The sequence below is a fragment of the Xyrauchen texanus genome, chromosome 16 (assembly GCF_025860055.1).
Source record: "Xyrauchen texanus isolate HMW12.3.18 chromosome 16, RBS_HiC_50CHRs, whole genome shotgun sequence".
In the NCBI taxonomy this organism is placed as follows: Eukaryota; Metazoa; Chordata; class Actinopteri; order Cypriniformes; family Catostomidae; genus Xyrauchen; species Xyrauchen texanus.
In genome coordinates, this window is record NC_068291.1 from 29,731,886 (window position 1) to 29,792,833 (window position 60,948).

The 60,948-nt window shown below is 38.9% G+C and overlaps 2 protein-coding genes across 2 annotated transcripts; both read right to left on the bottom strand.

The window, feature by feature from the left end:
- Positions 1-22,552: 22,552 nt before the first annotated feature.
- On the bottom strand, positions 22,553-26,476 carry LOC127657169 (protein phosphatase 1 regulatory subunit 3C-B-like). The gene is made up of 2 exons (XM_052145843.1): positions 26,297-26,476; positions 22,553-25,441 (listed from the first exon to the last, which is right to left on the bottom strand). Exons 1-2 carry the CDS (start codon positions 26,308-26,310, stop codon positions 24,490-24,492), a joined length of 966 nt encoding a protein of 321 aa, XP_052001803.1. The 5' UTR covers positions 26,311-26,476; the 3' UTR covers positions 22,553-24,489.
- Positions 26,477-42,483: 16,007 nt separating this feature from the next.
- Positions 42,484-44,106, bottom strand: LOC127657312 (fibroblast growth factor-binding protein 1-like). The gene is made up of 2 exons (XM_052146044.1): positions 44,057-44,106; positions 42,484-43,658 (listed from the first exon to the last, which is right to left on the bottom strand). The coding sequence occupies exon 2, from the start codon at positions 43,605-43,607 to the stop codon at positions 42,924-42,926; it is 684 nt and encodes a 227-aa protein (XP_052002004.1). The 5' UTR covers positions 43,608-43,658; positions 44,057-44,106; the 3' UTR covers positions 42,484-42,923.
- Positions 44,107-60,948: the final 16,842 nt, after the last annotated feature.

Sequence of the window (60,948 nt, forward strand, 5' to 3'; positions counted from 1 at the left end):
ATATTGAATGTGCTCTCTTGTTTTTCTGGAACAATTGGCCCTACACATATTTTTTCCAAAGTGTTGGCAACAGTGTTATGTGTAATCCAATTACAATGTAATTAGTTACTGTTATTGTATTACTTTTTTTTTAAAGTAGTGTAGTTCATTACTTTTTAAATTCTTGTAATCAGATTCAGTCAATCAATTGAACTACTTTTAAGTACATTATGGTATTTTGCTTATTTTTAATATATTATTTATGTAGAATACATTGTGAAGGAGAAATGTGAGGGACTGAGTGTATGACTTTTGTTTAACAATAAACAAGGAATATAGAAATGATTTATAATTTGTTGAGAATAAAGTGTTTTAGAAAGTAACTTAAAAGTAAGTAATTAATAATGTGATTACTTTTTCAATGAAGTAATAAGTAATCTGATTACAATATTAAATTTTTTTAAATAATTAGTCATTTTTAGTAGATTATTATTTTTAAGTAACTTACAAAACACTGGTTGGCACTTTGTAAAATAAGATATAAATTGCCTGTGACCAAAATATTAGTTTTCAGGCCATTTATGCTGCTGAATGACTTCAGATCAGACTCACACAATGGCTCATTGACCATGAGCTGGCAAAAACAAACTGTAAACAGAGAGGTGTTCAGTGCTGGACAAGAATTAATGAAAGCTTTATTGTACTCTTTGTACATATCTAGAGTCAGTTTTTGAGGCCTTTTATATCCCAAATCTGCTGTGTCAGCAGTGGATGAGACTCATCCAAGACCAGTCTCTTTGGTTCCTTGTTACCATGGCTTCTGAAATAGTCTCCAGAGGTGTTTGTGGTCTGTTTCTACAGCTGAAATATACGCTACTTTAAAAATAGTGTATTCTTGCCAAGCAATGATACTCTACCAAAGTGACAGATCAAATTTCATGTTATGTAAACTGCTCTATTAGAATGACAGGACAAAATGAACATGTAGTTGCATAAAACAACTGACAAGGGATCATGTTTGCACTGTAGAAATGCATTCCCAAACAAATTTGCCATTCGCACACATGACAACATTTGCCAAATCTCTGCTTTTGTAAAGGAGGCACCCGCGGACTGGAAAAACATATTCTCTGTGACCTTTATAGTTGCTTTACAGAGCAGGAAATCACAGCTGTATGGACAAATCTACTCCCTACTCCGCTCCAATTCCCTCCTCACTCAGTAAGAGGGCCCTTGTTCTAGACTGATTGTGAATGCTTCACTGTTCTGCTGCCATCTCTGAGGCCTGTTTATGGCTCTCACCCCAGACCAACTCTATCTTTCGCACCAGTCATCTAATGTTTGCCTAACCTTAATTTAGAATATAAAAAAACGGACTCTAAGATGAAAAACCTGCACTGGCTGTGTGTCTGGAGACTAAAAATGTATTGCTGAGACAGGCTGAGGTAAATTGAAGTCATCAGAAAAAAATGTGGATGATGCTTATATAGCTAACCCTTAGGTTTAAAGGAATAGTTCACCACCAAATTATAATTCTCTCATTACTAACTCCATATCAAACTTGAATGACTTTCTTTCTTCTGTTGAACACAAACTAAGGTATGTGAATGGAGATATGATGTGAATATGTCCGTACAATTCAAGTCAATAAAGCTCCAACACTTTCAAGCTCCACAAAGAACATGAAGGCAGCATAAAGAATCCATACAACTCATGTGGTTTAATACATGTCTTCAGAACAATATGGTCTGTTTTGGGTGAGAACAGACCAAAATGTAACTCCTTTTTAAATATAAATCTTGCCATCTGCGGTCTCCTAGATGCATTCATGAAACTCTATTACACTTCCTTGCATTTGACACATGCGCAGAGTGCTAGGAAGTGTAACAGAGCTTTACAGGAAAGGTATGGAAAATGGTCAGTGCATGGAAAATTATTTGCATTATGACCCTGTAGCCTCAAAAATATATGTGAGAGTGGTGGAGCTGGGAAACATAAACAAACAAGCCTGTGTTGTTGCCACCCCTCGGATAAATGGATGTGAGGTAATATAGTATATATAAGGTGAAGTCATTAAAGGAAAAAGGTGTGGGAAGTAAGAAGGTGATCGAGAGCAAAGCGAGTATCTGAGTAGAGAAAGACGCAGTCTCATCAGCTGGGCGCACGCTGTGTTTATGTAGCGGACGGGACCTACGTCCGCTTAGTAGGGGTAAATCACTCTTCCCTGAATGGCTGGAAATCAGAGGATCTAAGTCCCTAACCCCCAGGCCTATTAATCTCGTGGCTACTCTGCCCGCTCAGTAAAGCACAATAACTTAGGCTTTAGGATTTGGACATGTCACGGTGGAGACCTAAAGTGCAGAATATCAGTAGCCTAACTGTCAGTGTGTGTGACGTAACTGGTATTCCCCCTACCTACTATACTTTACAGACAGAGGATGAGACACCCCTACTTCAGGGAAGATGGAAAAACTTTGCAGTAAAAGCAATAGTATAAAAGTTGAGAAATGAGTGTTTTTTTTATTATACTAAGTAACAGTATTCTAATACTGAGTAAAATAGTTGCAAAGAAAAAAAGAAAAAAAAATACAAATAAAATATATTTTTACAAATCAAATGTAAAACGTATAGGAATGGCTTCCCTATCAACCTGTAACCATCATAAAATGTCTAAACCCTTGTATTAACCCCCACTTCACCAGAGTGGCTCAACAACACTTTGAAAGTTTTACTTAACAAACATCAGCATGTAGGCTATCTAAATACACTGCAGATAAACCTCATATGCAAATAACAGCAGTATATACTTGTGAATGTAATTCACACAACAGTAATTTTCAGGACAATGGTAAACTCAGAAACAGTTTCGTACCATACACTTAACAACACTCTATGACCAACCTCAGTTCAATGTTCCTTTTGGTTCAGATTGTCCACGTTACGTATGTGCGACCGTACACCAATTAATAGAACATGTCCATCACGAGGGCGTTGCTATCGCGTGACAATGATGGAGTCATGTGTGGCAGGGTAGCCAATACTCATCAACCGCACCGTGTAACAATGGCGTGAGCGATGGAGGGAGAGGGAGAGAGCAAGAGAGTTAAGTCACATACACGTCCCGGGTTGTAGCAGTGAACTGGCTGGTTGTCTTCCTTGCGAGACCAGCTTCCAACGTTGGCGGCGAGCTAGAATATCTAAATAATAAACACTTTGCACTACCTAGCGAGAACGTTTGCCTCGCACTATGCGAACTATACTTGTTGATGAGATGACGACGGATGAATCTTCAGTACAGATGGCGTGGAGTCTTCCGCTCTTACAAACGCCACTCACCCCGTAACTGTTCCGTAGCTCAGATCAAAACATGTAGCACACGCAATAACTAAGAGCTAAACTGTTATTTACTGAATTATCATACCGAAATCTCCGTCAGAATCGGACCTCTTCGGACGCCGCCATTCTCTCTGTTTACCCGTGCACCCGCCTCCAAGTCATTGATTGGCCGAGTCTATATCCAAGTTCCTGTGTGCGATTGGTTGAGAATATTCTGGGGAATTTCTTCATGTTATCGTAGGGGCTACATGTCAAGAAATATGTGCACACTCTGTGTGTACACCTACATTTAGTACTGGAGTGATTTTGGGAGTGCTCCGAGGAATTATGCTAAAGAGATTTGAATTCCAGCACAACTGGAAACTGTGGACTCAAGAGCTGAAGTTTCAGTCTGGGTATCTTAATTTCCCCTGGGAATCTTTGCATACGTTTTCACTTGCAAAGTTGTTTCCCCAAACTGCCAAGAGTAGCGGTTCGTCTGTACGGCTTGCTTCACATACACACATACCCAAACACCGACGCCACTTTCGCCCATGCCCAGAGTGAACAATTTTTGACTTTAATATTGTTGTATTTTCCCTTTTATTGTTTTTTTAAAATGGTTATTTGATGAGAACTGGACTCTTGAATCTGCCGATTTAAATGTGGGATTAGAGCGGATCCTCGACCATATCACAATATTTATTTAATGGTTCTTTGTTATTTTTCCCCCCTCCCTCAATTTGACTTTCAGTTTGAGTCAATGTATAAAAAGGTACATATATGTTATTTTGGAATTTTTTTTGTTGTGAAAATATAACTGGAAACTGAACTAGAAACCTATTTTTCTCATGCCTTTTTATTTCATTTTTGTGTAGAGAACTAAAAAAAAAAGGGAAAAAGAAAAGTTATTATTTTGTATGTATGTAACTGGTGGCTTTTAGAACTTATCTGTGGTATCTTTTTGTAATTTTGACAGGCTTTCTCCTCTCTGGCACCCGAACAATATAATTTAGATCAATTTATTTAATTATTTATTTAAATTGTTTTTCCTGGGAGCTGCCACCGTTACAGAAGTGGCACCCGAACAGGGACCTGAACCCTGGACCCTCAGATGGACCTTCAGACCTCCTGAAGATGGTGGTGAAACTTTGGAGGAAGTACACAGTTGCATGTGATCGAGTTGGAAAGGAGATCTTACATCTGGTGGTGGAGATGCAAACCCCACCAGGACCCTTGAAGGGGTGCTGCTTAATGGAGTGGGTGTGGAGTGAATGGTAGGAACATAAGGTGGAGGAAGTAGTCTTGGTTGCTGCTGGGGTGCTTGCACAGGTGGCCAGGCTGGGATTGATATGTCTGGGGGATCAATTTCCACAAAAGTTGTTTGAGGGGAGTGGAAGTGGCCATGTTTGTAGTGTGTGTAAAAGAAAAATGGGGAATATTAATTTGTGGCAGGGCGGAGGACGGGGCCGGGTCGTGATCCTACACACCCGGTCCCGTATTAGGCTAATTGTGCCTCCGTGAGGTTTAAAGCAGGAGTCGCCTACCGGCCGCTGAAACACGGCGGGGTTTAAGACCGCCGACCGCGAGCGGGGAGGGGCTCACTGGCGACCACCTGGAGCGAGAGGACCGCTGCCAGGGGCGGGGGAGACCCCTTCTGTTCCCCGAGAACGCGGCGGGGTGTTCCGTCCGCCAGGGGCTGGAGGACTGCCTCAGATCCGCCTGGAGAGGCGCGGCTGTCGTCCGATAAAGGGTGGAGGAGTGGCCGAGGAACAAGCTGCGGCGTATCGGAGAACTGGCGAGTAAGAGTTTTTTTTTTTTCATCTCTCTCTCCTCTCTCTCTCACTGTCGCTCTGCGTTGGCCTTTATCCTCTTTTAAATGTTACAGTTTTTTGGGGGGTACTACACTGTTACAGGAAGTACCCCCCATTTAAATTATTTCTGTTTCCCTCCCCTTGTCCCCTCCCTCGTCCAGGTAGATGGGGATGACCTGCCGGCAGACAGCGTGGAAGGCGCGCCCTCCCCCAGGGAAAGAGGGGGGTGTACGTCAGGCTGGGGGCTCCCCAGCCTGAGAGAATGAGGGAGGAATGTGGCAGGGCAGAGGGCGGGGCCGGGTCATGATCCTACACACCCGGTCCCGTATTAGACTAATTATGCCTCCGTGAGATTTAAAGGCTGACTGCAGAGGGCCGTGTGGGAGAGAGAGATCGTTAGCGGACATGTCCGTCATGTGTGTTTTCGTTGTCTGTTAAGTTTCTCATTAAAATATGATTTATATCGTCAATCCGGTTCTCGCCTCCTCCTTTCCATTGATCCCTTTACAAAATTGTTGTACAAATAAAATCAGTAAATGAAGTTCAATATGTATGTGTAAAGTTTTTGGGCAATAAAGGGAATGATGAAGAATGGTATAGTAGAACCATCTAACTCTTCTTGATCCTCAGCTGTTGTTCTGGTCCCGAAAAAGGACGGAAGCATAAGATTCAGCGTAGACTACCGTAAGGTTAATGCCATCACTGAGAGAGATGCATATCCTCTACCGACCATCACAAGAGATCCTGGAATCCCTCTCCAGAACAGTCATCTTTTCCACCATGGACCTGAGTGGTTACTGGCAGGTAACTATGGATCATAAGAGTAAGCCTAAGACCGCCTTCATCACTTCCTCAGGGCTGTACCAGTTTAATGTTATGCCTTTTGGTTTAAAAAATGCTCCCACAATGTGTCACTAATGGGAGAGCTACAGATTCTGGGTCATCCCAATCTACGTCTACCATTTGTGGTGTATACTGACACCAGCAACACCGGACTTGGTGCAGTCTTGACACAGCGGAGAGACCAAGGTTTTCGAAGAGGTTATCGCCTACGCCAGTAGAACACTAAATAAAGCAGAAATCTATTACTCAGTGACTGAAAAGTAATGTCTTGCTGTAGTTTGGGCACTGGAAAGGTGGCAGCATTACCTTGATCCTAAACTATTCACCATTGTTACCGACCATTCAGCTTTGCAGTGGGTAATGAGTTCCACAAAGACTACCAGTCATCTTATTCGATGGGCTCTCCGCCTGCAAAAATTGTACTTTGTGGTCGAGCACCACAAAGGAAAGCTCAATGTGGCACTGGATGCTCTTTCTTGGATGCACTCCAGACATGGATGTAACCTGTACTCCACCCAAAAGGAGGATGCAGAACTTCCGATTTTGGTTGCTGTCATCTGGGAGGAACAGCACAAAGATACAGAGATCACAAAAATATTTCAGACATTAGCAGCAGATAATTCATTGGAAGATCAATATGAGGAAATCGAGGATAAACTATATCACACAACACACCTGCCCAGTGGTCAAGTCCATTACAGAGTATACCTAGTAGCCTTTTCCTAAAGATCCTGCACAACTACCATCCACATACTTTAAGTGGTCATGTAGGAATTTACAAGATTTACAAGAGGTTGCACAATGTCACCTTCTGGCCTGGAATGTGGATGGATGTGAAACGGCATGTTAAGAGGTGCATGAAATGCCAGACACATAAATGTGAGAACCAAAGACCTGCTGGGAAAATCCAACAAGTCACCACCTCACATCCAAATGAAATGCTAGGAGTAGACATCATGGGTCCTCTGCCCTGTAGCACTCAATGAAATGAATATCTCCTAGTTTTCGTGGATTATTTCTCACAATGGGTTGAAATGTTCCCCATGCGGAAGGCCAACGGCCAGACAATTGCATCACTTCTCCAGAAAGAGATTCTTACCCGGTGGGGCGTTCCTGATTTCATCTTGTCAGATCGAGGTACTCAGTTCGTTTTGGCTGTGTTCCAAGAGAGTGTCACTCAGAAAATGACTACCGCATATCATCCACAAACTAACATGATGGAACAAGTAAACTACACCATAAAACAAATTCTTTCTGTATATGTAGATGACAAACACAAAAAGTGGGACCAATATCTCCCTGAACTGACGTTTGCGATCAATTCAGCAGTACAGGAGACCATCGGAATGTCCCCAGCCGAGCTCCACCTGAGAGCAGATGTGGACTCAAGAGCTGAAATGTGTTTCAGTCTGGGTATCTTCATTTCCCATGGAAATCTTTGCATACGGTTCCCCATTCAAAGCTGTTTCCCCAAACTGCCAAGAGTAACGGTTCGTCTGTACGGCTTGCTTCACATACACACATACCCAAACACCAACGCCACTTTCACCCACGCATTCATGCACCTCTTCCATTGATGTGTGAGTATATTAAATTTTCCTTTTTTTCATTTCTAGTAGAGTGAACAATTCTTGACTTTAATATTGTTGTATTTTCCCTTTTATTGTTTTTTAAAAATGGTTATTTGATGAGAACTGGACTCTTGAATCTGCAGATTTAAATGCGGTATTAGAGCGGATCCTCGAGCATATCACAATATTTATTTATTGATTCTTTGTTTCGTTTTCCCCTTCCAATTCAATTCAATTCAATTCAATTTTATTTGTATAGCGCCTTTCACAACACACATCGTTTCAAAGCAGCTTCACAGAACATCAGCATTAACAGACGACAAAAACTGCAACGTCCATAAAGTCGATTAATCATCATTGTGTAATTTAGACAAAATTTGATTTTAATGGTTTAAAAATAATTAAATGATAATTATATTAACTCTTTCCCTTCCAAACACGGAATTTTCCGGGTTTTATGAAAAAAGCTTCCGCCAAACACGGAATTTTCCTGGTATCCGTGTTTTAGGTGGAATACTGATAAGAAAGACCATGACGCATGTTTTGAAAGAGTACGCAACTCTTTGATCAAAGAAACAGACTGCGATCGTCTTAAACGTAAGTGGAGTTTTGAGAATGTAGCTCAAAATGTAGATAGAAATGCCTTTTTCTCAGCTTTTTGTCCGAAATGTTGTTTTTGACAAAGCCTACCTTTAATGCCTTAATGGCATTAAAAATAACAAATGAAGATAAAATAAAATCGTTTTTTATTTGCCTAAAAGCAGAGGCTCAGATCTTTATTTTGATATATAGCATCTTCATATATTCATGGAATTAAATATTCTGCGGGCCATTAAAGTTTTGCGAAAATCGTCAAAAACCCTGGCGGTGGCTGGCAACTTTTTTTTTTTTTTTTATTAAACGCTGGCGGGAAAGAGTTAATAACCCCAGTGAGCAAGCCGTAGGCGACTGTGGCAAGGAACACAAAACTCCATAAGATGTAGATTAATGGAGAAAAATAACCTTGGGAGAAACCAGACTCACTGTGGGGGCCAGTTCCCTCTGGCTAACATTATGAATGTAATGTAAATATTAATTATGTATAGGTAAAATCATGTTTTAAAATTATTAAACTAAGTGTTAAGGTGTCAGTGAGTAAAAATCGATTGTGTTTGAACTGTAAGATTAATGACCAAAGTCTTTGAAGTCCATCTAGATTAATTGTAGAGGTTCACATAGATGCAAGTGTCCCTGTCAATTGGCCGACGAAGGCTTTTGTGGGCAATAGTTAGTCTATGCATTCCATTTCACGATCGTAGTCCATCAATCGACCACATTTAGTCATCATCATTCAGCGACATGTAGCAGTGGAGTCCAACATGAAGCAGGAATGGTGCTGGATCCAGCCGGTTCTGGTGACCTCAGGATAGGAGTCCCGAGGTTGAGACAGGGAAACAAATAAAAAGATGTAAGCGTAGATGCCATTCAATTTATTGCAGAGTTTGAGATCATGCTCAATGTTTCTAGTTCCGGCAGACTCAACTAAAGCAGCCTAAGTGTGGGATAAATTAGGTGTATGCCTGGCTAAATAGATGAGTCTTTAGTCTAGACTTAAACTGAGAGAGTGTGTCTGCATCTCGAACAGTGTTTGGGAGATTATTCCATAGTTTAGGAGCCAAATATGAAAAGGATCTTCCTCCTTTTGTGGATTTTGATATTCTAGGAACTATTAATAGGCCAGAATTTTGCGATCTTAATGAGCGTGTTGGAATATAGCGTGTTAGAAGATCACTTAAGTACTGCTGGAGCTAGACCATTCAAAGCTTTGTACGTAGATAACAGAATTTTAAAATCAATACTGAAATTTAACAGGTAGCCAATGTAGCGATAATAAAATGGGGCTAATATGATCATATTTCTTGGTTCTCGTCAGCACTCTGGCTGCTGCATTTTGAACCAATTGAAGTTTATTTATTGATCTTGCTGGACATCCTCCCAGTAATGCATTACAATAATCTAGTCTTGAGGTCATGAGCATGAATTAGTTTTTCGGCATCAGCAACCGAGAGCATGTGCCTTAATTTAGCAATATTTCTTAGGTGGAAGAATGCTGTTCTACAAACATTTGTAATTTGATTTTCAAAGGACAGATTTGTATCAAATATAACACCTAAGTTCTTTGCTGTTGAAGATGATGTAACGGTACATCCATCTAGAGTCAAATTATATTTTAGTGGCTTATTTTTAGAGCTTTTTGGTCCAATAATTAGAACCTCTGTTTTGTCAGAATTGAGTAGAAGGAAATTTCTGGCCATCCAATCTTTTATTTCATTGATACACTCTGTTAATTTTGATAATTGTGAAATCTCATCAGGTTTTGAAGAAATATAAAGTTGTGTATCGTCAGCATAGCAGTGGAAACTTATTCCACGATTCCTGATAATATCTCCCAGGGGAAGCATATACATGGAGAAAAGCAGAGGCCCTAAAACTGATCCCTGTGGCACTCCATATTTTACTTTTGTTTGGTTTGACAATTCCTCATTTACATAGACAAAGTGGTAGCGGTCTGCTAAATATGACCTAAACCATGCTAATGCCACTCCACAAATTCCAACATAATTCTCCAGCCTATTCAAGAGAATGTCGTGATCTATACGTGTCGAATGCAGCACTAAGATCTAAAAGCACTAGAAGAGAAATGCTGCGCGATCAGATGATAAGAGCAAGTCATTTGTAACTCTGATAAGTGCAGTCTCTGTACTGTGATGAGGCCTAAATCCAGATTGAAATTCTTCATATATACTATTTTTCTGTAGAAATGAACATATTTGGGAGGATACTACCCTTTCTAGTATTTTTGACATAAGCGGGAGATTTGAAATCGGTCTATAATTAGCAAGTTCTCCAGAATCAAGTTGTGGCTTCTTAATTAGCGGTTTGATAATTGCCATTTTAAAGTTTCTTGGGACATGTCCTAAGCATAGCGAGGAGTTAATGATATTAAGAAGAGGTTCTGATATTACAGGAGATACCTCTTTTAAGAGCTTAGTTGGTATTGGATCTAACAAACAAGTTGTGGCTTTTGATGTTTCGATAAGTTTTGTTAGCTCTTCATGACCTATGATAGCGAAGGATTGAAGATGCACATGAGGGAAATTAGTCGACTCTGATTTCTGAGGTGCTATGACAGATGATTGCATAATTCCAATTTTATTTCTGATTATTTCAATTTTATCTGTAAAGAAATTCATGAAGTCATTACTCTTGAGGTGTGACGTAATATCTGGTTCGGTTGAGGCTTTATTCCTAACCAATTTAGCCACAGTACTGAATAAACATCTAGGATTGTTGTGGTTATTTTCTATGAGTTTACTAAAATATGCTGACCTGGCAGCTTTTAGTGCGTGTTTGTAGCTACAGATACTATCCTTCCATGCACCCTGAAATACTTCTAATTTTGTATTTTTCCACATAAGCTCCATTTTCCGAGCTGCTCTCTTGAGAGCATGAGTGTGATCATTGTACCATGGTGCAGGGCTTATTTTTTTATTTTTTTTAATCGAAGTGGGGCGACAACATCAAGGGTGCTAGAGAAGACTGCATTTAAATTTTTTGTTATTTCATCAAGTTCTTCTGGGCTTTGCGGTTTATTGAGTATATGAGATAGATCTGGAAGAGTATTAGTGAAGCTATCTTTAGTGGTCGAAAGAATAGTTCTACCTAAGCGATAGCGTGGTGTAGATTGAGTAACAGTAGCTGATCGCAGCATACAAGAGGCGAGGCAATGATCCGAGATGTCATCAGCTCTGCTGCAGAATTTCTATATTATCAACATCAACTCCATATGAAAGAATTAAATCTAGCGTATGATTATGGCGATGAGTTGGTCCTGTTACATTTTGTCTGACTCCGAGAGAGTTGAGAATATCGATAAATGCTAATCCCAATGTATCATTTTCATTATCTATGTGAATGTTGAAGTCACCAACAATTAAGGCTCTATCTACAGTAACTACAAGATCTGATAGAAAATTTGAAAATTCACTAAGGAAATCTGAATAAGGCCGGGTGATCTATACACTGTAGCAAGGGTAAAGGACGACAGAGATTTTTTATTTATATTTGTATTTGGCGGTGTCACATTAAGCATTATTAGTTCAAAAGACTTACATTTATATCCTGTCCTCTGAGTAACACCAAAAACTTCACTGTAAATTGTAGCAACACCTCCTCCTCGGCCCTTCAGGCGAGGCTCATGTTTATAACAATAACCTGGGGAGTAGATTCATTTAAACTAATATATTCATCCGGTTTAAGCCAGGTTTCAGTCAAACAGAGCGCATCCAATCTATGCTCTGTAATCATTTCATTGACAATTAGTGCTTTGGTAGCAAGAGATCTAATGTTTAGTAGCCCTATTTTTATATGATGTTTATTTTTAATTTGTTTGTTTTGTTCAAGTTTGACCTTAATCAAATTTTTTCTAAATGATTTAGTGAGGGTATTGTGTTTGGTAGTTAGGGAACAGACACAGTCTCTATGAGATATCTAGGTGATACTGTCTCTATGTGTTGTAGTTTATGTGACCTGTGTGACGTCTCATGGCAGCTAGCAGACGTTCGGATTAACCAGTTTGTCTGCTTCCTGACCTGGGCCCCAGTTAGTCAATTAATATCATTAAGTCTATGAGCCAAATTACTAGAGAGGAGACTCAATTGTTTGAGTTAAGGTATAAAAAGGTACATGTATGTGTTATTTTGGATGTTTTTTTGTTGTGAAAATATAACTGGAAACTGAACTACAAACCTCTTTTTCTTGTACCTTTTTACTTTATGTTTGTGTAGAGAACTAAAAACAAAAGGGAAAAAGAAAAGTTATTATTTTGTATGTATGAAACTGGTGGCTTTTAGAGCTTATCTGTGGTATCTTTTTGTAATTTTTACAGGCTTACTTGTCTGGCACTTGAACAATTTAATTTAGATCAATTTATTTAATTATTGATTTAAATAGTTTTTCCTGGGAGCTGCCACCATTACATGATATAGGATAGAAAGAAACCTTGCCACAAGTGTCACATACAGTACATAATTACACATAAGACACACACTTTGACCAATGAATTTCCATGATACACTGTAATTACTTAGTTATATCAAATAAAAAAAGTTGACTCAAATTAAGCTTTATTTTTTACTCTTCTTACTAGTGTTAATTAAAGGTGACATTTAATTTGATTTTTATTTATTTTATAAGGTTCCTTGGTCCACTTATAATGTTAGTGTGATTAAAATTTTTTAATTACAAGTAGTCATAATTTAGGAATAAATGGTCATATTAAATCCAGTTTTTTTGCCTCTGATCCAAACGCTCCATTTTTTGGGGCGTGTGTTATTAAAGACTTCAGTGTAAATGCCCACTGCTGTGATTGGGTAACATCTTTGCATGTGGATAACTGTGAATGCCCCCGCCATTATGCGCATATGGCGTTGTTTTGACAAACTTCAGATGGTTAAAAAAATGACAACTGGAGGAATTCATCCATATATGTTTGAGCATAAGTTGTTCATTACAATGAGTCATGTTTTCATTAAAATAAAATAATTTGTCTAAATATATTGATATCCATACTCTTTAGGTGCATCTGTGGCAATTGTGTCATTGTGGTGACAAGAAAAAGGGAGAAGAAAAACTCTAAATCATATTAAGCAAATATGTGTAACTGAAATATTAAAAAAGGGAATGCACTCAAATTTAAATAGTTCTTTAATAAACTGTGTATAAATGATAATATATTTGTCTATGCTCAGCATTGAACGATCAGTCAATCATTGATTGCTTTTACCTTAATAGTGTTCACCTGACTGGGGAGGGGGTGCGCTGCTTAAATAATACAGAGATTCTGATGCTGAAGCAGCAGCTTGTGTCTTGTGTTTTATTTCACATCAAATTCTCCCCTCATTAGGTGGTGAGGGCGCTACACCATCATGCCAACAGAACAAGAAAATATATGCTGCTTAGATATCCTGTGCATTAAAACTAATACATGAGTGTTTAAAATCACTAGGATCAAATCAAATACTCAGCACACATCTAACAGTCTGTAACATATGAAGCAAAACAATTAACATGAATAATCACACTTGTTTGTTGCGACATCCCTGTCGGGTCAAATATAGTTGGCACTGCATCAACTTTTAATTTAAGTCTTTCTGAAAAGCCTGCTTCGAACTGTGTCTTGTTTGTGAAAAAATCATTAGTAAAAGGAAGCGAGCAAACAAACATGTTCTTACTGACGCATCCCGGGACTTCGCTAAAAATAAATGTCAGCCACTCTTTCTTAATGTTGGGATCCTTTCAAAGCAAATGCAAGAGATGTAGTTTCTCACAACCTGGCACTGCAACGTACTGACATCTCCGTGGCCATCGTGACACCTCCTGTTGCTCCAAAAATAATCTCACCGCTCTACTTTAACAGCTAAAACAGTGGGTGGGCCTAAGCAGTGTCAATGATAAAACAGGTGTTGATCTGTTTATGCAGAGGCTGGCCTGTGCTGATATAATACGTATTAGTGAGGAGGAAGTAGAGAACACGTCATTTTGGCACCTTGGTTTCAATAAAGCCTTTTTTGGACTAACGAAGAATTTTTCGGTTCTGAAATTTACAGTGTGCTTTTACAGTGGTATGAACTCTTATATGTCAAGATATCATGGTAAGTTTGATTTTCCAATTCATGACTCCTTAAAGGGTAACTAAACCCCTGCTCAGAGTCTGACTCCACCCACTAGCAATATTTGAAAAATGCTCGAAAAGTGGGCAGACCCCAGCGGGGATAGAGGGGACGAACCGAGGGCGGGGATGAGCGGGGGGGGCGTGCACCTGAGACCCGTAGTGACAGATTAATTGACAGCTGCTGTCAGACACTAAAATGGAGAGTGACTAAAGTGACGCAAGTAGCTTTGCCACGGAGCGTTCTTTTGAAGTCGAGGACCTTTCTCCCCCACCTTCACCTGAAGTGGAGGAGGGTGAATTGTCTATGGACACAGGGCCGGAGCCATATCAATTCGAGCCGCTGGCTCAAACTGCTGTTTTAACTCCCTGTTGAGCATCCGAGTGCGCATTCACCTTCACTCGCGTGCAGGAAAAACAAACGAAACGCTGTTCAGTGATGTTTATCCTTTTAGCAGGATTTTTATTTAGCAAGCTTCACTTGAACATAACATCAGTTAGCTGTTCTCTCAACTTAGAAGAATGTGACGTAAAGTGTAACGTCATCATGTACAAAACCATATCTCCAAATAAAACTATACAGGTAGTCAATACCGTAATACAATGTATAAGGGTGCAATACGTTTAACACTCCGCGCATCGCTAACGCGTTTGTCGGCCCCAGAGGATTAACTTTAGCCTAACCATAAATTGTGATTCAAATATATATGATCACTCACCTCAAGACGCCGCTGAGGTGGTGGAGTCCATGCAGGAGGAGCAGCGTTTGGCACTGCGTCGCTTTTCAGCGTGAGCTGTTTGGAGAAGCCCATTTCCACCTCCATTGCGTTGGAGAAGCAATCCAGCGTAAAATGCAGTTTGCACACTCCTACAGCTCTAGGCGGAACTCACGGTCTTCCAGAACAAGGACGTGCAACACCTGGCACCTAATTTCCAAGTCTATATGGAAAGCAATACAGTCCAGCAGTGCTGTTGCAACCAGCAACATTACACCTACGTACCATCCTGACCACTGTACTAAATACAGATAATCTACGCTAACTTGAAGCTATCCTAACTGACGCAATACTATGCTACTAACTAACTCTGCTTCTAACAATACTACACTAACAAATATGCTAATTAACTACCTAGGCTACACAAAATAATCTAAATAACTATATAAATGCTATGCTAAATAGATGCTAAAATACTCTATCCTGATCGTTTTCAATACTCGCAATTCCAACTCCTGACTCGCTACAGTGGTTTTGACGAAACGAGATGGTTTTTATACTGCCATGGGCGTGGTAGCTCGTACCAAGGGCGTGGTGAGCTGGAACCTGCTCGAAGTACCGGTCACGAAGTACCGCAAACAGCCAATAGGAAAATTCAACTGCAGTAGCCACCGTTCAACCTGAAGAGGGCAGCACTCAGACGTTTTTACACCATATATTGTAGAATTAAAACACTTTACACACAAATGTAAAAAAAATTACTTGAATCAATGACTAATACTAATAAAGCCCCATTCTTACAGATCATTAACTAAAAAAAGTTGGTTTAGGGTTTAGTTACCCTTTAAAGTTACTGTTACTCTCTAAACCCTAAAGTTGTTGTTAATAATAAAAAATAAAAAAAAAGTGTTCCTAATTAAACAGTACTTGAAATGTCCTAATGAATCATAACTCAAATATATACATTCTTTAAACACTGGCATCAAGTACAACTAACTAAAAAATATCAAGTGCAAAAATGCGTCTTAGTGGAATACCCATTAGCCCTTATGCTTGAATAAATTAAAAAAATATTTTAAAAAAATAAATATAGATTTATATATATTTAATTCTTGTGACTATTGTTGTTGTTTTGTTGAAGCTGGTTAATAGTTGTGAATAGTGGCACCTCTGGTGAACTTAAAAGCTGTTAAATTTAAGTAATTCTTCTCTACCCAATTGTACTTTAAAAAAGTGCAGATTTATGTGCACTAAGAAGTACTGAGGAGAATATAGACCATATGTCTAACTAAAATTGTCCTTATGCTGTATAAAACATAATTTAACTAAATTTAAATAATTAAATAAAAACAACAACAATTTAATAACAGATGATATAAGTTTGCATGTAACTAGTACTGTACTTAAATAAATATGTTCACTTTACTTGAGCCAAATAAGAATGTTTGCATAGAAAAAGCATGCAAAAACTTTAAAAAAAATTTAGGTCAACTATTTTTATTTTACAATTTATTTACTTACATTACAGTCATTTGCATTTCTATTTAAGTTTATATACTGTATATATATATATATATATATATATATATATATATATATATATATATATATATATATATATATATATATATATGAGTCTGCACTCACAAAGAGCCATTTCTAGCCCTTTTTTTGATCATACAAAAACTTGAAAAATGTATATTCACTGAAGAAATTACTTTCCATGCATGCTCTTGAAATCCCCATTATGAAATTTCCTGATATTTCCACATCGTCCGTTACATTTCTAAATTTTTGTTCAGAATTCCATTCTATCCTCAGTAATTAAACAAATATCCTGAATTAATAATGTAAAAGCAAAGAAAAATATTATGTAATATACAAATTCACAACAATGAGGCACCACTCAATTCTTGCACACAAAGTTTCTGTGACTTTGTAAACCTTTTAGACATTGAGTCAATTTAAGCCATTGAAGCTTGCTGAATGTCTTTTTTACAGGAAAATTCTGACCCATTTTCATCATGTTATTTCCCATAGCTGAAATATCATGACTGACATATAGACAAACACATAGAAAGTTCTGATTACTTTAGACCTATCTTTGGGTGTAGCACTGAGAACTGGCCAAAAGAGAGATGAGAGACGTAACATAGTTGGCAGCCACTTGGTATCCAGTTTGAGCTGTCTGATCGTGTCCGTGTCCTCCAGAATCAGATAATTTTATTTCTATAGGTAGCTTTATCTTACACAATATGTTTGGAGACCCCTTTCCTAAAAAATATCTAAAGTTTAATTCCTGCCAAATCATAAGATGCTTTTGCGTGTTATGTTCTCCATATCTTTCTGATCTAATACTTATTTGGCATATTTATAGCAGGTTATTTAACACAATGTCCTGTACAGTGAACTGGATATTGGAGTAACCTGAAGGTACCGCTGCTATCAACATGATGTTCGTCTATTCACTGGTTTAAATGATCACCAGCTGAAATAGGCTTGGCATGAGAGTAAGGATTTTTGTAATGTGTTCAGTACATGTCCAGACAGAGGGTGCTCCAGGGGTATCAGACATCTTTGGTAGTGTTACTGAATCTGTTTTTCTGTCTGTGTTGAGGAGTTTTTTTTAAAAAAGATTTGTGTGAGTGCTTTAGAAAAGCATCAGAAAAGTAGAATAGTGGAAAATCGAGCACAAGCTGTCTGGATTCCCAGCAGGCCCTGAGTTAACATGGAACATTTGACTGCTTAAAATGAAACACATTTTATGAATATAAAGAGTGCTTTGTGTGTGGATAAAAGCCAATCATATTGCTAGTATTTTAATGGCAATTGTTAGGCTACTTTGCATCAACTTGACCACTATAATTAGACAACTATAAAAAGAAACAACTGTAAGTACTATTAAGTAGATTTTTCCAAAATGTGTAGACAGTGTAAAAATTGCTCTGTTTTTTGAGCAACCCGACCAGTCTAACACAGTAACATTGTGTGCTTCTCAATCGGAATGCCACATCATCGGTCGAAGACCGCCTCAATCGTGAGGACCCTTGGAATGCAGCCTCATTTCGCAGCCTTCATTTGCCATATTTTGGAGGATGCATCAAGTGCATCCATCGTGGCCTTCAGTCACCCACAATCCCTTGCACATGTCCCAAATTATAAAAGAAAAATGCGGAAAACAAAATGTGTGACTACGGATGCGGAAGCCTTTATGACACAGCCATGTTTTATATTCAAGATGGCGCCAAGTATGGCTGCTGCGTTGCGAGCTCTGACACAATTTTGCACTTTTTTTTTGTCTTGGATATTGTCTGCCTTATTGTCTACGATAGACAAACACTTTTGGACATTGGTTCTGCAATACCACACAGAAAACAGGACTTTAAATACCTCAATGCCGACCTGCTGTTTTCAAACACGACAGCGGAGCCCTTTGTCTGGGCAGCCCAGCCTCGGAAATGTAGCTGGAAAAGGGGAAGGAGAGCTGGCATTCTCGTCAGACTTTGTGCAAATCGACCCCCACAACCCAGCATTCAGTCTCTAGGCAACAATCTCTGTGAGCTGAGAACGTGGATCTCTTTCCAACTAGAGATGAGGGACTGCTGCATTATCTGCCTTACAGAAACTAGGATGTCTACTGAGATTCCAAACCCATGGGGTTCTCCATGCACTGAGCGGACAGAGCAAAAGACTTCTCAGGTAAAAGCAGAGGTGGTGGTATATGTTTTATTAACAACAAATCCTTGTGTGATCAGAGGAACGCACATTCTATCATGTCTTTCTGCTCGCTTGATCTGGAATTTTTTTATGCTTCTGTGTCGACCATTCTGGCTACCAAAGGAATTCTCAGCGGTCCTTATCACAGCTGTGTACAAGCTGACACAACCCGGGCACTCAAGGAACTGTATGGGAGCATAAGTGAGCAGGAAACCGCACACTCTAAGGCCACGTTCATTGTGACCGGGGACTTTAACAAAGCTAACTTCAAGTCAATAGCACCAAAATACTACAACACATCAGTTTCAACACACGAGAGAACTGGGGTTTTGACCATTGCTACTCTCCCTTCCAGTATGGCTACAAATCACTCCCCCACCCACCATTTGGCAAATCAGACCACTCTTTCATTCTGCTTCTGCCCGATTACAGGCAGAAACTGAAACAGGAAGCACCTATTCTCAGAACGATCCAGTGCTGGTCGGACCAATCAGAATCTATGTTACAAGACTGTTTTGATCACATAGACTGGGAGATGTTTTGGTGATGATGATGACATTGAGGTCTACGCTGATACATAAAGTGTTTCATCAAAAACTGGAAGTGCATAGAAGATGCAGTGCCAACCAAAACTATACAGACTTAATGCGCGGACCTCCACTTATAAACCTGGGAACGCGGAGGACAATAAACAAACCAGTTATGCCCTCCACAAAACTATCGGAGCAGTCAAATGCCAGTACGGGACAAGATTGAAGGACAGTTCAACACCACCAACTCTAGAAGCATGTGGCTGGGAATTAATATCATCACAGACTTCAAAGGGAATAAAAACTCCACCGTGAACAATGCTGCCTCTCTCCCGGATGAACTTAATACTTTTTATGCTCGTTTCAAGGGAAGTAACACCGCTCACTCTCTGTCTCTGTAGGGGATGTAACCCGATCCTTCCAATGGGTGAATATCCGTAAAGCCGTGGGTTCAGACAGCATTCCGGGCTGCGTCATCAGAGCATGTGCGATCTAACTGGCTGGTGTTTTTATGGACATTTTCAACCTTTCCCTCTCCTTGTCTGTGGTCCTCACATGCTTTAAAACATCCACCATTGTTCCTGTACCAAAGCAATCCAAAATCACTTGCTTAAATGACTGGCGTCATGTTGCTCTGACCCCATCTTCAGAAAATGCTTTGAGCGACTAATCAGAGATTACATCTGCTCTGTGCTGCCTGCCTCACTGGATTCACTGCAGTTTGCTTACCGCAATAACCACTCCACTGATGATGCCATTGCATCTACAATACACACTGCTCACTCCCACCTGGAAAAAAGAACAGATATGTGAGAATGCTGTTTGTAGACTACAGGTCAGCATTCAACACCATAGTGCCCTTCAAGCATGATGGCTTAAACAGCTCGCTGTGCAGCTCTATACTGGACTTCCTGTAAGGTAGATGCCAGGTGGTTAGAATGTGAAACTAATATCCTCATCACTGACCCTCAACACTGGAACCCCGCAGGGCTGTGTTCCTAGCCCACTCCTGTATTCCCTCTACACACATGACTGTGTGGCAACACACAGCTCCAATGCCATCAATAGGTTTGCTGATGATATGATGGTGGTAGGTCTGATCAATGACAATGATGAAACAGCCTACAGAGAGGAGGTGCACACTCTTGACACACTGGTGTCAGGAGCACAACCTCTCTCTCAATGTCAGTAAGACCAATGAGCTTGTGGTGGACTTCAGGAGAAAAGACAGAGAACACAGACCCATCACCATCAATGGAGCACCGGTGGAGAGAGTCAGCTCCTTCAAGTTCCTCATGTCCACATCACTGAGGAACTTCCATGGTCCGGCCACACTGAGGCCATTGTGAAGAAGGCTCACCAGCGCCTCTTCTTCCTGAGACGGCTGAGGAACTTTGGAATGAACCACCACATCCTCACACAGTTCTACACCATCACTGTAGAGAGCATCCCGACTGGCTGCATCACAGCCTGGTATGGTAACAGCACCACCCTCAAACACAAAGCCCAGCAAAGGGTGGTGCGAACTGCCAGACACATCATCGGAGGTGAGCTTCCCTCCCTCCAAGACATCTATACCAGGTTGGGCTGCTCTCACTGTTACCATCGGGCAAGCAGTATCGCAGCATCAGGACCTGCACCAGCCGACTTCATGACAGCTTCTTCCCCCAAGCAATCAGACTTTTCAACTCTTGATCTCTCACAATCAATATACATTAGCACTGCACTTTATTAATCTCACACTGGACTGTCATAATTTATATTCACTCTTAACAATACACTGGCAAATGACTATCAACCAACAGCTGAATGTCTCTACAGCACAATACAACCTACTGTATATTTTATATATCTATTATTTTTTATTGTATACTGTACATTGTATATTATTATTTGTAAATTGTGTTGTGTGTAATTATGTGTAGATAACATAGTGGTGTAGTGGTCTAAACCACATAACTGGTAAACTGGTAATCAGAAGGTTGTTGGTTCGATCCCCACAGCCACCACCATTGTGTCCTTGAGCAAGGCATTTAACTTGCACTACTTTATTTCTCTTCAAGTTTTTATTTGCATTTGCAGCAATGACAATATGTAGAAAAATAAAAAAGTAGTTTAGACAATACAACAAATTAGAAGATACAAAGGGCAATTACATGAAAAGCTTTTGTTTTTATAAGTCTAGTATTTTCATATTCAATATAAATTCTAAGATCAGTGTTGCAAAATGTGGTATATAAAGGCCTTTTTTGAGTGACTAATTTAGACATTTTTTTGCTAAAGTAATTAAGAGTAATTAATTTCTCATTTTCTGAAGTTTATGGGTTTTCTTAACAAATTAAAATATCACATGGTTCCAAGCATATGGTTTGCCATGCACACTAATTAGTTTTATTCTAGTACTGAATACTGAGGAGCCTAGACCACAGACACAGAAGGACCGGTCTAAGAAGGACACAGGCTAACTAGGCAGCAGCCTTCCAAGTGAGAAGCACCCATTATCTTAATCAATGCTATGAGTTTGGGGTGGGACTAATCAGACCAATGGCAGATGGGGGAATGTTTCAGTTGAAACCAGTTTGATAACAGTCATTGTTTTGCAATTTCGTTTGTTTTCACCAAAGTCCTTTACCTACTGTAAATCCTCAGATATATCTGCATTAGGGTATATATATATATATATATATATATATATATATATATATATATATATATATAGGGATGTCACGATACCAATACTGGTATGAGAATCGGGTCTGATACCATGCTCACGTCCTCATACTTGTACTCGTAAAAATGCTCCTATACCAAAAAAACAATACCATCAGGCATACGAATGTCCTTACGTAAACATTCAGCACACAAATTAAAAACTTTATGTCATAGTGAGATTATATTACTGCAAAAGCTGCGATTTAATGATATAAATATATAGTTTGCATGTGTGGCGTGCTGCAAATGTGAGAACTTGTGAACGTGTTTTGCACTTAAATATCCACTTTGGCTCATACAAGAATAACACCGCCATGAGCATCTATCACACATTTTGTACCAGATGACAGTGAACAGAGTGCGAATTCACTTTGTAGCATGAGGCACTTACAGAGTATATATTTATTTATTTAAATTGCAGCCTTTTGTTGTTTAATAATCCCTTTGAGTCACGTTGTGACCGGCTTTTCCAGAGTGAGAACTGGCTTCTTGTGTGAGAGTTATGTGGTAATAACAACACAGAGACACTTCAAAATAAAAGTTCAGTTTAAATTAAAAAAGTATGACAGAAATGTAATATTCACTGTTATACTACTACAACTACTACTACTACTACTACCACTAATAATAATAATAAATCAATAGTATTATTTAAGCAATATCTAACATCTGTGATGCTCTGTTATGCAACACTTTATTTGACAAAAATAACTCCTATGTGTTTTAGATTGTGCTATAAGGTTCTGAATAAAAGCACTTTATGTGATAAAAATAATACAATATCATGTTGAAAATTGTTAAGCTTTCATTGATTAAAGTTTTGGTTAATAATTGAAACACATCATGCAGGGCAAATTCCCCTAGATAAGTCATTATTCATTTCCCTGACCTATGTTATGAAAAAAGTTGTAAGAGTCACCTGCAAGCTGGGGTTGAATATTAAGAAAACATACAAATTCTTATTACCAATCTATGATAACACCATTTCAGTCTAATTCCAGATGTGCTCAAAAATTGAATTACTCAAAACAAATGTTGGTGCATTCAGGTTTTGGTGACTTATATGAGGGAGACACTTGTTTCGATCAAGTAGCTGAGTTCAAAGTTCCTTCTTCCTACTAAACACTTTTTTAAGTATTTCCATGTGCAGCATTACATTAGTGTCCCTTAATGCAGTCAGTTATAACCTCTTTCTTCTCTTCCAATAGACAAAGTAATAAAAGTAAAAAGTGCCCAAATGTCTTCTATCACATATACTGTATATGCCAACCTAACTGATTTATATGGAGAGACAGGGACATTGATTGCGGGGGTTGGAGGGTCCCCCCATAATTAAATCAAGCAAGTACAACCCCCTATTATTTATACCATGATCAGTGGAAACATGGGTAAATGCTTTGCAACACCCACTAGCTAGTGTAAATGTAAAGTCTAAATCTGGCTTATCAGAAGAGCTCTCTCTGACACTCAAACATGTCCCTGTTAAAGTTAAATAGTGACAGAAACTGACAATGTGATTTTTAAACAAAAACTTTTTTCAGAACAATCACACCAAATAAGTATGCTACTCGTTTACCCAGACATCCATACTTTCTTTAATAAAATAGTCATTCTCATCTTTACAGTTGAATCAGACATAACATCACCAACCATTCCAGTCTCACTAAATTGCACTTAAACATAAAATTAACAAAACACGCTGACATTTGCTCTGCAGAGTCCTAAGGCACAGAATCTTAAGACAAATATCAGTCCATTTGTTTAGCTTATTGCAAACACCTGTTTAGCACATTTACATTTCCAGCACATCCTATATGAGGAAAAAAAAGACACATAGGCACAAATACACATCTTGCAGATTTATGCTGAATGCTTGATAAACAAAAGGATCTAAACCAAATTGAATTGAATGTTTATATATTCAAGGACATGTTTACATATTAAATATGATAAATATTCATATTTCTTTCTTTTTCCAATTCCTTCTAAAATTTGTATCCAGGTAAAGTTTACCGCTTCAATATGAAGGATAATCTCCCTGGTTGAACACTAAGTGTTCATCTCTTCCAGTCTTCCAGACATATCATCTTTAAATCATCCGCACATGCATGGCTTGAATTTTGCACAATGAAAAGTCTGCAGATGTGGTGCAGATTGTGTGTGACACAAACTTCTACAAAGATTCTCACAGTACACTTAAGACAAAGGCACAATTTATAATAAACCAACAAAGATGTTATATAGTGTTTACGTTTAGACCCCCTAGTGGTCTGATTTACAGAAGCATCCACATCCAGCAGGAAAGGGGTCATCAGGTTTTACTTTAACCAAAAAATTAAACATCTTTATAATGCACTGCAGCCAACATGTTCCACTTGATAGAAGTAAGGTTTACTCTTTGTGTCCATTCCAAACTGCCTCTGTTTCCTTTTTAGACTGTTTCCAAACATCTTAACTACCTGTAAATTTATTTCAGACTCCAGATAAATAAAAAGAGCTTTAAAGTAAATATTTATCTGCCTCTGTTGTTATTCTGTAATACTGAGAGACACATAATCAACTTTTAAACACATTTGGCACAAGTCACCAGCATGGGCCACTGGTCTGAAAGTACCCCCAACTCTGCCACTTTGAGAAAAGGCTATTGGCGTGGAGGGCACTTTTAGATGTATTAATGCCCTTGTCTGTTTTCCTGCCTAACTTTCTGGGTTCTGGTTTCTTTGATTGTGTTGCAGAGTTCCATTTATTGTTTTGATGCCAAGATGTTGAAACCAGCCCATAATTCCTGCCATCATTGTTGTCCCAGTATGTCTGCTCTCCTGTTTTATAGCTAATGCAAAATGCAACCTTATTGTGAGGGGGCACATACCCAGGCAATTCGACGGCAAAGGAGAATGTGTCTGTATCCTGGCAGCCATACACATTATTCATAAAGGTGCATTCCACATCCTGGTAGCTCTTCCAGGATTCAAGTGTGATCCGTACATGGACAGACTTCTCATAAGCCAGGTTACGCACTTTGATTGTGCCAGTGAGGGCACGCTCCTGGAGGGTACAGTTCTCCAAGCAAACCGAGTTCTTCAGCAGCCGACTCCGGAAGTTCAGGTAGTCTGCTGCTGGCTGTGGAAAATCTAGAATTCTGCTCTGGACCGAGTTTATGTGGAGAGTAGCTGTGACGTCCTCTAGATCTTCCAGGTCATACTGCAGCTGGGATGTAGTGGGTTCTCTGTTATCAAAAGTAGGGAAGACATGCACTGCTGTTAATGACATGCCTTTAGAGTCAGCAAACACAACTTTTTTCTTGGCCTTGGATTTTGGAATCTGCCAGCCCAGGCAGGTGGGCTCCAGGTGGGCTCTGGAGCTCAGGCAGGGCCGCAGGGGTTTGTAGCGAGTGTTGACCATGTTGCGTGTCCTTAAGTCTTCATAAGAGCTCAGGAAGCTGCGCAGGGGGGGGGAATGGGTTATGTACAGCTGCATAGCCATATCCACCGGCATAACTGGACCTGGCATTGGGGGACTGAGGATATGAAGAACTCTAAACACACACACACAAACACAAAAAGGTTAAATTAGTATTATGTCCTTAAAACACACCAGCATTTAGATTTATATCTAGCTCTCTCAGTCTAAATTGATAATGTTGTTTCCCTTATTTTTTTTATTTTTTTCTATTTGACACTTAATTCTTAGATCTTATATACTTATCCAAGTTTTTTTAATGTAAAATAATAATAATAAATAAATTAATAAATAGGCCTTCGGCATGTAACCACGAGACACAAACAATCAATAATAAAAAAGGAGAGTATTATATTTTCAATAAGATTAAGATATTTTTTGTGTTTAATTATCATGTTTATTGGTTATGCCATTCCTTCTGAATTTAGATTTATATCTATTTTCTCTTAATCTATAATGTTGTTTACCTTGTATTGATTTTCCTTTTTCTTTCTATTTAACTCTGAAGATCCCATATACTTATCCAAGCTATATTCATTCTCTCCACCTCCTCATTTCTTGTGCCTGTATTGTTTTTCCCCTTTGTGTTTGAATTATATCAATTATGAACAAATGCAAAAATAAAACGACATATTTATTATGTTGTATTATGTCACAAATAATCAATTAAAAAATAATATTCATCTTTAAAGTGCTGTAAATTGGTTTTGCAAAATTACATGTCAATACATTTATTAATTATTAATAAATTATGTATTAAATTCCTTTTGTTATAACTTTTTAGATTTTATATAAATTTGCTAATTCATATAAGTTTAAAAGTTTAATGTTGCTCAGTTTTACAACAGCAAATAAAGTAAAATCTGGTTTATATGCAAATATAATGCATATTATGCGTCAAATAAACTGTTATTCCCCAAAACTTTCTTACCTTGTGGAACTCATAGTAAAGTGCTTTACTTTAAATTGATCTTTAAAACTCTTGAACAAAGCACATTGCAGACGACAGGATTCTTAAGCAATTCCAAAGCGTGTATTTTCGCACAGAATACGATATTTAAAGACTTCACCCCACTTCTGCTGCCTCACTGCTTACTCTGTCGTCACGCCCACTCTGCGCAGCTGTTGAGGTCTTCACAGCGCGACTCGTTTAATAAAGCTTCGTCCAGCTCATTTGCATATTCCACACACCGGGCAATAGCCAGCCAGTAACTGAGAGGCAGATTTTTGTCTCGACCAATCAACATAAGAATAGATTTTGTACGCTGGTCAATCCAATCTTGTCTAGCTCGTTTGTTTATTCCAGACGCCGGGCTGCAATCAGCCATTAAGAAGGACGTCTTAAGTTTTATCTCGACCAATCAACATCGGAGAAAATATTGGATTCTGGCCAATATCGATAATGGTTTTGTCGCTGATTTTCGGGAATGATTTCTGGTTTCATGCCACACGACATAGTTCAAATACTTTTTTCTTTCCGTATTATACAAAATTACACAAACATGAACAAACATTACAGTTAAAATATTCCGGCGTGAGAGTAGGCTAAACATGGACCCCTGCCGGTGCAAATTATGCCAAGCTTGCATATATAATATCTACTGATAGTTATGATGGATATATTACATTTTATTTCAGTAAATGTGTTCATCGTTTTGAGTTCTCTTAATTAATATTAGGAATGTAGTGTTGTTACAACTTTTGTTTCAGGTTTTGTAAGTGTCACGTAATTTCTGTAGGATGGGGCGCAGCGTGGTAATATATTCCACTGATCGCAGTTGTTTGCTTTGTGGATGTATATTAGGTCATGGTCAGAGTTAATCTTTATTTTCTGAAGGTTGTAATAAACCAGGAACCCAGAACCATCCCGTAAATAGACGCATGATAGATCCGATCTTACTAGCCCGTTAACTACTGGTCATACATGTCAAATGTTGTTACAACATTACAAGTTTGTAAGCAGCTTAAAAAAAAGTTTTGAAATAAAAAAACTCTCAGATGCATTGCAAAACCTGTATGCGGTTTGTTGATTCTTCATGATTATATCAACATCTTTACTGATCACTATCTATCTGAATAACTGATGAAACACTCTGATTGATTGATGTGCTTGACCAGATGACCACCTCAATGATCAACTGGCACCTTTCTCCTTGTTGTGCAAATGTGGGGCTGTTTCGAGTTTAACGTGAGGTCACAATGGGTTTTGGGTCTCTCTCTCTCTCTCTCTCTCTCTCTCTCTCTCTCTCTCTCTCCAATTTTCAATTTAAAAGTTGGCATGATTGTGTTTACATACAATATTGCCAAAGCAATAATACACAAAACAGATAATGACAAGACAAATAATAATAATAATAAAATAGTAACAAATAACAATAAAGACAGAAATAAAATTAGGTGCCAGGTAATGAATCAAGTCAAATAAAAACTATAATAACAATATACATTATACAATATACAATATAAAATAAAATAAGCATTTAACAGGACATTATGAACATAAGAGAATAAAAGTACTGTGACTGAAGTACATTAAGGCAGTAATTGGTTTCTGAGGGTGTGCATCTCAAAAATGAATTTTGCTGCAACTGATGCATGATGGTCCTCCCCCAGTAACACCAGCATCTGATCGGTTTCTGCCAAACTGGAAAACTGTGGCATGAGGTTTGAGAGTTTGTGGAGGTATCTCTCTCTCACCTCTGTAAATTTCTCACAGTGAAGGAGAAAGTGTGTCTCTGTCTCGACCTCACCCGTGTCACAGTGAGCACAGACTTGTTCTTCCTTTGGAAGCCATGTTTGTATGTGTCAGCCTTTTTATATGGCCAGTCTTTGCTCACTGAGTCTGTATTTGTTGAGGATCCGTCTCTGTTTTGGATCTCTTACAGTGTGGAGATATTCTGCCAGATTATATGTTCTGTTTAGGGCCTGATCTCTCTCACACACATACACACACACACACACAAAACGAGAAACTTCACTCATCTGATAATGACTAAACGTCTCTCTGCATATTAGTGTTGTGGTCTGTAGTGCACCTAAAACATATAGGCTAACAATATCAGAAATGCACAGAGATATTTCTTCAAACATGCTAATTTAAAGAGCAAAAAGGCTCTTAGTTGTACTTTTTAACTTGTACACATAGGCATTTTTGGTTCATTGGTGGTAGCAAAATTAGCAAGATTAAGACGGACTGCATCCCAAAACATTGTGTAAGAAGGTGCATTGGATAGTAAGCCTTGAGTCATACTGCAAAGCCTCTCGATGGCACACAAGCCTGGAATAAAATGAGTTACAAAAAAGCCTGGAGTAAAAAGTTACAAAATTACAATGCCTTCCTTATATTTCAAGTTGTCAAATGTAATATGCAATTCCATTGTGGTGTAGAGAGACATCTGGTGGACAAAATAAAGAAAATCGATGACACTTTAAAATAACGTTCTATTTGTGAACATTAGTTAATGCATTAGTTATCATCATAAACTAAAAACGGACAATATAATTGTTCATTGTTATTTTATGTTAGTTCATAGTGCATTAACTATCTATTAAAAAAAAAATGTTATGAATAATATTCGATACATTAGGCTTTAAAGTTCATTATCATCCTGAGGTCAAGCATTTCATTTTTGTGTAGTACATTTGTTATTTCAGTTTATCTGTGCCCATACATGCTATAGTGGTAAATCATAGGATATTATCAGAGGACTCCCTGGGCTTTTCAGAGATACCAAATGTTTGAGAGTTTGGCCATGACAACATCCTCTCCTTGGTCTATAAATATGGTTTGAAATGTATATAGTTCAATTCAATCAAATACAATATGAATAAAAATGTAATTTTTTCAATAAACACTATTTCATGCACAAAACAATATATTGTCATTTTAAAAAAAGTGAAATTGTAGCCTACATCTTTTTTTCACTGGTAACTTCATCATAATAGCTTGTAATGTAAAATATCGAGATCTAATGACAGAGCAGGCTGCATTATTGGAAAATAATGCAGGTCGTAGAATTTACTCGTAATATAAAGCTTTAATGGCAAATGTGTACACTTCTATAGCTCTGCTTGATTTTAAGTTATAATCTGGGCCACCCTAAAATGGGCCATACCATCGACATTACCTGAGCGGTTAAAGTGAATGCGCGGGGGGCGCTTGTTCAAGGACGCACATTATTCAGTGCATGGACCAATGTAAGTGTATAAAAAGCTTGTGTACAGTTCAATCAGACACGCTTTGAAGTTGCATTCGTTACTATAGCAACAATAATAGGCTGTGGGCGCGTTTTCTCAGAATCATCAATTGGCCGGTACAAAATAAAAAACAACAATTGTAGCCCACTTTCAATAGAAACAACCCTACTCACAAATGGACAGTTTGAACCAAGAAAAGTTCAATTAAGCCCTATAGTGATGGCGAATTATAACAACATGGAGTGACATTTGCAACAAATAAATAAATCCCTCCTTTTTTAGGCCTACTGAGATTCCAATCACCAGTGCAGACAACAAGAGTCAGAGAAAGAGAACAAACAGGTAGGTTTTTACTATTTAGTGAAGAGAAGTTAATTTAGGATTAGCTGAGAATGATAATATTTACATTTAGGTAGTCTATCCATGGAAGTATTGTTTGATTCATTTTTATTTAATGTATCAGTAACTCATTACAATAAGGTTGTGTCCTGTGTAGCCTATTCATTAACATTTCACAATTAATTAACTTGAAATATAAACAATGTTTTTTAGACTAAAAAAACTTGTAATCATGGTATATGTCAATTTCTACATACAATAACACAATGTAATATTAAAAAATTAAGGTCAGAGCCCCTTGAAGGTTATCGTGTAATCCGTACCCTGATCAACACCCCACAAGTACAGGCTATTTCGTGAGAGTACCTCGCGCAGCAGCCAGATTTCGAATCACATGACCTAATTCAGCCAATAAGAGAGCCAGATGCTCTCCTGACCAGGTTCATTGGAGAATTTAGTGCATCGTGCCAATCAGCTGTCTAAAACAATCCTGGCAAAAAGTATGATTTGAAATGTCACAACTTCACAAATTAGAAAGACGCAATATGTTTCGTGAGTAGCTGAAATTAACTCAAGATGCCCAATGAATATTACACGAGTTAAACAAAAGATTTTACAGAACAGAGCAGTCTGATTTGAACCTGTTCACATTCAAATCTTTTTATCAAGATGACTATAGTATATATATTGCACGTGTCTAGTTCGACAACAGAACATCACTGGTCAGGGAAAAGGATAGAAAGAGAAGATAATGAGAGTGAGAAAAGAAAGAAATTTAGATGGAAGAGAGGGACACTGAAATGTGTTGTGTGCCCTTTAAGAGTAAGGGAATGTTTGTAGGCGTAGCCAATATAGCAGGATGAGTGGAGCACTGTGACATGAGTGGCTAAATTAAGAGGCGTGGCACGAGTACCGATCAAACGTTCAACATAGCTGGTGTTCTTGGTAGAACTCAAAAGCAGGCTGAAGCTCACAGCAGGTCTGGACATTGTGTTTTATCTGCATTAATATCTCTCATACAGCAGAGGGTACTGTTGTCTCTTTTCTGGCCAGAGCTTACAGAAAGGCGTGGTCATACAAATCTTCGCACGGCGAAATTCCGCAAGCGACGATCCATGTGCGGACGTTGAGCGCGTATGAAACCAGCAAAATATACTATCCAAGCAGCCTCTTTTTAATGCTGAACTTTATACTCTTTGAAATTGATGTTTTAAAAGAAACTTGCCGCTAAAATGACATCCTTCTCAATTGTGAATGTTCGTACGAAGCACCGCCCACACAGAGGTCACTACCATTGTGCAACTTCCCATTGGTCAACGCGGCACCAATCTTGAACTCCACGCAAAATCCGGCGAGAGGATTCTGTGTCAGCGTGATATTCTCATTGAGATGACTGTGTTTCGGCCGCGGAATTTCGCCTTTGAAAAGATATTTGTGAGGCTGACGTTTATCTTATGATTCACATCCGTCTAAAACACATATTATTATAATTCTAATGTGGATTTGTGGCTACGTTCACACAGTCAGTGTTTGGGGATGACAAACCTATGTCAATTCCCTTTCTAACTCACAATAACATTGAGTAATGCACATGCATTATCACAGTGACCGATAATAATAATAAATATCAAGACTTTGTATTGCATCTGTACTGCACTATTTCGGACATCATGCTGCTTTTATTTCCATAGAAATGCAGCCAGAGGCTCTCTGGTTCTGTCCAGTTTGTTTGTTTGTTTGTTTGTTTGTTTCTCAAATATTTAATGGGAGTTTTGATAGTAGCCCTATTTTCAGCCACTGGTGCATGTTCCAATTCCTTTTACACAGCACATACTGTGGGCCATTACAATGGAAAGTGATTAATCCTGTCCTAGAAGGGAGCATGGCATTGCGGTATGAATGTACCCTTTGCTAACAGTCTTGTGGAAGGGCCCTTCATGAACAAAATAATTTTCTAAAACAACCCTTCGTGTGGCGTCTCCTTCTCACAGGGCGCAAAAATGCTGTTTGGAAAACTTCCTATGTTTACCGAACTCACTCTCAGAATTCAGTTGTGAGTCCTGAAAAATGAAAGGAGCCCTTTCTTCAGTAAGTGGTTGACTCTACTCTGATATGAACATTAGAAGTGTGAAACTCGGTTCCTGGAGGCCCACAGTCCTGGGTTGGACCATAATTCTGCAGGTCTGTGGCCAGTGCCATAACCAGGGTTTGAAAGTGATTGAGGTTTTTGGGGTGGGGTGCCAAGAATTTTACCAAAAGTAATGTTTTTTTGTTGTTGTTTTTTTTTTTTTACCAATACCGCTGTGAAACGTTAGCTTCTAAAATGCACAGCCTTCGTCATGGCAAGTGTTTGCATGTTTGACTTATTTCATACTGTAGTCTGTACTACAGATGGTGTACTAGTGTTGTTTGCTACTGTTTTTGAACATTTCTGGTAATGTCATGATCATCAGGGCCGAATTAAGACTGCCCCCTTAGGCATGAAGATATAAAGTTTTCTTATAGACGATAAAATATTTTTCTTCTGTGACTCATGTTTTCAAAAGTCATACAAAAGCTGTGTTTCCGGAACAAACCGAAATGGCGACACCGTCTCCTTTTGAGAGACAAAAATGTCTTCCTCCAGGGGCCACTTGACGGCCCAGAAAACCAAATCCTCCATTGATCCGCATTTAAATCTCAGTACATATTTCAAATTGTAGAAATTTTTCCACTGGATGATTGTTTTTTCATAAAAAATTACTATTGCAATGATTCGTACCTGTGAATGGAAACCCGCTGCAGCAGTAATTATACAATCTTTTCTTAAACATCTCATCCATCCATGACTGTGATCAGCGCTGAACAAAATATAAGGTGCCACGTGACAGTGCAGCGGTCTGGACCTCTGGACAGTAATTTACAGCCGATTAATGATATTAACTTTTTGAATAATTACTGAATTAAATAAGATTATCGTAATGATTCATACCTTTGGATGGAAACCTGCCACAGCAGTGTATATATACAATAATTTCTCATCCAGTGATAAAAAAAACATCTGTGAGTGTTCCATCCTGACCTGCGCTGAGAAAAGTAACAGGTGCCATGTGACAGCGCCGTGTACGTGCTGCTTTAGCAGTGATTCGAACCTCTGGACAGTAATTAATGATTTTAAACCTTTTTAATAAATGTCGAATTAAAGATTAAATGTGCAGCACTATATCGTGAGCTTGTCAGATATCAACTGACCTAAGGCCATTAAAAAAATTGCAGCCACATGTTAAGTTATAGCTTCAAATTTTATATTTGAAATTAAAAATATTACGAAATTCTGGACCTCAGTGACCTCATAGCTGGTTATGGCCATGACTATGGGCCTCCAGGAGCCGAGTTTGACACCTGTGCTTTGAAACAAGACTGAGCATTCTGCTCTCATCATTTACTTTGCCTTGTGTTGTTCCAAACCCATATGACTTTCTTCTGTAGAACACAAAAGGGAAATTTTCACATAGGAAATCATGTCAAATGGGTTTCACACACTTCTATTCCTTTGAAGTGTATCAACCCTGTTGTTTGTGTGGATAAATTATTAATATCTACTTTTAAGAGCTTTGTTTTTGTTGGTCTAAATCTTATTCCATAAATCATCTTCAAAAACTTGCTGGTCCCACTAATTATGCACTTAGGTAATGTTTACAAGATGCCGAGCTTGAAGAAAACTTCCGGTATATTTTTAAAACTAAACTCAATGAGGCAGCTGAAATTTTCAAACCAGGAGCAAATAATAGCTTCACAAATAGACACTGGTGTCTTATTGGTCAATTTGCCTCTGAGCCTGGTGTTTCCACATGGCACAGGTTGCAACCTCAACTATGTTAGTACTAATTTGGTGTGTTCCGTGACACTCTCTGCTACTTCCATTGGCCTGAACTTGGATCAGTGTAAGGCCCAAGAGGGTGAATGTGGCACAAGGCCAGGTTGAAGAATAGAAAATTGCAACAGTGTCCGAATGGGTCACTTCTCTACTTTGTACAAAACAGTTCCAACGTGGGAAGCGTCTTGAGTCCCTTTGTGTGATTCACAGGGGTCCCATTTGGGTTTTGGGGAGGCTGGTGTTGTTTCCCTGTAGATCGGGATGGGAAAGGGGGCCTTTAAAGGGGCATCTGGCTGAATGCCTGTTTTAAACACTTGATTTATGTGCACTTACTAAGAGCCAGTTTGATTAGCAAGTGTTCTGTGTGTGTGTGTGTGTGTGTGTGTGTTGTGTGTGTGAGAGAGAGAGAGAGAGAGAGAGTGTGAGAGAATGTGTGAATTTGTTTGATAGGCTGGGGTGAAGATGTGCAGCTCATTGAGATTCTGTCTCACATTGTGCAGTGGACAACAGTTCTCGCTCATAAAAACACACAAAAACAGTCAGTTTAACGTAAGAGTTATCTGTAAAGAAATCATTTTGATTGAGGAAACTACTGCTTTCTTTTCCTTTGTTTTTCCTTAAACATTCATTCTCTCTAAAATTAACAATCTTGAGAGCACTGAAAGAACTCTCATAGCTGAGACCATAGAAATTTGATTAGAATAAAGATGTAACCAAATGTTCAATACAATTTTTTATTTAATGTATTTTCTCATTTGTTAATGTCTCTGTTTCTAAGGTGATGGTTGTTGAGCAAACAATATTGCATTGAATTCTATTGAATTTTGATCTCGGGGACAAAGAGCAAATTATCAGTTTTCAATCCTGTAGACATATTTACTGTAACTGGTTTTACATTGAACAACCTTTTGCTAAATTATAAATTTGTTTGAGATTAGTTGTCTTTAAATCACATTCTGTGCGCCTCTCCTCTCCTTGGAGAGACTTTTATGAGCACTTTAGCCTAAAGTGATATATATTCTCTGCATGCAGCAAATTAACAAAACAAACCAAGGCCTTCACAGAGTCTAATGCAAAGTCAGAGCTCAATGAAAGGATAATACCAGCTAAAAGCTCTTGACTCAAGCGCCCTCTTACACATAATGCTCATTCAGAGCTGATTAATATTGTGGAATTTTAAGTTATTTACCATTCACATACTGTATCTGATCATGGCTATGCACCAATGGTCCTCCCTTTATAGATTTGTGCTTATACACAAGTGTGCCTATGCCCACAAAGCAAGAGATCCTTTTGCACCCAGCCAAATATTTAGCGTTTCTCCATGGCCGAACAAAAGGGTGATTTGTTCTTTTGATTAACGATTAGTCTCTCAGATTGATGATTTCTTTTGGTGAGACGGCAGTTTACTGAAAATAGAGAATGACTGAAAACTTTCTTTGGACAAGTCTCTCCTGTTGGACTTCTGAGCAAAAGCACTTAATTGAAGTCGATTCAGAGCTCACCATGGCATCTTATCACTTATGTATACTGAAGCTCGTAGCAAATGCTTTAATAGTGACTGAGATTATTCAGTGTATTCCAGGATACATATTATGCCACTTGCAATTATTTATGAAAACATTTTCTATGGTTTGAATGAACCCACATTTGTCTTTTTTTTTTATTTTTTTTTTATAGGTGAGACTGTAAATAAATAAACAAACCTAGTGGGAGCCGAGTTATCCTTGTGGTATATTAAAAAAAAGTATTTTCTCTTAAGAAGTATCTTTAGATATCTATCTACACCTTTTGAAAGCATTTCACCCAACATTGAGGTAAAATGATGCGATCGGTCACATTTAACCCTGACACAGAACATTGAGTCTGTTGACAAAATACGTTAGTGTCTACGTGCGCAAAATTGTAATCCAGCATACAGCTTTCTTGAATGGTTCTAAGCAGAGAGTGCAGCCTTCAGAAAATTACTCTGATTTTAAACAGTGGTGGTGGTGGTGTAGAGGGCTAAATCACATAACTGTTAATCAGAAGGTCACTGGTTCGATTCCCACGTCTACTACCATTGTGTCCTTGAGCAAGTCACTTAACTCCAGGTTGCTCCGGGGGGATTGTCCTTGTAATAAGTGCACTGTAAATCACTTTGGATAAAAGCATCTGCCAAATGCATAAATGTAAATGGAAACACTTTGTCCAACAATTTAGCTGCACAGCATGTTTATTATATGTGCCGCTCTAAGCAGTTCGGAAAGTAACAAAAGAGCCATATTTTCCCATTGTTCTCCAATTGGATGACTTCTTTGGGTGAAGGTGATTCTTACGGAAGCCCTGAACCGCACATAATTTAATGAAATTTTTTAGGTGTCTTTATGCCATTCTGAGCCTGTCCTTTACATTTTTTTTCTCTCTTCGATTAAATTTTGTTTTTCTTCCTCAAGAGGCAACACATGAGAATTGATTTTTTTTTCTTACCAGCCTTGGCCACCTAGTGCCATTATCAGTAAGCATGAAATTAATAAAGTGACAGATGATAGCTGTGGTACTTGATCTGTTTATTTTTATTGTTGTAAAATACAAAATGAATGTTTTGCAACTCTTAATCAAGGACAGAAACACGCTGTATATAATGTTTGAGAGTCTACTAATATGCGAGATCCTACAATTAAATGAATATACCTCAGGGTATATTATATTTTATATGGCATTCGTTGTGAAGTGTGACAACAGGAGTTCTTTCTGGGGGTTTATGACATTAACCACCGGGAATATCGATGCTGCTATTGATATTTTTCTTTTTTAATTTGTTGGCCCACGTAAACATGCGCTAGACAGACGTATTTTACCGTTACAACGCCTCTCGCTCTGTTTTCAGTGCTGTATTTAAAGGGACGACTCGTGAGAGTTGCCCAATTCAATGAACTCTTTGGAGCGAGTTTCATCCACGGCACCGTGTCGAGTTAAAGGAAGATGCAGGAAACATTTGAGGAAATGTTGCATGCTTCGTGTTCAATCGTCATCTGGCTGTCTGGTTATCCCTTGGTCTATTAAATGAGAGGAAGCACTGATAACTTTGCATCTCTTAAATATTGCAATGTAGGCAATGCATGTCCTTTTATTGTGATGTGTGTACAACTGGTAATGTTAATTTTGTTGTGAGTAATATTGTAATTTCTGGATGGATAAAATAATGCATACATTGATGGAACATTTAACAAAAGTAAAGTCATGCAGTCTTATTTATGTTGGAGCTACATCACAATCCAAGCACGACAATATGTGACCAATGCATGCAGGATCCATTAAATTCAGGTTTTGTACTTTTGCACTTGATGTCCAGTGTTAAATCTGGGTCCCAAAGCAAAACCAGTTGAACCACTAGAACTACTGCTCTAAAGAACTTCTCGTGTCTGGGAGTGACAGCACAGCACAGCACACAGTTCTGGGAGCATTATGTGCGTGTGTGTTCCTTTTATTCTTATGACTTTGCCATGCAAATCTCTGAGATATTTTTCAAAGTGACAATAAATTGGCTCTTCTGGACATTTAGAGTTTGTGTTGTGATTATTGAGAATTTTCATCTACACAATGACGTAATGGGTTTTCACCATCCACTTGTCTCACCACCTGTAGATTATTAGTAATTAAACCTCTGCCTCTATATTCCTATGATTGCTGCATCTTTGGTGATTTTCCTCCCCCGACTTTTCGTGAGGTGGCTTTTGGAGTTGTTGCGTTTTAAATCAGCAGCTTCTTTTATGGGATGTTTGACCACATGCTGCTGGAGCACAATTTGGAAAATGAGAATGTGAGCAGGAAGTGCTTTAATGGCAAAAATCCAAAAGCAACCCACATTATTACACGATTATTAAGATCTAACAATTTGCTTTGCAAACTCTATGCAGGCTTTAGTTTATCACCTGTATTCCATGATTCATATTGTTGAGCTTCGATTGTGATGTATTTCAAACATAAATATGTCTGCATGACATTTCTTTTGTTAAATGTTCCGTCAATGTATGCATTATTTTATTCATCCAGAAATAATAATATTACTTACAACAAGATTAAAAGTGCAGTATGTAAGATTCAGAAACTCTTGTCATTAATGGCACCTGTTGACGTTAAGTGAACTGCAGCCAGCTGCATGTTGCTCATGATCGTGCTCATGCACACACACAATAGGGACACAAGCATCGACCAAAACAAAGAGACTGAACGTGATTCACCGACATAATGCTGACAGATGAGGTAGCATAAATAAAATTACAGAGTTATGATTGTTTTACTAGTAACTTTGAGACTGCATATTATATTTGAATCTTCAGTGCTGGAACAGGGCTAAAACAAAGTGTGGATATAGTTCTGACTATGCAAGACGGTAGTTTGAAGTAATCACGTTTCTTTGCATGATACATTGACTGCATTTATACAATAGCCTATGTCGGCGTTAGCTAGCTAGTAGGGCTGCACGATTTGGGGGAAAATGTCATATTGCGATTATTGAGGCTAATATTGCGATTTGCGATATAATAAACAAATGGTAACATGAGTCAACTTGCTTGATAACAACTCTTGTTATCAAGGAAAATGCACATATAGATTACTGATAATGCTGAAATGTGTATTTCTCAACTCAAACATACAAACTAGCAACAACGACAACAACTATAAATGCAGTGTTTTCAAATTAAAATATTTTTACAAAATTAAATAAAATCTTTGCATTACTGCAAACTTGTTATTTTCTCAATATTACACCTAAATAAAATGGAACAATAAATAAGAACATACAAATTTTCTTGAAAATAAGATTGCCCAAACAAACAGGGACATTTAATCAGGATGTAACATGTACTTTCTATAAACTCTTTTGAAAAAGAAACTGGATATAAAAGTGTGCTTCACTCAAGCCACAAACTGTTGTTGTTGTTGCTGTTTTGTGTGTTTTGTTTTTAAATGACCAACTGGTATTTCCAAATCCTCTTTCTAAAAAGTTCTACTTATCACTGGTACCTCTTGTCCAGTGTGTGGATCATTTTCTGAAATCCCACTTTGCTAACGGTGCATCATGTCTCTTTATATCTCTGTGAAGACTTGTCATATGGCATGACACTCTTGTCATATGGTATGACACTAATATATATATATATATATATATATATATATATATATATATATATATATACACACACACACACACATTTTATTGTTGTTGTCAATTTAGTGTTATTTTTGACATAAGATTGATCTTAACTTATGATGATCTCATCAATGATGCTACACGTTGCAAGCTGCAGACAACTGGAGTGAGAGAGGAGTGTCTCCGTGTTAAGAGTGTGCATCACCCGGCAGAACTTTATATCTCTCCCGGTCTCGACTCCCGCTCAGATTGTGTCTCTTCCGCGACTGGTTGAAGTGAACTTTAATTAAGGATGAAATAAAGATATATCGCCAAGCTATGATCTGTGTTATTTTTTCTGGCCACCAGTTCAGTGTCGGTCTGCTCGGCGTCCATCTTCACCTGATTTCCACGCTGCACACCGGAAACTCACATGACATGACCAAACATGCCACTCCCTAAACTGAGACTGACTGGTCATCTTTTTATTAGTGGTGTAGAAAATGGGCAAACAGCTCTCAGAGAGAATGGGCTGTCACGTCCACACATGCACTTATTTATTTAATATAATCGCAGCATTTTGCCGTCATATAATCGCACAGGCTGACATCGCGATTGCGATATGATTAATCGTGCAGCACTACTAGCTAATTACTTAGTGTTGCAGACTGTCTGTTGACCCTGTTGAATAGTGGAAGAGAAACTATTGTCTGAGGCAAGGTTCTCGGGAGTGCCCATAAACGTCACATCATTTGGATTATCCCATCAAAAGCGACCAGCTCCCTTCACATGAAAATCAGTCTACTGGCTTTAATAGGGAACCTAGGAAGTCCGGGAAGGACAAATATTTTTAGTTGCGTTACAAGCCGTTCACACATTGGCAAAAAAAGGCGAAATATTTCACTTGAGAAATATAATTTTTCATATTACTTGAAAATTTTTACATATTGCACCTTTAACATTACCAGTTGTACACACATCACAATAAAAGGAAAGGCATTACCTACATTGCAATATTTAAGAGATGCAAAGTTCTTAGTGCTTCCCCTCATTTAACAGACCAAGGGATAACCAGACAACCATATGATGATTGAACATGAAGCATGCAACATTTCCTCAAGAAGCCCTGCATCTTCCTTTAACTCGATACAATGCCATGGTTGAAACTGACGCTTCCCTCCAAAGAGTTCATTGAATTGGGCAACTCTGACACGAGTCATCCCTTTAAATACAGCACTGAAAACAGAGCGAGAGGTGCCGTAATGGTAAAAGACGTCTGTCTAGCGCATGTTTACATGGGCCAACAAATTAAAAAATCAATAGCAGCATCAATATTCCTGGTGGTTAATGTCATAAAAAAAAACAGAAAGAACTCCCATTGTCACACTCCTAGGTAATGAAGTACAAATACTTTGTTACTGTATTTAAGTACAGTTTTTTTTTATATTTATTTGTACTTGAGTATAAAAATTTCTTTGGACTTTTACTTTCACTTTACTACATTTTGAAGAGAAAATGTATACTTTTACTCCTATACATTTCCTTTCGTTACTTTTGCGACTGAACACCGCAAAAAAATAAAAGTACGTGCAAAAATCATCGAGTTGAATCTTTTAAATGATGATTCCTTTGAACTGAACAAAAAGATTCAAAAGGCGGTCTGAATGATTCATTTAGCAATTCATGAATCTGAATCAAAATCACTAGCGAAGCCTGCGGAAGATTAAATGTTCCGTCGTCCGTCTCCTCTGGGGAAGGCAAGAAACTGCTCGTGATTTTTAAGTTTTTAGGTTTTTAAGTTAAGTTTAGGTTTAAACATTATGAAAGCTGTTAAATAATTAAATTATGTGCGATCAGTCACCCGCCTTTCCTGGAGACCTGTTCATATAAATGTCAATCACATGCATTTACATTTTACATTTAAACAAGATACGATGTGTATGAATAATTACCAGCACTCGTGAAAATGTCCAACAATATTTATTGGAAGATGTGAATGGTCTTTGCCGAAGCAAACCTAGTTTTCTGGTGGGTGCTTAAGTGTTATATTTGCTTTGTAGCACATTTATGCTACAGTATGTGGTAAATTGGGTTTTCTGGATTGTTGCTAGGGCATGCTATGCAGTTATCGAGGTAATCTCTGCTGTGTTTTGCAGAGATCAAGCACTAGAGAGTGTAATCATGCTTGAAATCATGATCGTGTCTAGAGATTGCTATGGCAAGATATACAGAGAAAATGAGTTACAATTGGGTTTGTTTTAACCCAATACCAACTGAATTGCTTCAGAGGACATGGATTTATCCACTGTAGTAGTATGGATAACTTTATGCTCCATTAATATACTTTTTGTAGCTTGAAATGTCCGGCTTCACTTGCATTGAATTAACTTATAGAGCTGAAATATTCTTCTAAAATATTTGTTTGCGTCCTGCAGATGAAAGAAAGTCATACACATCTGGGATGGCATGAGGGCGAGTAAATGATGAGCACCACCATTCAAATAAATTGCCGTGGGTTTAATGAACTGTTCTGTAATTTATGAAATGTACCTGTACTTGTGATACTTAAGTAAATTTAATATCAGTTACTTTAATACTTTAACTTAAGTCATTTTCTCATGAGCTACTTTAACTTTAATTGAGTCAATTTCCATGAAGATATCTTTACTTTTACTCAAGTATGAGAAATGGATACTTTATACAACATTGGTCACACTTCACCAACATAAAAACCTAAGGTATATTAATTTAATTGTGGGATCTAATGTATTAGTAGACTATCAAACATTATATACAGTGTGTTTCTTTACTTGATTAAGATTTGCAAAACATTCCTTTTGTATTTTACAACAATAAAAATAAACAGATCAAGTACCACAGCTATCATCTGTCAACATAAGTACAAGATTTCATGCTTACTGATACTGGCATCTGGTGGCCGAGGCTGGTATAAAATAAAATAAAAAAAATTTTGGGAGAAAGAGAAAACATTTTGAGAGAGTATTATTATTATTATTATTATTATTATTATTATTATTATTATTATTATTTACATTTTTTGGAGAAATTATTTTTGAGAATTAGTTTTTATTTATTTTTATTTTTTGCAGGACATAGGCTCAGAAAGGCACAAATACACCTAAAAAAAAATTCACCTAGTCAAAAAAGAACGTTTTACAGTGTGGTTCAGGTCTTCCATAGATTCTCACTTAAATGGCAGACACTGATTCGAGTAATTGGTAGTGTGCTCCTTTTTTCTGTGACTCTCATGAAAAATTTTAGAGGTGTATCGATAGTGAATGGTTAGCGGGCTATTACTGCTGTCTGAAGGCTTTTACTGCTGTCTGAATAGATCTTATAGGCAAACACACACACGTATATAAGCCTACATAACACATACACAATGTTTGAGAAGTATGTATGTATGTGAAGAGTGTGTGAGGTCAGTGTGCATAAGGTCTGAAGGACTTTTTATCCTCTTATTCAGCTGTATAAAGCACCACAGTCTATGTGTGGTGAATGATGCCATGTTTTTCTGCCATACGTCATATAAAATGAATTATATGATCATTATCTAAAATTCTGGTTTAAAATAAATGCATAACTCAGTGATTAATTTTATTAATTATTATTAATGCTTTTGCAATAATAATATACAACATTTAAAAAAATACAACAATTTTGAATATGAGTATTAACGTAAACTGTCAAAATGTTATATGTGTAATACAAATTACAATTATTCATATCTTTAAAGATATTAAGATTTAAGATTAGTTAAAATATAAAAGTTATACAGTTTGTGTAAGATAACAATCAATGTAATTAGTGTGATTTTTAAACATTACATACAAGCTGCTTTTTCTGCATCTATTTTTCTTCCTCTTTACAACTTGGCTGTTTATATCCATGATGTTGACAGTGTGTAGACAAAATTGTTTGTGACCTTACAGTGTCTTTCCCCCCCTTGTCACGTGCATATCAGTTTCGCATATCATATCAGCGCCTTCAGTTTTATCCTCCACTGGGTTCCGAAAATCAAGATATTTTTTAACCATCAAAAAACTTGACAAAGAAACTACAGATCGAATGCCATCCCTCTCCACAGTAGCTCAAGGCAGGCTCCATGTCTGAGAATCCATCATTCAGTACTCCCTCATCCTCCTCTTTCTTCGCCTCCTCTTCCTTCTCTTTCTCTACTTCTTTTCCTTTCCTCGCAGGAGTGTCTGTTTTCCGTTTGATATCTTCTCTCATTCCCTCGCTCACATGTGTTGTAGTTTCTTCCCCGCTTCTCTCCGTGAGTTTCATTTGAGACGCACTAGGTGCTTTCTTACACAGGCGAGTTTTCAGGACTTTCTCCCCCTCACAAGCGTTCTTGCGTTTCTTCAGTTTGCTTACCACCTGTTTCCAATACTGAGAGGACTGAGTGCTATACACGGAGCATTCCTGAGGTTTTCCAGCAAACTGACATGTGTAAGGAAGTTTGAGCCCCTCCTCCCCAGGGGCAGAGCAGCTCACCTGGAGCAGTATGTTGGCTCCTCTCGCCAGTGTCTCCCAGGTGCAGCGATGCCCACCCTTTGTGCTCAGCTGACCTGATCCCAGTGAGACTTTGTCTGGCGTACTATCAGACCCAGTCACTGCATCTGATTGCTGCTTGGACTTCTTTTTTGCCTCTGAAAATGACAGGAGGATGAAGAGGAGGGAAAAGATGAAGAACAGACTCCGCCCTCGCATGACTGTACGGATAATGGTTATAGGAAGATAGGATCAAAGAAACGCAAAAACCTGCAGAGATGGAGAGGAAAACATGTTAATGCATGAGGTAGTTGTCTGGAGCTTTAATATTTTACATAGAGGTAAGCAAAATTATGTGAAATGTAATAGACAACAGTCTATAAGTGATAAACGTGACATCACAGCAGTGTATTTGCATTTAAAACCAACCTCTAAGTTCTGGCTGTGGTGTGTGTTCAAGTGAATGTGTGTGCATTCATCCATCCATTTATCAGGACAAATGCCTGATGATATGCACCATAAACAAATCCCACTCTGTTTGGCCCTCAACAACTGTAATAGGCTGAAACAAGCATTCCCCTCCATTTGTACCACTTATCCACCTGTTTTCTCAAAACCGACCTCCTAAAGTGTAATATTTCTTATTTCTCCCAGTGCATTTTACTTACCAAGTCGAGTGCTCCTTCAGGACTGTGAGGAAGAAAAGTTTGCAGAGAAGGATAAGAAAAGAGGGGGGAGAAATAATGGATAGAGGGATAAAGAAAGGAGGGGAGGGGAAGGGTGGGCATCAATAGGGTATCCAAAACCTCCCAGAATCTGGTCCCTCCCTCCTCGTCTAATGACAAATGGACACCCCTCAACCCATCCCTTCCCTTCACTCTATTGTCTTCTCCCACTCTCTCTTCTCTCACTTCCTTGTATCCGAAGGACACTGTGTCCTTGTTATACAGAGTCGTAAAGTGTCATTTTTTTGTTGTTGTTTACAAACATAACAAAAAATTGGAACACTTTCAAAGGAGAAAGATTTTGAAAGTCTGTTAATTACTATTACTATCAAACAACATTATCTTATCTTTATATTGTTTTTTTTATTTTGTTTTATCCCCCCTCTTGGTATGAGTGAGTGCCCTGAAATTCCCAGAGAATGCCTTTTTATTTTTTTCACTTATTTAAAAAAAAAAAAAAACGCATCTGGAGACTTTGGAGGAGAAAAACAATACACTCTTTTTTGTGTGTGTGCACACGCATTTGGGTTATTTGTCTAGGCTTAATTATATATGGCAAAACGCTCTCTAGTCCTGCATCCTAAACCATCCCTTTAGCCGGGTCATGCTCTGCTGTTTCTGCTCTGTTCATGCAAATTCTTGATTAAGTCAGTTTTGTCTCCATACCAACCAAACCCCAACTGTTGACCCACAGCAGACACTGGTAAGTCATACGAGCCTCACAAGCAGTTTGGATAAATTCAAAACTCTAAATGTGTGAGGAGCTTTGGGGAATTACATGTTGAACTCTGAGGCAACATGCTGGACATATGAGAAGTGCACCAAATTGTGTCTTGAGGAAAAATTATGAGTATTAAGTGGAGGCTGCTGACGTTCACTGAATCAAGGATAAGCAAAAGCTTAAACATGCTTATCTTCTATTGATTTTAAGGGCTGAATAGACATGTTGTGCACCAGCTTTGATGAACATATGGGCTAAATTAGTTAAATTCTATAAAATAAAAAATATTAAATGTCCAAGCGCATAAGCATTTTTGTGCAGTATGCATCAGTAGCCTTCTCATGTTCAAGTGACTCATGAATGCCATTGAGGAGAAAACAACGTTTTGGGTATGAAACGTGGCCCTTAAATACTCTGCATAGTTCATATTGAAGATTAATACAATGGTTTGAATTGTGCATGATAAGAATATGGGACATGTGTGAGGGCTTCTGAGTTTTAAGTATTTGTTCTTGTTAAGAGTCTAGAAGCATTCCACGCATGGGTGCAGGGTGGATTTTGAGCAGTCTGTCATGATCATAGGAGCAACATCTCCCTCTGCTGGTGGAGGTGATGTCCTCTGTAAGGCTGAATTGAGGTAAATTCACCCTATATTTGTGTGCATGTGTGTTTATTTAGCTAGAGTTTGAGAATAAAATTGTCAGCAGAACTGAGCCAAAAAAAACCCCGTCCCTGACATACTCAAGCACAACAACACAGGACAGAGATGGCTGATTTTCATTTACGATTTACTTTTATTCATTTAGCAGACACTTTTATCCAAAGCAACTTACAATTGAGGAGTAAAAGCAATTCACGGTAATAAGAGAAGTGCTGTTATACAAAGTTGCAGAATGCATAGAAAAGCACAAGTAGAGAGGAATGTGAGAGACAATGGTGAACAAGAATGAATTTAGAATGTATTTATTTTTAGTTGAGAAGAAGAGGATTAGTGGGTTTGAGACAGGTGCAAAGGATGAACTGAAGGACCAGAAAAGTGATTTTGTGTCTCTGTGAGGTGGTACATTGAGGCGCTGCTCACCCACTGATCTTAAGCTTCTGGAGGGCACATAGACTTGAAGTAGTGAGTGTAGATAGGGAGGTGCGTAGCCAGGGGTTGTTCTGTAGGCAAGCATCAATGCATTGAATTTGATGCGAACTACCATTGGCAACCAGTGCATTTTGATGAAAAGAGACATGACGTGCACTCTTGGGCTTGTTAAAAAACCAACCATGCCACTGTTTTCTGGATCAGTTGCAGAGGTTTGACTGTGCATGCAGGAAGTCCTGTCAGAAAGTAGTCTAGTTGGAGTAGTCTAGTCTAGATACAACAAGGGCTTGGCCAAGGATTTGTGTAGCATGCTCAGATAGGAAGATCTTCCTAATGTTTTACATTGTTCTTGCAATGTGGTCTGTGAAGTTCAACTGATTGTCAAACATAAATCCGAGATTTCTGACTATCCTAGTTGGTGTAATTGTTGATGTGTCAAGTTGAATGGAAAACGTATGATGAACTGCTGGGCTAGCTGTAAAAATGAGAAGTTCGGTCTTTGCTGGGTTGAGTTTGAGGATGAGGCAGCATTCATAGGATAGTCAGGCTGGAATTAGAGGTAGAGTTGCTTGTCATTGGCATAGCAATGATTGGTAAATCCATGTGCCTTAATGACAGATCTGAATGATGTTATGTAAATGGAGATGAAGAGGGGCCCAAGCACTGAACCCTGAGGTAACCCAGTGGTTAATTGGTGAGACTTGGACACAGCTCCCCTCCAAGACACCTTGAAGGTTCTACCTGTGAGGTAAGGCTCAAACCAGCAGAATGTGTTTACTGTGATGCCCATTGCTGTGAGATCAAATGAGAGTAAAAATATGTGAGTGGATACAAAAACAAGAGTTTTTGTTCACTTTGCTGTATATCAATTATGGGACAAAATTGTGAATGTGTGAAGAGAAAAGATGATTGAACAATTTGTAAATCAAAGATTTGAATGTTTTGTTCAAACTTTTGAAAATGAATTGAGAACAGACTCTAGTGCTGGAGTTCTCAATGGGGTGGTACCCCTATGGGGCGTTCAAAGGATGCTAGGGGCTTTGAGAGCAAATTATTTGAGAGGGAGGTGTTAGGTTACAAATGGGGGATGTTTATCAGTCATAATAATCAATATCTTCAAGATCCTCTTTACATTAAAACATTTATCTAGACTTGGAGTATATCAGTTGGTTCTCAATTATACTTGTTTTTACGCATTTGTTCTGCGGTTCATATGATTTTAAAATCTAGGGATGCATCGGAGGTGTCTGGTTTAGCAGCGTCAAATACACAGGTGGAGGCACAACCTCGGCCAATGCAACTATATGGCTCTGTAGATGGATACGGCTCAACGAAAATTGTTTTCAATGATGTGCAATATAGAGTTGGAGTACTCCAGTTCGGACTCGAGTCCAAGTCACAAGTCCAATTTTAATGGACTTGGACTTGTCACAGACTCGGATGCATTTTTACTCTGACTTGACTTGGACCTGAGCCTTTGGGACTCTGGATGTTTTTCAGAGTCCAGCCGAGTCCATGCCAAACTAAATGAATAAACATATAAAATAACGAAACAGAAATAAATGGACGCTCTGTCTGAAAGCAGTTATAGCACTCGCTGATGTCATAGACATAGCAAGAGTTTGTTTCACTGTGTTGAGCAAACACACCTGCAGAGTGGCACACTCAGTCAACAAATATGCTTGAATGTTACTGCGGAGACTGCTGTATTACATCAATTACTGAGGTGGCTGGGCACAACGAACACATAATGTGCCTTAATTTAGCAATATTTCTTAGGTGGAAGAATGCTGTTCTACAAACATTGGTAATTTGATTTTCAAAGGACAGATTGGTATCAAATATAACGCGTAAGTTCTTCGCTGTTGAATATGATGTAACAGTACATCCATCGAGAGTCAAATTATTGCAGTGGCTTATTTTTAGAGGTTTTTGGTCCAATAATTAGTGCCTCTGTTTTGTCAGAATTGAGTAGAAGGAAATTTCTGGCCATCCAATCTTTTATTTCATTGATACACTCTCATCAGGTTTTGAAGAAATTTAAAGTTGTGTATCATCGGCATTGCAGTGGAAACTTATTCCACGATTCCTGATAATATCTCCCAGGGGAAGCATATACATGGAGAAAAGCAGAGGCCCTAAAACTGATCCCTGTGGCACTCCATATTTTACTTTTGTTTGGTTTGACAATTCCTCATTTACTGTACATAGACAAAGTGGTAGCGGTCTGCTAAATATGACCTAAACCATGCTAATGCAACTCCACAAATGCCAACATAATTCTCTAGCCTATTCAAGAGAATGTTGTGATCTATCTTGTCGAATGCAGCACTAAGATCTAAAAGCACTAGAAGAGAAATGCAGCCACGATCAGTTGATAAGAGCAAGTCATTTGTTAATCTGATAAGTGTAGTCTCTGTACTATGATGATGCAAAGTCCTGACTGAAATTCTTCGTATACTATTTCTCTGTAGAAATGAACATATTTGGGAGGATACTACCTTTTCTGTTATTTTTGACATAAACGGGAGATTTGAAATCGGTCTATAATTAGCCAGTTCTCCAGGATCAAGTTGTGGCTTCTTAATAAGCGGTTTGATAACTGCCATTTTAAAGTTTCTTGGGACATGTCTTAAGCATAGCGAGGAGTTAATAATATTAAGAAGAGGTTCTGAAATTACAGGAGATACTTCTTTTAAGAGCCTAGTTGGTATAGGATGAACAAACAAACATGTTGTGGCTTTTGATGTTTCGATAATTTTTGTTAGCTCTTCATGACCTATTACAGAGAAGGATTGAAGTTGCACGTGAGGAAAATTATTAGACACGGTTTTCTGAGGTGCTATGACAGATGATTGCATAATTCCAATTTTATTTCTGATTATTTAAATTTTATCTGTAAAGAAATTCATGAAGTCATTACTCTTGTGCTGTAATATCTGGTTCTGTTGAGGCTTTATTCCTAACCAATTTAGCCACACTGAATAAACAGCTAGGATTGTTGTGGTTATTTTCCACGAGTTTACTAAAATATGCTGACCTGGCAGCTTTTAGTACCTGTCTGTAGCTACAGACACTATCCTTCCATGCACCACAAAATACTTCTAATTTTGTATTTTTCCACATGCGCTCCATTTTCCGAGCTACTCTCTTGAGAGCATGAGTGTGATCATTCTACCATGGTGCAGGGCTTATTTCTTAAATTTTCTTTAATCGAAGTGGGGCGACAATATCAAGAGTGCTAGAGAAGATTGCGTTTATATTTTTTTGTTATTTCATCAAGTTCTTCTGGGCTTTGGGGTTTATTGAGTGTATGAGATAGATCTGGAAGATTATTTGTGAAGCTATCTTTAGTGGTCGAAAGAATAGTTCTACCTGAACGATAGAGTGGTGTAGATTGAGTAACATTAGCTGATTGCAGCATACAAGAGATGAGGTAATGATCTGAGATGTCATCGCTCTGCTGCAGAATTTCTATATTATCAACATCAACTCCATATGACAGAATTAAATCTAGCATATGATTATGGCAATGAGTTGGTCCTGTTACATTTTGTCTGACTCCAAGAGAGTTGAGAATATCGATAAATGCTAATCCCAATGTATCATTTTCATTATCTATGTGAATGTTGAAATCATCAACAATTAAAGCTCTATCTACAGTAACTACAAGATCTGATAAAAAAAATAGCAAATTCACCAAGGAAATCAGAATAAGGCCCGGGTGATCTATATATTATAGCAAGGACAAAAGACGACAGAGATTTTTTTATTTATATCTGACGGTGTCAAAATACTTAAATTTATATGCTGTTCTCTGAGTAACACCAAAAACTTCACTGTAAATTGTAGCAACACCTCCTCCTCGACCCTTCAGAAGAGGCTCATGTTTATAACAATAACCTAACTAATATATTCATCTGGTTTAAGCCAGGTTTCAGTCAAACAGAGTGCATATGATCTGTAATCATTTAATTAACAATTAGTGCTTTGGTAGAAAGAGATTTAATGTTTAGTAGCCCTATTTTTATATGATGTGTATTTTTTATTTGTTTTGATTTGTCCTTAATCAACTTTTTTCTAAATGATTTAGTGAGGGTATTGTGTTTGGTAGTTCGAGGTACAGACACAGTCTCTATGAGATATCTAGGTGATACAGTCTCTATGTGTTGTAGTTTATGTGACCTGTGTGACCTCTCAAGGCAGCTAGCAGACGTTCGGATTAATCAGTTTGTCTGCTTCCTGACCTGGGCCCCAGTTAGTCTAATACTATCATTATTAAGACTATGAGCCAAATTACTAAATAGGAGAGTGGCACCTTCCCTGGAGGGATGGAGTCCGTCTCTCTTTAGCAGGTCAGGTCTACCCCAAAAACTCCTCCAATTGTCTATAAATTCTATTTTATTCTTCAAACACCACTCAGACATCCAGCCATTCAGTGACACTAATATACTATAAACCTCGTCACCACGACGAGCAGGTAGGGTAGGGTCACTGATTTTTTTCTTCTTAAATTAAATCTCCTCTTTATCCTTCTCGCTATATTCTCTGGTATTGTTTGCAGAGAAGAAAATCCATTTGGTTGTGTCACACATTGATTTGATGAAACATTCATTCTATTCTTCAGCAAATCAGCTGAAATGTGTCTGTTACCATGGTAATGACGTCATGTGCTCCACTTCATCCTGTTAGTCAGCATAAATGCCCAAAATAATGCAAAAATGCATTTTCAACAACGAGCTGAAAGAAGCCGATCGATGTCTTCGTACGACATGTGAAAATGTAAGAGGGGTGTATTCTGAATGTTAATTTTTCCCACGAGCACAGAGGTAAATCAGACAAGTGTCACATTCAGACAGTTACACTGCACTTTTTACATAGTACAAGCACTTAAAGTAATATTCCTGGTTCAAAGTTAAGCTCAATCGACAGCATTTGTGGCATAATGTTGATTTGCCACAAAAATAAACTTTGACTCATCCCACAGATCTGGGTTACAGTGAGGCACTTAAAATGGAAGTGAATGTGGCCAATTTTTTATGGTAAAATACTCACTGTTTCAAAACATAAACTATATGAGTGGTAACTTTTTAGTGTGATAAAATCGCTTACTAACCTTTTTTAAATAAATTTCTATTCTATTTGATAACATCTTTACCATGATGATGTAACGTCAACAAACCGTAAAACGACTTTAAAAATTACAATTTACATGAGTTTTAACAGAAGAATTAATGCAAGTTCTTTTATAAAATTATAAGCTTCACATTTCTTTGTTTAAACCCTCCAAAAATTGGCCACATTCACTTTCATTTCCCCTATTCCCTTAAACTGTAAGTGTCTCACTGTAACCCAGATTTTGTATTTTTTTTTTAAAGAAAAGGAGGGATGTCAAAACACATTTTTGTGATAATCAATTTTATGCCACAAATGCTGTTGATTGAGCTTAACTTGTAAACAACTTACAGCTTAACTTGGGAATTGCATTTTGAATTTTAGGGTCCAATGTTGTGAATTTTGTGTTCAAATGTGTACCTGACATGACAAGTCTACTCATAATTACACATGCAATATGAAAGTATATGGATAGAATAGTCTACGTGGAATTTGTAAATTAAAAAAAGCTAAAATGTGGTTAAATAGTGAAACTAAATATATAATACAGATTTTCACAAACGATATATTGCAGAAGTTTTACCCCTTTTGTTTCAGGCCTATATGTTTTCACACCTCTTTCAGAATGTATGCAAATATAAGCGATAAAAGATTATATATATTTTATGTAGTACTGCCCTTCAAAAACTACATTACACAATTTGTACAAATCATCCTGTTCAAAAGTTTGCATCCCTTGGTTCTTGGTTCTTATGTTGCCTTCTTGAGCATCAGTGAATGTTTGCTCCTTTTGTAATAGTTGTGTATTTGTCCATCAGTAGTCCTAAGTGTCAAAAGCTGGATGTCTATATAATTTAGCCACTGTTGGGAAGAACTCAAATGTGCAGAAGATGCTGGGAAACCAAAGAATGTATAGTATTTTTCTTAAGAAAAGTTAGCAGCTTCACAGCTCAGGACAAAGCAGGGACTCAAACAATACACAAACAGTCATTAATCATAAAGAAAGCAACACACCCTATTAAAGAGTTTGTTCTTGTGCCAGTAGCTCTAAAGCTCACGAGCAATCAGTCTCATGAATGCGCACAGGAGATCAACGGTCGGTGTAGAATTTTACCTAATAATACATCACATTTCGGTTTGTTTCTTACCAAAACGTATTGTATTCCTTCAGAACAAGACATACTATTATTTATTAGACTTCTGACAAAAAAAGAAATCTCAGTATATATTATTTCTTTAGATAGTGATCATTTTAGATAAAAGTAAACTAAATTGAAAATGAAGTAGAAATAAAAAACTAATTGAAATTCGAAACAATAACTCTTTTTTTTTCTGCATTCGATTTGAATGACTAATGCAGCTTTCACTTTCTTTAGTCTATGTTTGAGAAAAAACAACAAATAACTGAGATGTCAACAGATTGCATTAAGTATTGTGTTGAAGGACAGTTTTGCTTTCATTCTGAAACCACTTTGAAGTTTATTCAGCAGAAAACTAATCATAAAATATAGAGGTGTTTTTGTAACATTTACATTGACAATTGTGTTTTCTTTGTTAAAATAAGCTTTAAATATTGATGTTGAGTTTATGGTTACAATGTTAACTCAGATTCATGAACGGATTCATTTGCCTTGAGTCTGACTCTGCCCCTTTTGGACTCTGACTTGACTCAGACTCAATTAAGGTGGACTTGAACCCAATACTAGTGCAATTTTTAAGATCTCAAAACATATGTTTTGTGAAAATATTGTATTGGGCGGCTCTTTTCAACTGTTAGTGCTATACATATCAATAAAGATGTTTCTTCTATTAAATTGTACTTGTTTAACAAAACCAGAGTAAATTATTTGTGCATATGTTGTCACTATATCGTTAGTATGTTTTAATCACCGGCATACCAAAAAAATAAATTATTCTCTTCATCAAATGCAGTACACACTCTGACAAATTCGTCCACCGCAAATAATCCCCCTTTAGATAGCAGGTTTAAGATTAGCACATATCTTTTTAGAGTGCAGGAGGATAAGGAATTGTCACAAGTGCTTCTTATCATATATAACACTGAACACATAATTGCAAATCTTAATAGCTGCCTGCATTACGATAAAATTTTTTAAATGCGTTTTGATGTGTTAACACAACAGCTGAATTCATGTTATCTCTACAGTCATTAAGAGGTCAAAATACTGGGCGTGAGATGAGTTGAGTGCTCCCAACACCTGTCAACAGACACATCATCCAAAGTTGCAATTCAGCCAATCCTTTTTCATATGAATGACATTCAGACACTTTACTCCTCTCTCATGTAATGCCGAAGTCCTTACTTCTCTCATTTTCCCCCAACGACTGATGATATGTGAGATAATCTTTTTCAGCAAGCAGCTGATGACACTACACTGGTCCTTGACGAGGAACGTCGTTTCTTCAACACCCAGTCCAAGTTTATCTGATGAGTGTTTGTGCAATCAGCGAGCACAGCAGCAATTCAGCCCCATTGACCATGATTGCCGAGCTGGTGAGATGCACCCTGTGTCGACCTTGCGGGCCACTAATGACGGGGGAGAATCTAATTATGAATCAGACGGAGGTCGAACCACTCTGGACAGCTGCAGGCCCATCAAACAGGTTCTGAATTCATGAAATTCAGATTTTTCATCTATCCTATGCTATGTAAATAAAAAAGAAAAGAAAAAACAATCACCCTATGAATGTGGTCACCATGACAACATCCTACTTATCAGCACTTCACCTGAAAGTGAGAGACGGAGAGTTGTGGAGTCAGGGAAGGCACTTTCGGCCATCAAGATACAATATGGAGCATTGTTTTTTGTGGAGCAGTCTGCAGGCTCACATTTTCCACCCCAGAGCGAGGTTCAACATCTCTGGTTGGTGCTGTCACATGCCTCTGCTGACCTCATGGATCTCTAATTCATTTCTTTGTTGACTGACTATTCTTGGAGCAGATGTTTTATATACTTCTGTGAAGTAGATGGTTAGCTTATGCTAGAATTCAAATTATGGAATGGTTTGTGTGTCCTAATTTTAGGTTAACTTGCCTAAAAAATAAATAAATAAAAATAATTAAAACAGTAAATGCCAACTTTGAATATACAAATTCAACATCTCCATGTGTGGATACAGAATATGTTTGCTTTTAATGAACATAAAGGAAGGGAACTGGGTTGGTCAGCAAGTAAAGATGCTGTCTACCACACCTTGAGTCGCAAGTTTGAATCCAGGACGTGCTGAGTGACTACAGTCAGGCTCCTTAAGCAACCAATTGGCCCATTTGCTTGGGTGGGTAGAGTCACATTAGGTTGACCTCCTCGCGGTCACTATAATGTGGTTCTCAGCAGGGCGCGTGGTGAGTTGTGCATGGATGCTGCGGAGAATAGCATTAAGCTTTCACGTGCTTTAGGTCTCCGCGGTAGCGCACTCAACAAGCCATGTGATGCGTGGATTTATGTTCTCAGACGAGGAGGCAACTGAGATTCGTCCTCCACCACCTGGATTGAAGTGAGTCACTACTCCACCACGAGGACTTAGAGCGCATTGGGAATTGGGCATTCCAAATTGGGAAGAAACAGGAAGAAAAATAAATTGTTTTGTGCTGCATTATGATTCTCTATATAACATTTGGCAATACAAATCTAAAGGGCAAATAGCCTTATCATTTTTTTATACTCTCACATTCTTCACTGCTGTCATTGTGTGAAAATGTGTAATTTCAGCCTAATGCAAAAGAACGAATGTGCAAAAATTAAAAAAATTCAGACTTATTAGAGGCCTGGGTAGCTCAGTGAGTATTGACGCTGACTACCACCCCTGGAGTCACGAGTTTGAATTCAGGCGTGCTGAATGACTCCAGCCAGGTATCCTACGCAACCAAATGGGGTAACCTTGTGGTCGCTATAATGTGTGGTTCTCGTTTTCGGTGCGGCACATGGCGAGTTGTGCGTGGATACCGCAGAGAATATCATGGGCCTCCACGCTCCGTGGTAACGCACTCAACAAGCCACGTGATAAGATGCACGGATTGATAGTTTCAGATGCGGAGGCAACTGAGATTCGTTCTCTGCCACCCAGATTGAGGCAAGTCACTACGACACCACGAGGACTTAGAATGCATTGGGAATTGAGCATTCCAAATTGGGGGAGAAAATTAAAAAATAAAGACTTATTGAGTTCACAACCCACTTTGAAAGCGAACTGGGTCATTCTCACAGTGCATCTCCATGGACTTCTTTGATTGTTCTGGTCCTCAATCTGACACAGAAGTAAACAAGTTTGATATCCTAGCTTAGTTCTTCAGTTTTCCCAAAACTAACAGATTTTACTTCCTCTCTCTCCATCCCTTGTCTCAATCTTGGTATCTTCATGGTCTACAATTAATAGAAAAGACAAGCAAGTCTAGTTTAAATGGCACAATACTCTGAGCGATGGACATGGCTAAAACCTCACTTCTAATTTGACATGAGACTTTGTTTAAGGTCCTTCTTCATCTTTCTTATTGATTTGTTTGGCAACACTTTATAATAACTTTCAATATTTAGCCATTAACACTGTAACCTGTTCAAGGAATGAGGAAGCAGGTGACGTCGAATCCAACTAAAAGGTAAATGTATTAACACAAAACACGTTCGCATAACAACATAACGGTAAAGCTCCACATAGAGATGTGCAAATGCTCTGGGAATGGCAGTGGCCAACACACACGACTTGTCAGCTGGGTTCTCACTCACGCTGAGTTCTGGCTCCTTTTTATTCCCCCGTCTCTCACTGCGAACATAGAAACAGCAATTACCAGCAATGCATCTCAGGTGAAGACCAGTGGGGATTTCTTTAAGACTGCAAGGGAAGCTCAGCTTCCCCTATAATGTCAAAAAAATAATGGTCAAATATGTACTATTGTGTAAACAATTTATTGACTAAAAATGCGTTAGAACACGTTCATCTCGAAGACGAGTTCGTTCAGAATCAGCTACATTACATATAGCAGGTCGGCTGACTCGATTTACTTCTCATACATTCCCGTAGCGTCAGTGCATTTCCCTGTTGAAGCCGAAGCGTCCATTGACTTCAACGGGGCTGCTCTGAACAGTTTTTTCAGTGCTCGAAAATAGACGGTCATTGGATAAATGCTGCGATTATGTCTCGCCCACGGACGCTCAGCGTCTCTGGGGGTGAATGAGGAGTGGGCTGGCCCGACTCGGGCTTCGCGTGATGATTGGAGGATCTGTCGAAAGACTGCATCTCCTTTTGATTGACAGCTTAATCTGTACTATAAGAAGTCACTGAAGCTATTTCGCAGCCAGTCCCATCGTGGATTTCTCAAGTGTAGTCGAAAGACAAACTGCTGCAACCTATTTCTTTATATTTGTTTGGCGTAAATTGCTAGTCAATTTGCATAATACATTTCACACAATTATACACCACATTCCTTGTTTCAGTTTTACCAAGTTTAATATATTTTGTTTTAGAGCGTTCGTTCATTCATTCATTCATACAGTAGGCTAGGCTAGCGTCGTACGGGTGAAACTGTGCACGATGGCAGACGGTGCTAATATTGTCGACCTGATTTTGGCGAAGCCATTTGAAAGTCTTCCTTACGAGGAAAAAATTAGAATTAAACAGCAGGGCAGATCAACACCTAAGATTGATTTAGTGCAAAAAATAGGGTAAATAAGTTTATAATGTAGGCCGAAAATGAGCTTCCCCTCTTTGAAAGACCAGCAGCCGCCACTGGTGAAGACCCTTTTACACCTCGCAATCACCTCCACAAACGCACCTTATAATGCTTTAAAGAGAAGCATGTTGCCTACATTTAGATATTAATATGACAATATATGAATCAGTTTAAAAACACTTCTAACTTTGATGCTGTCTACCACCAAGTTCAAATCCAGGGTATGCTGAGTGACTCCAGCCAGGTCTCCTAAGCAACCAAATTGGCCTGGTTGCTAGGGAGGGTAGAGTCACATGGGGTAACCTCCTTGTGGCTGCGATTTAGTGGTTCGCTCTCTCAATGGAGCACGTGGTAAGTTGTGTGTGGATCATGGAGAGTAGCATGAGCCTCCACATGCTGGGTGTCTCCGCGTTGTCATGCACAACGAGCTATGTGATAAGATCCCCCCACCGCCCCCCATGCAAAAATTATCTATACACTTCAAACAGACATCATTCTACATAATTTCCATAATATGTTCACAAAGAAGGGACTTAGTGTTTTCAGTGACTGATGGGTAAGTATTTTGCACACTAATGTGAGTGCCAAATTCTGCAGATGATTTGAGCTCTTGAAAAGCTGTCATTGGTCTTTTAAATGTGAGATCAATATTGGGAGTAATTATTGACCATCTCAGTTTCAAGAATTGATCTGCCTCCAGACACTTACCTCTCACACCACAGAAAGGTAAATTTAAACAAAATATAAAACACAAACATTTTACTGGGAGATATGAAGATCAGCATTCATGGTTATAATAGATAAGCCTTGTGTTTTCAATATGCATGCTAGATGTTTTTTTTTTCCATTATGAAATCATCCAGCTCTGTTTATAAAGCTACACACACAAAAATACCTCACTGATATATTGACTAGAATGGCTACTCATCGGCTGATTGTTAGGAACCTTGACAAGACTGAGCTCCTTTTCCTTCCAGCCAAAGCGTCCCCCACTGTTTCTCTAAACTTCTAGTGAAAATCACGTTGTTGTCTCCAGGTGTGTGCAGAGTTCTCCTAGACCTAAACAATAAACTGACCTTCACTGACCATGTTGCAGGAGCTGTCCTGTCCTGCCCCTTAAAGGAATATTCTGGCTTCAATACAAGTTAAAGGAATGGTGCGGGTTCAATACAAGTTAAAGGAATGGTCCGGGTTCAATGCAAGTTAAGCTCAATCGACAGCATTTGTGGCATTGTGTTGAAAATCTGGGTTACTGTGAGGCACTTACAATGGAAGTGAAAGGGGGCAAAGTTTTGAATGTTACAATACTCACTGTTTCAAAAGTATATCCACAAGACATAAAGGATATGTGTGCAAACATGATAGTGTGATAAAATCACTTACAAACATTTTCTTTGTAAAGTTATATCCAATTTTACAACTGCATTACCAAGACGATGTAATGTCATCAAATCCTAAAACCATAAAACGACTGTAAAAATAACAATTTAAACAACTGTTAACAGAAGAATTAATGCAAGTGCTTTTATAAAATTGTAAGCTTCACAATTCTGTGTTCAAACCCTCCAAAAACTGGCCACAATCACTTTCATTGTTCCCATTCATTTTCATTATAAGTGCCTCACTGTAACCTCGATTTGTGCTTCTTTTTTTTTAAGAAATAACTTACCAAGAAGTCGAAATACATTTTTGTGGTAATCAACATGGTGCCACAAATGCTGTCGATTGAGCTTAACTTGTATTGAACCTGGAATATTCCTTTAATGTTTATAACAGGGGTCTTCATCTATTTTCAGGCCAAGAACCCCTTGGTGGGTAGAGAGATGGAGCCGGGACCCCTGTTACATATAGTATAAAATTGAGTGTTGCCTATAAAACTGTGTATGGTAGGCTACCATATTATTGTATGTACATACTTCATGATGTTTACATTGCAAAGCCATTGAAATAATCATTAAATGCTTCCCTGCTGAAAAGATTCCCTATCGAGAGGTCTCTCCTATTGCGTAAGTAGCTTACGCTATGGGAAAACTCAGTTTCTTGAGAAATATTGAAGTCTTTATGTAAAACGCATTGCAGCCGACCAATGGGCGCGCGCCTCGCGTTCGCGCGCTCAGAGCCTGCCGAAATTAGCATAGGCAGGCTATATAATGGGCACCCCGTCATGCGAGTTCCTTTAGATTTAATGTCCTTCAGCGAAGATCTTCTCTTCGCTGGATCCTCCGGATTGTTGGAGTCTTTTGCCGCCGTTGACAAGCTTACAGCGGGACTGCTAAGAGGACGCCGGCGCCTTCAGCCGCCTTTGAAGCCTTCTGCTACGCCATCCGGCGCGCATCGCATATCCTTTACTGCAAGCGCTCGCCCCGCGACGCTTTTAAAAGTAAAAGAGTAATTTTCCAAGGCGTTGTTTCAAATGCCTTCAGCCTGCGCCTCGTGCAGAGGCCCTCTTCACGACGGAGATCGGCACATCATCTGCACTCGCTGCCTGGGTCTGGACCACGCAGAAGCTGCACTCATTCAGGGCAGATGCCCGAATGCGACTCCTTGGGCCTCGCCGAGCTGCGCGCTCGCTTTGCCGTTTTCACTGCAAATGAGCCGGCTTCCACCGCGCTGCCACCTCCGTTCGAGCCGCGCAAGAAAAAGCGCCGCTCACAGAGGCTGCCAGAGCACGCCAACTTCGGTGACGTCACGCTGGCCCAGTCCCCGCCTGCATCACCGCTACCAGAAATCTCCCCGCCGCCAGTCCATTTCACGAGAGCGGACCTGCACCCCTCCAACAAAGCGGTGGGTCTCGTCTCATTCGGTACATCAGGAGACGACGATGGAAAGGATGACAGCCTCTCTCTTGACGCTGCATCTGACGACTGGCCGGGCTCGTTCGACCCCGCGCCATCGACATCAGCGGACACGAGCGCTGGCATCAGCATGGACTCGAAATCGTCCGTGATCCTGTCAAAAGCCGTGGAAGACCTCGGGCTCGACTGGTCTTCCCGGAAGAACCCGCCACGCAGCCGGCTGGACGAGTGGTTCCTGCAGGCGCCAGCAGGCCCCGACAGAGACCCTCTCCTTTCTTCCCTGAGGTCCACGACGAGCTCACAAAGTCGTGGAAAGCCCCGCGACTCTGCTCGCCTAAAGCCTTCTTTTTTCTTCCTCGCTCTCCTCAGTGGACGGCGCGAGAGAAAGAGGCTACGAGGCAACTCCGCCCCTCGAGGAGACCGTGGCCAACCATCTATGCCCACCCTCCACCGCTGGATGGAAGGCCAGAGCTTCTCACCCCTCGAAGCCCTGCAGAACCACCTCAGCTCTCGCCGGTCGCGCATACGCCGCCGCCGGTCAAGCCGCGTCAGCGCTGCATTCGATGGCGGTCCTAAAAGTTTTTCAGGCCAAACTCCTCCGCACTATGGACGAGTCTGGACCTGAACCCGAGGCTTTCAAGGACCTGCGCAGCGCTACGGACGTAGCCCTGCGAGCCACAAAGGCCACCGCCCAGTCCATCGGCCAGGCCATGGCTAATTTGACCGTCCTTGAGCGGCATCTGTGGCTAACGCTAACGGAGATGGACGCGGATAAGGCACCATTTCTTGACGCGCCTGTCACTCCAAGCGGCCTGTTCGGACCGGCGGTGAGAGAATTCACTGAGTGCTTCACTGAGGCTCGGAAGGATTCGCAAGCTATGCATCACTTCCTGCCCAAGCGCTCCAGCTCGTCTCAGAAACCGCCCCAGCAGCAGCAGCGAGCCAGGGCAGAGCCGCCCGTCTCCCAGCCGAAGAGCAGACCTGAAAAGGACGCTCAACGCCGCTCGCGTTCCGCTGGCCGAAGAAAGCCGCACGAGCAAGTCTTCCCAGCAACAGGAAGAAAAAGAGAGAGTACGTGTCTCGCAAAAGCCGGACCGCTCTCTCTCAAACATCTAAAACATTACCCAGTCCCCTTACAGGCGGCTGGAAATGTCTATACAGCAGTCAATGGGCCAGTCATAAAACTCGCTCACCTGCAATCAAACGCCGTTTTTACGGCGACACACAGAAATCACGAAAAGTCATTTTCTGCCTGTGTCACTAAGGGTTCACATGTCCACACTAAAGTGCGCATTCCCACATATCAATACTGTCCAAACAGTGCCAAATACCTCCCCAGTTCAGGCTGGATGTCCCAAAAATGTAGATCGTGTGCCTATTGTCATGTATGCACCACTACACACAAGCACTGTTCCCACAGTTATAAAC

Excerpts from the sequence above, each read along its gene's own strand:
- LOC127657312 (XM_052146044.1), bottom strand. The coding sequence starts at position 43,607 with ATGCGAGGGCGGAGTCTGTTCTTCATCTTTTCCCTCCTCTTCATCCTC.